The sequence below is a fragment of the Callospermophilus lateralis genome, chromosome 6, assembly GCF_048772815.1.
Source record: "Callospermophilus lateralis isolate mCalLat2 chromosome 6, mCalLat2.hap1, whole genome shotgun sequence".
In the NCBI taxonomy this organism is placed as follows: Eukaryota; Metazoa; Chordata; class Mammalia; order Rodentia; family Sciuridae; genus Callospermophilus; species Callospermophilus lateralis.
In genome coordinates this window covers 105,996,788-106,059,357 of record NC_135310.1, presented here as the reverse complement: position 1 = coordinate 106,059,357, position 62,570 = coordinate 105,996,788, and the positions used below count along the sequence as shown (strand labels likewise).

Sequence of the window (62,570 nt, the reverse complement as noted above, 5' to 3'; positions counted from 1 at the left end):
AAACATAAAATTCATTTAGGTCTCATATGTTCCTTATGCACATAGGCTGAAGGTAATTGTGTTCAATATTTTTAATGCATCTGCATTTTGACTGTGACCCATCACATAAGATCCGGTGTGGAATTTTCCACTTGTGGTATCATGTCAGTGCTCAAAAAAATTCAGGTTCTAGGGCATTTTGGATTTTGGACTTTCAGGTTGGGGGAGCTCAACTGTACATGCATTTTTTTAAAAAATTCTAATTAGTTATACATGACAGAAGAATGTATTTCGCTTCATTGTACAAAAAGGAGCACAACTTTTTATTTCTCCGGTTGTACACAATGTAGAGTTGCACCATATGTATAGTCATACATTTACCTAGGGTAATGATGATCATCTTATTTCACAATCTTTCCTGCTCCCAACCCCCATCCTTTTCCCTCCTTCCCCTTTGCCCAATCAAAGTTCCTCCATTCTCCCTACACTGCCATCCCCCATCCTCCCTAGTTATGGATCAAAATCCACTTATAAGAGCGAACATTTGGCCTTTGATTTTTTGGGATTAGCTAACTTCACTTAGCATGATATTCTCCAACTCCACCCATTTACCTGTAAATGCCATAATTTTATTCTCTTTTAATGCTGAGTAATATTCTATTGTGTATATATACCACACTTTCCTTATCCATTCATCTGTTGAAGGGCACCTAGGTTGGTTCCACAGTTTAGTTATTGTGAACTGAGCTGCTATGAACATTGATGTAGCTGTGTCACTATAGTATGCTGATTTTAAGTCATTGGGTATAAACTGAGGAGTGGGATAACTGGGTCAAATGGTGGTTCCATTCCAAGTTTTTTAAGGAATCTCCATACTGCTCTCCATAGTGGTTGTACCAATTTACAGTGCCACCAGCAATGTATGAGTATACCTTTCTCTCCACATCCTCAGCAACACTTATTATTGCTTGTATTCTTGATAATTATCATTCTGACTGGAGTGAGATGAAATCTTAGAGTAGTTTTGATTTGAATTTCTCTAATTACTAGAGAGGTTGAGCATTTTTAAATGTATTTGTTGATCAATTGTCTATCTTCTTCTGAGAAGTGTCTGTTTGGTTCCTTGGCCCATTTATTAATTGGGTTTTTTATTTTTTTGGTGTTAAGTTTTTTTGAGTACTTTATATATCCTGGAGATTAGTGCTCTATTTGATGTGTGGATAGTAAAGATGTTCTCCCATTCTGTGGGCACTCTCTTTACATTATTGATTGTTTCCTTTGCTGAGAAGAAGCTTTTTAGTTTGAATGTATTTCATTTATTAATTCTTGATTTTATTTCTTGCACTTTAGGATCTGGTTAAAGAAGTTAGGACCTAATCTGACATGATAAAAATTTGGCCTGATTTTTCTTCTGTTAGGTATGGGGTCTCTGGTCTAATTCCTAAGTCCTTTATCCACTTTGGGTTGAGTTTTGTGCATGGTGAGAGAGAGTGGCTTAATTTCACTTTGCTACTCAAGTTCCTTATAATGGTCAGCCTCTTCCACCCTCTTAAAGGAGTGGAAGAGAACTGATTTTAAACATAGTGCTGTGCATAGATCCTGGCACAGTCTCACCAGATTACTTGACTTACTGAGTTTTAATTTCTTCAGTTCACAATGAGAAAAATGATAATGATACTGTAGACAAAGGTTGGACTGTGATGAATACAGAGTTAACATGTACATTGCCTCTAGTGTGTATTAAAAGCTCAGTGCCTGGCGTTCCTCATTTATCTTTGGTCCACTGACAAACTCTCATCTATTATATCTGAATTCTTTTCTGTAAAGGGAAGTTTTATTTTTTTTTTCATCAAATTTGCCACTTTTTTGTGTACTTTTAACCATGTGTCTGAAAGACAGTTGCTCATTCTTCTCGACTTTCTCAAGAAAGAAAGGCAGTCTTCCCTTTTTGTGTCAGAATGACTGACCAGGAACTAGGTCAACAGATTGGACCAACTGATATATTGCCTTTTTAATAGCATTTTTCCTCAATGTTTTTCTAGTCATCATCATGTTATATATTTAATGTTTAGTTTATCATCTGTTTTCTGAAAGAAGTCAGAAATTCTTGAAAGTGAGGACGACTTCTTTTTTTGCTTTACTGTGAAATTCCCAAAAACTTAGAACAGTGCCTGGCATTTAATAAATACTTATTCAATTAGTAGATAAATAAAAGAGTGAATGAATAACTGACATCTTTGAAACTTTATGTTTTCAGATAATCATTCCTGGTGACATAGGACTGGGAAGAACCAAGTGACTATAGATGTCAAATTCTGCCATTTTATGAGTAAGAAAATTGTAACTCAAAGAGGTCAGGGATTTGGTGAGGATCTGATAGCTCCATTTTTTTAAAGATGAATGCAATTTATTTTTTATTTATTTATTTTTATGTGGTGCTGAGAATTGAAACCAGTGCCTCACATGTGCAAGGCAAGCTCTGTACAGCTAAGCTGTAACCCCAGCCCCTCTGATAGCTACTTTTTAACAGAGGTGCAATTAAGTTCACTCTTCCTACAGTGCTCCTCAGACCACTTGTATTTACATAATACTAAAAGTTTTATAGTTTAAAGGCCCTGCTTGGGATGATCTTGGATTGGTTGAACATAATCTCAGATAAACTTCTCTAACAGACACTGATGATAATTTTCTTGAGCCAAGTCTTAAACATTTGAATAGTGTAAGAGAGGCAGCTACAGGGACAAAACAAAGGGTAGTGTTTCTTTGCATAGAAAATGACTGTTAGTCTCAAATCCATCTTCTCATTGACATTTACATTTAATAGTGTTGCAGGGCAATAGAGTCATTTTTCAAGACAAAGAGCAGAGGAAGAAGCAAAGAGTTCAATCAGACAAATGGGAACGTGACAGGAATTAAATTACTTGCAATCAATTCCTTCAAATTGTTATATAATAAGAGGTAATACTGTAATAACAGGTCCTAGTCATGCCATTATTATCCCAACACTACAAATGAGGAAGCTCAGGCTTTAAGAAGTTAAGTAATCTGGCCCAGATCACATAATTGTTAAGAACTCAAGTGTGCCTGACTCCAAAGCTTTTAGTCTGTCATGTGTTGCTAGTTCCAGATGTTGGTGATTCACACATCTGGCTTTCATTAACATAGCACCTAAAATTTGATTATAGCTAACAGCCCAAAATATAGTCATAAATGTTTCTTATTGATGTACTTCTGAATATTTAAGGATAACTGTTGATTATAGTCACGATTATTTTCTGACATATGAGTTAAGAAATTTAGGTCTTTTTATCTGCTATTAATTATTGAGAGAGGAATAATGAAATCTTTGGGTTCTCTATCTGTCTTTGCATTTCTATATATTTTTACTTCATGATTTTGAGGTTTTGACATTAGAAGAGTATCTATTATTCTGTCCTTCTGAATAATTAACCATTTTATTATTTTGAGATTACATTTAATATTTCTGTTTTTTTTTATTTTTAATCTAATTTGCCTCTATTAATATAGCTTTCCCAACTTTTTGTGACTAATATAAACAGGGCACATATTTTCCCTACTAATTTACTTTTAACCTATTTTTGTCTTTATATAAAATGCTTCTTTGAAGGCAGTACATAGTTTGGTTTTGCAATTTTTTTTAATCCCATCCAACAATCTCTGTCTTTTAATTCAAATGCTTAGGCCATTTATATTTAATGTGACATGGTTAAGTCATTTGTTTCTTATTTAGCTCATCTGTTCTTTCCTTTCTCTTTCTTTCTCATTTTTACCTTCTTGAGTATCTCTTTTTGACTTCTTAGTTATAACTGTTTTGTTATTTTAGCAGTGGCTTTGGAGGTTTAGCACACCATATTAACTTATCATCTATCTTTTAGTGACATTATATGGGTTTTATATAGCAGAAGAACTTTAAAATTGCCTCCCTTCCTGGTCTTATGTTACCATGAGTTGTTTATAAGTCCTTTTTAAAGAATCAAATTATACTGCTGATAATAGCAACATCTGCTAGGAAGGACAGGGCATCTGGGTGGTGATTAAGGAAAAGGAAACTATCATTTGTTATTTAGAAAAAAAATGAGTACACTTACTTTTTATTTTTTTGCCAAATACTTGTCATTTATGTGAGTTATTTTTATAATTTTAGAAAAAGTTAGAAACTTAAAAATCTTGTCATAGAGTTAAGAAAGCCAGAGAGAAAATTCATTAGTTTCCTCTGTAAATATCTGTAAATATATAAATATGTACCATTATTCATGGTAAGTTAGGACTTTCCTTATATATCTGAGTTGGTGGATTATGTTGCAGGTCAGAGATGAGGTATTAATTCTGGACAAGTAGTGTATATGCTACCATGCCTGAAAATTGATGGGTATAGGTGGTCATTGCTCAAGGCAGATGATTGGGGTAATATGTGATATTATTGCTTATGTTTATCATAATGATATTTACAGAGTTTACTATGTATTTACTGTATTATAACAATTGATGTGTATATACAGAATAAATAGAGTTAGTGTATGAGAACAGGTAATATTTTCACCATTCTTGGTAGAAAAACAAAAAATATATTACATAAGAACTGGGCGTGTGAGAATGTATGTCCAAATTCAGTCAGTCTGGCTCCAGAATTCACACTTTCTTATACTGAAGTACTATTGTCATAATCGTACCATAATCATACCATAATCAGACAACCTTACCAGCCTCCATTTCATCTTAGCTCTTACCAGCCTCCATTTCATCACTAGTCCTAGGTGCAGAGTTAGTTATATATTATGAGCAAAAGCTGTCATTTGACCAGGAGCTTTAGTGGCCTAGGATCCAACCCAAGTAGCTGATTCTGCAAGACAAAATGAGTTCCCAGCCTATTCAAGGTCCTTATAACCAAGACACTGTTACAGAAAGTTCTGAGAGGGAAACATACAGTGAGAGACAACAGGATGAAAATACAGTAAACCTGGTAGCAGTAAGATGGAGAAAAGAAAGAGGAAGTGAGGAGAACCTGGAGCAATTCCCAAGTCAGAGAGGATGCATGTTAATTTTCTAGGGCTGCTGTAAAAAAGTATAACAAAATGAGGAAACTAAACAACAGACATTTATTTTCTCACAATACTGCAGGCAAGAAGGTTAAGATCAAGGTGTCCACAAGGTGGTTTCTCTCCTTGACTTATAGATGGCTCTTTTTTCTATGTCTCCACACAGGGTTTTCTTTGTATGTGTCCATGTCCTAATCTCTTCTTATAAGAACACTAGTCCTATTGTAATGGGGCCTATCCCAAGATTTCATTTAATTTTAATTACCTGTTTAAAGTCTTATCTCTGAATATAAACATCATCACACCCTGAGATAGTGGAAGTTAAGACTTCAGCTTATGAAATTTGGAAGACACAATTCAGACTATAACAGATGGTTATAGAAAATTTAGGCACAAACAAGTAGAAAGTAATGGGTGGGGGGAGGGGAGTCATAGACCAGCCTGGAAACAAATCACCAAGCTAAAAATTTTAGGGCAAAGTTGATGAATTAGGGCTGGGGATGTGGCTCAAGTGGTAGCGCGCTCGCCTGGCATGCGTGTGGCCTGGGTTTGATCCTCAGCACCACATACAAATAAACATGTTGTGTCCGCAGAAAACTAAAAAAAAAATAAAATAAAATAAAAAAAAAACAAAGATGTTGAATTATATTGTAAGGGTAAAATTTTTAAGCTGACTCTAAGCTGCAGAGCCTGAGTTAAAGTGTAAAAGACCGGACATTGTGAAGTTTCTAACTGCAAGGCTTGGGTTAAAATGTAAAAGACCAAGTATTGTTAAATTCCTCTGCTACCCTCCGGAACCTGTAATCTCTGTAGCTGTTAGGACAATACCCGCGAACTGCCCAGTAAATATGCTCACTGACTCCTCTGGTTGTCTAATAACCTGGGGTTCTGTGAAGCTGGCACGTAGGCATCGCAGGACCTAAAACCAATCAGTTTTAATGTGCACCCCACTTAGAAGTGACCAATCACCCCTGTCCAATCTGTTCCCGCCAATGAATGTACTAATCAGGTCTCAGAGTTGTTGTTCAATTTTCCCACGCCTCATGATGATTTGTTCTGATGTATGCAAAGCCCCCCACCCTCTCCAAAAAGTGTACTTAAGCTCTGCCTGACCTCTGCTCTGGGCTCTGGGCTGCTCTATCTTCCTGAGTGAGCCTGGAGCCTCAGCATGCTGAATCAATAAAACCCCTTCTGCCAATTGCATGGAGCTGGTCTCTTGTGGTTTCTCCCTCCGACGCTTTGCCAGACCCTTACAATATGAAATGGCTCTAATTAGCTCTTTTCCTTTTCTTCACATTTAGGTATGTGAAAATGATCTCAAAGTTCTGTTTGAATTTCCTTATTTTCAAACAATGCAAAAACACTAATTATGCCATTCTGATTGTATAATATATATATAAAGTTCATATATCAGCTATATCTCAAGCACTAATACTTTTTAAAATTTAAATTATGTTAGTATAATAATTAAATATTTGTAAAATTTAAATAGTACCTATTTTCTTCTTACATATTTTATATAGCTATGAAGTCAAAACAAATTTAAAAACTAGATTAAACAAAAAATCAGAAATATAAACTGCTTGCCTTAATATAACTTAATGAAAGTTAGACTTTTGCTGAAAAATACAACTCCCTTTTGCAAACTTAAATTCTTGAATATCACCAAAAATTCTTCTCCCTCAATCTTCACATATGATACTGTAGTAATTAATTTCTGGACTTAAGGAGGGTCTGATATAGCACAATGATTAAAAGAGTTTGACCTTTGGCACCAAACAGATCTGAGTTTAAATTTAAGTTCTGCCTTTTATTAGTTTGCTTGTGGAAAGCTACTTAGATTCTCTGTGTCTCAGTATATAGTATTATTCATCTAACATATTTATTAAGGTTGAAATAAATATATGGAAATAATAAGATTCATTGATCAGTTGTCTCTTTGTTAATGGTGGAGGGTGTTTTCTACCATTATAGAGAATCAGATTACCAAACTTCTAATTTTACAAAAGGACAATTTGACTCCCCAAATTTGATCTACTTTGGTGGGTTGTGGTAGAATTTATTATATAAATAGTTAAATTTTTAATAAAATGTGCTATTATTATTAATCTGTGTGTCTCCCTCCCAAGATTGTTCCTCAAAACTAAAATATAATTAGAATTTGGATTATCCATTAATCTGTAAATAGAGAAATATGTACTATTATTCACAAAGAAGGCAACTTGGTCAATAAATTGGAATTCCAATTATATTTATTGAGTCTTAGAAATATAGAGAAAAGTAAACAGATTAGAAAGAGTTGGGTCTGTAGGATGAAAGATTGGCATAATTGGATAATAAATCAGGGAATATTTTAGCCAGACCGGTCTATTGTCTGGAGAGGTTTCATGCTGGCTTGGGCTGAGGGTGGGCCAAAGTTCAGCAGCCTAGGGCAAGGAGAGAACATTAACTAATTTGGTTAAGATTAACCAGTGGGGATAAGTAGCTCAGCTAATCATTTATGAAAGAATTTGAAACACCTGTGGTTGGCCTTGTCATAGGTAAGCCGGTGGCATCTGTGAATACAATTTAGGTCATGTAGGAAGGGTATATTTTGCTGAAAGCCATTTTCTGGAACACAGCAGGGTTGGGTGGATTCTTTTCACCCCTCACTATTTTCACAAGGGGTCAGGTAAAATTCAACATTGTTAAATCTCTGCCATCTAAAGTCTGGCATTTTAATTGAAAAAGTTACTTAAAATCAAAGAATAGGAGTTAGGGAATAAAGGTACACATGTATGCATTTATTTACCAACCTCGTGTTATAAAAACAAAGTGTGTTCCTTTGAGTCTACTGATTAAAATTTACTATCTTTCTTCTGGTGATACCGCTGTTGACCGGTGACGAGTCCTTGCTTCCCCGATGTTGAAGAATAACACCAAAGAAGCACGCCGAGGCAAGGTCAGAGTAGAAATTAGAAGTTTATTAAAGAACAGCAGAAAAGACTTCTCCCGGAGGAAGAAGGGGACCCAAGAGGTGGAATCCGTGGAAGGGCTGTTGTCTCCCCTTTTTATAGTTTTGGTGATGGAATGTAGGTTGGAGGCCCGAGGGATGGGACACAGGTGGGCTTAATTATCACCCTTTGGGATGGGATTATCACTTCTCTGGGATGGGCTATCTTCAAATCTGTTGGGGCTGTTTCCTGGGCTCCATTAACATTTCTTTGGGATGGACTTTGGCCTAGGGCCTTTTCAGGACTTCATTGACATTTCATGAGTTGTTCTGCGTTTCCTGGAATTCATTCAACATGGCCTCCATTTTAGATTTCACTCGGTATTAGACCCGATTTATCTAACTATACTGACTACCTAACTTTAAATCTGGCTTCACTGGCATGAACTACATAAAATTGGCATTGGCTATAAGGTCCCATTCCAAGTTCTTAAAAGAAGATAAAGCAACTTGATAGTATGAGTGAAGATTCTTTCTGGAGTTGTGTGTTTACTTTCTAAACATAGCACTTTACCTTGAAAAGGACCTGAAGTTTGCTTGTGGAAGTGGACTTCAGAAAGTTTGCAACTTGTGAGTTATTGTGAAGTGGTAGAAGGAGGGTTACTTGTAATCAGAAAGTTGTGACCCAGATGAAATGGATGTGGTTCTTAATACAAGAGATAAACTGATGGAGCTGGTTAGAGGTTTGTGTGCATATACATGCATAGGCACATTTGTGGACTGTCTTGTTCAGCAAGGTGCAGTTTTCTGTGTTCACTTTGTGTTTCTTGCAAATGAAATCATGCATATATAATCATGAAATTTATGCCATGATTAATATGTTCCTTAAGATATCAATTGTACTGGAACAAATTCACATTTTCAAAACAAGTGTTATAACAACCTTCATTATATATAGAAATATTTATGTCAATGAAGAAATTATAATAGATGTAAATCTATCTATTCAAACACACATTTGTATTCCCTATCTCTGACAACAACAGAGAGGGCCACGAAGAGGCAATGAGCACATCTACCTTGTAGAAAGAAAGCAGGACTCAAGGAAATGGCGATGCCAGAGCTGGAGCAGGCAAAGCACAAGATGAAGTACATGTCAAAAAGACATAGAAACCAGCTGGAATAGACTTGCATGGGCCAAGTCTGGGGCAACTTTCTCATCACAACAATCTTGTATTGTATTTTATATAATTTACTAAAATAAAAATCATGAGACTATAGTGATATAAATTAGTAAATGAATACATTTCAAGATTGAGGAGGAATAAGACATTGATATAGAACACTTCACATTGCTTCTCACAAAATAATATTAATTACAAAGGTAGAAAGAAGACTTTTTAAAGAGAAGAAACATGTTACCTTAATCAGTGAGCTAAGTGAGCAATCATCAATAACACAACAAGTTCAAAAACTGCTCCAACTGATAGGATATGGTCCAGCAATTACATTTCTTTTTGCAACACGGCTGGTAAATTCATATAAACTGAATCTAATGAGGAAACATCAGACAAATCCAGACTGGAGACATTTTGCAAAATAAAAATAACTGGCCTATAGTCTTCAAAAGGGTCAATGTTATGAAAAGTTAGAGAACCTAGAGAAAGGTTGAGAACTTGATCATTTTTGTATTTGCAGAATCTGGAACAGAGAAGAACAAAAATTTAAAATATATCCCTTTGCTTCTTTTTTATTTGATTATTTATTCACTCACCTACTAAACAAGCATCTAATTTATGTGCTTTATTCCAAATGTTAAGGTTATGGAAAAAAAATGAGTGTGTCAGTTCTTAAGAAATTTATTTTTTCACCCTTAAATGCCATAAGAAACATTTTTAAATTGTAAAATACATGAAATCTTTATATTTTATTTAAGTGGGGGAGATGGGAGCTTGTATGTGTCTCTTTTGATCTCATTCCACAATTCTAATTGAACTATAGGATCTCTCCTGGGATAAGCAGCAACCATGCCTGGAAGATGTAAAAGTTTGGATTCTGTTGGCCATTTGTATGGATTCTGGGGAAACAAAAAACTATGTTGATAGAGAACTTTTCTCCTTTGTGTGGAGGAGAGTTTGGAGGCTGGAAGCTGTTGAAGGAGACCCATGAGGTAAAGATCTGGGTATTATTAGTTCTCAGAGATTTGTGAATGCCAATGGGTTGTTGATTTATCTTCTCAATTGATGTTTCTGGGTTGGTAGTAAGTATTCCTGGTCCCCCAGGAGCTGCAGAAAGTCTTAAAAGAGACATTAAGTCACTTTCAGCCACAATTCTAGGAGATTGCTAAGCTTTGCTTGTTGAAAAGACTATAAAACAGAGAGATTTTCTTGAGGTGTCAATCCAGAGGAAGTGAATTATGACTCCCAGGAAATCTCTCAGCATTCATTCAGAAATTGCTGTGCCTCTCTATTTTTTTTTTTTCTTGTTGCTGGTGATTGAACCTAGGAGCAAATGGAATGTGACTTACCACTGAGCTAAGTCACCAACCTTTGAGCTGGGATCTCACTAAATTGGTTAGGCCTTGCTAAGTTACTGAGGCTAGCCTCAAACTTGCTATCTTCCAGCTTCAGCCTCCTGAGCCACTGAGATTAAAGGTGTGGGCCACTATACCTGGTTTACATTTTCAAGACTTTTGCCTCCCTCCGGCATGGCACCCATACTTCACTGCAGGAACTTAACTTCTAGTGAATAGACAGAAGAAATGGACAATCTACATAGTAGGGTTCCAGCACTCAGAGTGAAAAGAATCAAGAGACCAGTTAGAGTTTGTTTTAAACGATAATGATTTCTAACAAAGTAGAGCTTGTGGAGACTCCCTTTGACCCCATCAACAGAGCTTTCTTATCTAGTCCAATAAACAGCTTAAAGACTATGAAAACAAGGGCTGGAATAAGCCGGAAGCTATCTCAGCTTTCACAAAACTTTCTGAAATTGCAGTTAATAATTATGGGCCAATCTTTCAGATTTAGACAAAGGAGCAAAGAATAACAAAAGCTTCCTGAAACCAATCATCTAGGTAGAACTTGAGATTTTAAATCAAAGGAAACAGCTAACAAACTGGTATTACTTGACATCTTAATATTTGCAGGGAATAGATAAAAAATAAATAAATTTAAGAGCAGGATTAGACTTTAAAAGTGAACAAAAATAAACCTCTCCCAATAAACAAAATTATTAAAGAAATTAAGGAAATTTAAGAACAGCACATACATACCTGTGCACATACACACAAAACTTTGTTGGATCTGTAAAAATGGACAACAATTTTCAAACATGCAAACAAGCAAAAATGAATTAAAGCAGTAAATGAAGTGAACTAATGAAATAAAGTGAGAAAGATTTGGATAACAAATCCAACAGACTTTCTATGAGATTGATACAGTGCTAGTAGAACAAAAATGAATAGAGGAGAGGAATTTTATTAAGTAGTAAGATAATTTATCTAAGCAAAAGATTCAGCTCTTCAGATTAAAGTGATTCAGTAAATCCCAGGCAAGATAGAAAGAAAGAGGCGATATACTACTGTGAAAAAAGAATGTTAACTCCAAATTTAAAAAATAAGGCTTTGTTGTTGGTAAAAACTGCATTGCAGGGAGGCAGATCTGAGTGTTCACAACGCAGAACGTGATGGCCTTCATGACTTAGTTCTTGAGCAAATAAAAATAATAGTTTTTTTTTTTTTTTTTTTTTCCTAGACCCGAGGATAGCCAAGACCCTCTGAAATTTGCCTTGTGATCAGCAGGGACTCAGGCGGTTTCAAAAGCCTTAGGCAGTCTCAAAAGCCTTGCAATTATTAGCAAGGGAGGGAATAGTGGACTTATTGTAAGCACACTTAGAAGAGTTGTTTGAAGGAGGTCCTGGGTGAAAGAAGTCACCTGAATAGCCAGTGCAATATAAGTAAATGATAATATATTTTCCCTGAAATAAAATATTAAGCAATCTACTCCTAGCTGTAATTTTAAAATCCTAGCAGTCAGAAACTAAAGTTCTGTTAATTATGGTGGCGCCCAATTCCTCATTGATACACATTCTGGCAAAATTTCAGGACTTCAGGGATACAAGATAAATCTTAAAACTTTCCAGACAGGAAAAAAAAAAAAAGTTATGTGATTTTCCTGAAAGTTTTCTTTCTTTATTCCTTCTTTTCTTTTTTGTTTTAGATTGCTGGGAATCAAACCCCTGCCTCACATACACTGGGCATGTGCTGTATCACTGAGCCATATCCCAAGCCCCAAAACTGATTTTTTAAAAACTTATCCTATAAGACAATTACTTGGTTTTAAAATACATTAGCAATACATTTAATTAAGTATGGATGAAATATGAGGGTGTGAGTGTGTTCGTGCATGTTACTAAAATGAATTTGTAACCAACAAGAAAAGGAGATTTAAAGACTAATGCTTTATTTTATAATTTTTAATTCTTTGAAATTTTATACAAAATGGATAGTGATAATATAGCATTTGAACTCTTTCTGAAAATACTAAATTTGCTAAAGGAATTAAAAATATTCAAAATATAATATTTCTAATGTGATCTATTAAAATAACAAACACTACCCCAAACAATAATATCACTGCATATTTACAAGCACTTCTTTCATTTTTCTAATGTAGATTCCTTGTACTTATTGTTGTTTCATTGGCTTCCCTTTTATAATCATAAGGACTGAAGAAATTATATCAATTGTATTTACATTAAAAGTCTGACATGACTAAGCAGTGTTGATTTCTATGTGACCTACTTCTTTGGGAAAAATTCAAGAACATACTTCAATTGTCATTCTGAACCTACTTACTGGCAAAAGCATACTAAGTTCTGGATAGAAAGCATTGACCATCTGTTTTATGAGCCATATCCCTTCAATTAAGCAATCATTCTAATATCAAGAGACAGCATCAGATATACAGACATTTTTACAAAGGCTATTTGGGGATTAGCATGGGCCCACTCTGGTCCATATTCTCTTCACATGCTGCCTTTTTCTTTATTTAACCTTGACTGTATGTGATAGAAAAGAAAGCTGGAGCGCAGCAATGGTATTAGGCTTCAGGTTCCAGCAGGTTGTGGAGTTGGAAGTGTCTGTCATATTCTTTCTCTGGAGGGACCTTTAAAGAAAACAAGATTCTTTCACTGGGTCTGACAGACGTTGAGTATTGAAACAATGGTATTTTCTTAATTATTATCTGAAGTTAGAAAGATCTGGGAATAAGTTGGAGTTGAGGAAAACATTAAAGAACAAAACTATTTATCTCATCCACTTTGATTACACTTCCTCCTTTCCCAAGCCTCTTCTCCCTGGAAGTCCTGCTGAAAAACGCAAACATCTATCTCACTTGAGTTTTACAAAAAATAGTAGAACAAGATGTCAATGGAGTAAATAGGCAGAAAGTGGAGAATAGGAAGAAGCTGATTTTGTTATTATAGGGCCTGTTGATGTGTACTCACTAAAGGTCTTCAACTTTACACATTCCATTTGCTTTTGCCTACTTTTACCTTTGGAATAATGTCTCACACTCTTGCCCAGGACTTATTTCTTTTTTTTAATAAGTAGCTCTTTTTAATTGTTATCAGAGGAGTGACAAGACACTTGTCAACTAAATTTTGTCTTTTCTTCATAAGTTTCTGCTTTGGAAAAACCTCATAAATTCTGATTTTAACTGGCTGGATGTACAGTCTCTATTTTTGTCTAAACCGGGATATCATCCATTTTCATCTTATGGATGCCACACAGGCCTGTATGCTTAAGATGAGCAAAACATTTTACTAGTGGAGCTATCATTTACATTCTTTTTCTTTTAATTTTTATTTTTTGATACTGGGGATTGAACCCAGGGGCACTAACCACTGAGTTATATCCCCAGTCCTTTATATTTTATTTTATTTTATTTTTTTAATTTTGAGACATGGTTTCACTAAGTTGCTGATGGTCTTGCTAAATTGCTGAGGCTGGTCTTGAATTTGCAATGCTCCTGCCTCAGTCTCTTGAGTTGCTGGAATTAAAGGTGTGTACCACAATTCCCAACTACATTGTTTAGGATTCTGTACAGTACCTCCCAATAAACAGAATCATCATAGCAATTCTCGTCAGATGGCTGTTCCCAGAAAGGTATCTTTAGAATTAAACCTGTGAAGGTAAAGGGAAAATAAATCATATTGTGAGGCTGAAGAGAAAATAGTAATTAAAACACTGTTTCAAAATCACCTCCTTAAACTGACATAATTATTTTACAGCCAGAAGCTTAGAATACTCTGAATTTACCATTTGACTTGCTTATTAACCAGCTATTATCCAGAGACCATAGGGTACAGGGAAGTACTGACTTTTTTACTCACCTGTAAGAATACCTCCAACAATTGCTGTTCCAACGGAAGAACCCAAGGCAGCTGCTTGCATGGCTATGGTAGACCTAAGAAGACAAACAAAAGAATTTTGTTTTTCCTGGATACCAGTCAAGGAATCTCACCTGCTGATAGTGGGGGATCCTGCCATCTTCAGGACAGAGTCCAGAATTACACACTAGTAAACAGACCAATATTTTTCTTTTGTACTTTTGATTTCTTTGAGACTTTTGAGTAGTGGTAGAAAATTCTTAAATAAACTTAAGAATCATCTTTTGATGCATCTTCAGAAATGATAAGGTCTTCCCTAGAAAGAGTTTAGCACTCTCAAAAATTGATCCCTGATTTAATTTATTCAATAAATATTTTTTAAGTACTAGCTCTGTGTCAGCTTCTCTTCTAGACAGCGATTAACATATAAAAAAAGCAACTATTTCTTCATCACAAAGAAACTTATAACAAAATTAGAAAATCTATTAAAAGGCTAAAGAATGCTAATTTTAGCACATGTGAGAGAACTCATTGAAGATACTTAAGTAAATATTTGTGATCTTATAAGTAGTTACCTCAAAATAAAATTAGTGAAAAAAATACCTTATAATTTTGGGAACAGAGAATGTGATAAAAGGTGACTGAAATGCTTCAGGCTGTTATATGAGTGACAAAGGAATTAGGAATGTGGGCATCTCCTGGGCCTCTCTCATAGAAGGCAATTAATAGAGTTGTTGAAAGATGATATGAGTAATTGCAGGAAAACAAACAACTGGAAAATCAGAGTTTATTGGTGTTTCAGCTTCATGATCCAAGGGAAAGAATACACTAAACTCATTTTTTTTCCTCTTTATTTGAAAGTTTAAAAAATTTTCTTCTACATAAAAAATTGTACAAGTAACAATATATCAATCTAAATATTAGAAACCACAAATGAATAAAAAGGAAAAGAAGACATTTAATATTCCTCAAACCCTATCAGAATAAAAATATAACAAATTAAAAAAAATATATCAGTCCTGGTGCAGCGGCACAGGCCTGTATTTTCAATGGCTTGGGAAGCTGAGGCAGGAGGATCACAAGTTCAAAGCCAGCCTCAGGAACTTAGCAAGGCCCTAAACAACTTAGTGAGATCCTGCCTAAAAATAAAATAATTGGGTATGGGGCTCAGTGGTTAAGTGCCTCTGGCTTCAATCTTCAGTGCCCAAAACAAATAAATAAAATAATAAAATAAAAATGTATATAGCACTTATTTTCCCATTAAATGTCTGAAATATCCTTTCATGTTATCAAATGTAGAGCTGAATCATAATTTGAATTGTTACAGCATATAACTGCATAAAGGCCTATAATTATAGTCCCATAGGTTGATATTTAGTTTCCTCCCAGTGTTTCATATTTTCAAAATGTTGTAAGAACATATCCTCCTCTGAATATTCTGAATATGATCTCAAACTTGTCCAAATATTTTCCTAAAATAAAATCCATTTTAAAAATGCTATATCAAATATATATAATGTATTTTTCCAAACAGATAAGTGTATAGTTTATATCTCCATTTCTCTTCTTTGACCACCTTTCAATATTATTATTCATTTATTCTTTATCAACTTGATTTGTGAAAAAACTGGTAACTTGTTTTAATTTGCATTTCTCTGATCACTAGTGAGGTTGAATATTTAATACATATTATTTATTTGATTTCCTTCTTTCTAATTTATGTGCTAATTTTACAGGAATTTGCTAAGATCATTTACAGAGCTAAAAGGTATTTTTGATGAAAATTATTCTTTTATCAAATAGGTATGGAAAACAATGAATTAAACAAAATTAATAACATCATTGGATTTAGGCTGCCATCATCCGCAAAAATGTCTCTTAAGAATATTAACTTTCCTTTGTTCTTCACACACCAAAACCTGATTTGAATTTTAATATTCCAAATGGACACTTGTGATTGTCTTGTCTCTCAGGAAAGTTTTTATTTTAAATGTGAATTTTAGCCAGGTACATGAGCCTTCAAGCCTTGCTCCTTTCAGTTCCTTTGCCATTGTCCCCCCTCCTCCATAAATAAATGAAGAAGATATTACTAAACCTGTATATGCAAAGTCTAAACCCTTAACCACGAGACTAACCCAATGTTTGGCCACCCAGTGAGGCCCAGCTCTCAAGAGCCGGATAGACTTGTTTTATTACATCTATGTTACAGGTCTGGGCATGATGATCAAGCATTCCCAATCAGGAGGCAGCTCCTAATGTTTTCACAACGTGTGTACACATTATAACACTTAGGAGTTGAGCTCATTGGCACATGCTTTTATCATGCTTGATTTGCAATAAAATATTTTCATGTTCATTCTCAATAGCTTGTTAGGTCTTGGAGAGAAATGAAAATGAGAAATGAAGAGTGAATATTTTGGGGGTTGTCTTTCAAATTTCAGAAGGGATTAAAAAATAACATGTAGATGAAAAGGGTCAACTATATGTGTAAATTTGGAAGCACAGTTTCTACTCAGAAAAAAATATGATTAAATTTTAAAAAACTTATTGCTCATCTCAATAGGGTTAAATTTTAATTTGCTAAAATTGAAGAGATTTTTTTTTTCTTTTCCAATTATGCAACTCTAGTCAGTAGTTATCCTGAGACATTTCTAGATATATGTTCACTTTTTCTTCATGCTTCAACTGGCTTTTATATTTTTATTTTATTTTATTTATTTTTTGGTACTGGGGATTGAACCTAGGGGTGCTTAACCACTGAGCCACATCCCCTGCCCTTTTTTATATTTTATATAGAGACAAAGTCTCACTAAGTTGCTGAGACTGGACTTGAATTTGACTCTCCTGCCTCAGCTTTCTGAGCCACTGGGATTACAGGCATGGGCTACTGTACCTGGCAAAACTGGCTTTTAAAACTGAGAATTCTGCTTTTTACTTACTTTCTGAGTGATCATATCAAATTATTCCAGTCTTGTTGCCTAAAAGTGGCAATGATAGCCTTTAGTATCACTTCCATTCTGGGCTTGACTGCTATTTTCCCTCTGGCCATTTAAATAAATATTTATGCCCCCTTTGGGGTGAATCTAAGTCTGTTAGAGCTAGAAGAGATTTTAGAGATGAAATAGTCCCGTCTTCTTATTTTATAGAGGAGGAAATGGGGAACCAGAGAGGTTGAGCAACATGTTAAAAGTCACATAACTTGTTGGTAGCAGTGTTGGGGCCACACATTGCCTTCCAGATTTGCTAGATCCAACATGAGGCTAACTCATCCTTGGTTGTGTAAATTTCCTGGAAGTGACTGTTTCAATTCACCACATGTGCCTCTCCTCCATTTTGGTGGGACCCCCCCAAAAAGAGTAAGCCTACTGCGATCCAGTTGTGCTTATCATATTGCCTAATCTGTCTGGTGACAGTTGTCTATGGTAGAGAAATTTAAATGAACATCATTAATTTTTTAAAAAGGGCATTAATAATTTGTTAAGTTGCATCTTTCAATACAATTCTGTTCTCTCATTTGTGTCTCTTTGAACGAGGTAGAAACAATACAGATTTGGGCCTGAAATGCTAGAAAAACAAAAACCAACCAACCAACCAACCAAACCCAACCCAAACAAAATCCCCAAACCACCTTATTCTCCCATTAAAGGATATCTCAAAGAAGGAGAGAAAACAAGATAGTACCAGGAAGAGAACAAGCTATTCTTTGACTCACTTTTTAGATTTTCCCATGACTATGGCCACAATGCTTGCGAGGCCTCCTATCACGCCAGGTAAGCCATGCAGGTTGTGCACGCCGCAGGTATCATGGATCCTCAATTTAGCAGCAAAACAAGGCTATGATTATAAAAGGAGAAAGGCTTATTATTTTGCTAGATATGTTACATATGAAATAACCATGCAGAATAAAGATTTTATAAATTAATTTTTATTGTGTATCTTTAAAATACACGGCATAATGTTATGGAATACATATGAACAGTAAAAAAGTTACTATTGTGAAGTGAATTAACATTTCCATAGTTATCCCCCTTTTTTTTTTGTGGCATGAGAACTAAAAACCACTCATTTACCACGAATTTTGCATACAGTATATTTTAAATTCTGTATCACTCATGCTGTACATTAGATTTCTAAAGTTCTTTTTCATACATATCTGCTACTTTGTATTCTCTGATCTATATCTTTCCCATTTCCTCCCCTGCCTCAGAAAAAGAAATCTTCTCTATAATTTGGTTCTCTATCCATATCTGAAATCCACCAATGTCAAATAATTTGAGGATATTGGTGGCAAAACCACCATTTTCATCTTTAGTGGATGGGTTGGAATGGGAGTGATTTTAGATCCTACTCCTTCTCACTTTCTGATGATACCCTAAAGGAGTCTAGAATCTTTAGTTATACAAAATCAACAACAACAACAACAACAACACAGTGGAAATTCTGTGGAGGAAAGTCACACATAAGCACCTGACATTAAATTCATATTATAAGTAACTGATGTCAGACTTTCTCCAGCTTCCACAGAGAGGTCAGGAAAGAGTAGAACCACTGGACACCTGAAATGTGGGTGGTATTTCTGAAAGGATGGCAAACATCCTCCAGGCAAGGAAAGGTACTTATGAAAGGAAACTTTGTGCCTTTTCTCTGCTGATGGGATAAGAGAGGATAACAACACAGATTCCAGATTTGGCTTAGAATATCTGCCATACTTACAGTCAGGAACCTGTATCCAAGCACGGAGACAACTCCTGCAATGCTTCCAATGATCATAGCCACATATGGGCTAATATCCATGTCTGCACAAGTGCCCACAGCAACTCCTCCTGCAAGGGTAGCATTCTGAATGTGCACCTGTGTGGAGAATCGTGGGTGAGTGAGTGGAATGAGGGAGGGTTCAGAAGGACTACAGAAATGTGGAGTTCAGTGCTCACAGACACAGTCTTCAGCTGCAAGGGATACTGATACATACATACATATATATGCGTGTGTATGTGTGTGTGTATATATATACATATATATATTAATATTAATTGAGAGAATCATATGTGTAAAAGATTAAAACAGAAACCACAAAAATAACATGATTCATGTTAAAATTAAAAGAGGTAACTACAGACTTTTTCTCAAGTCTTCTACATTTGATCTTTCCAGGGTCCTTTGGTAGCAGAGGGGACCAGAGATGGGAGGGATGTGAGAAAACCAAAATAATTTGTAGAGGGAGACAGGGTACATAGAGTTTAAAGCAAATATTCTAGCAGTGTTTTGCCTATTTATGCAGATTTTGGAAAACATCTGTGTTTATCTCAATCCAAAAGAGTATTATGGCTGCAATGTGCCAATATTCAAACATTCAATATTCATTGTAGAAACATGGAAATGTACACATTACATTGGAAAGACAACAGCATTTGCAAGTAACACTGTACTGAGAACATTTGGGGATGCAGAGAGGGGAATCAGTTTGTCCTTATTAGGATTCCTCCTAAACCACAATCTAGTCGTTTGCTTGAGGAAAAGAGATTATCCGCACATTTATTTATCTATTTATTTGGTATTGGGAATTGATTTAGGAATGCCTAACCACAGAACCACATCCCCAGGCATTTTTATTTATTTATTTTACAATTTTGAGACAGGGCTCACTAAGTTGCTTAGGATTTCTCTTAGCTGCTGAGGATGTCCTCGAACTTGTGATACTCCTGCCTCAGCCTCTCAAGTTAGGGGTATTTTTTGTTTGTTTGTTTTGGTGGTACTGGGGATTGAATGCTAGGATTTGTGCACATGAGGGTGCTCTGTTACTGATCTATGTCCCCAGGATTATCTGTATGTTTTACAGTGAGCTGTAAATGTGTGATGTTTTTTCTTATGGTTTCTAATTGCTTAGGGTTTGTAAAGAATTGAACTACATGACTTAATTCATGCTTTAAGAAATAAATTCTAATACCCTTTTCCTCCCCAGGCTAATGAGGAAGGAAGGTAGACCACCCATAGGCAGATAGGATAAGGGCCTTGGAGAAGGGAAAGAGGGATTGAGACCTTGACATCCCGAAAGAGACATTGGGTCTGGGGAACAATCTGTCACTGCTGCTGACAACTTCAATTGCAACAGCTCTTCCTTAGTTACACCTACTCCCAACCCTAGCAATGGCCAGCTACAAAATCTCTAAAGCACTACCTCTTTTGCCAACGAAACCTCACCCCCATCCTTATGTTAATAAAGGCTTGAAAAACTACACTCCTCAGATTTGTTGAGGAAGACAAAATAGAGAGAGTTGATCCTTTCTGAGTCCTCTATCCCACCAACCATAGGGACAGATGAAGCCCACAAAAACTCCTAGACAGTGGATGCCCATTATCATCTCTCTCGGGATTCCTCCTGTTTTGAAGGAGCTCTGCTTTCTATTACTCTAATAAATCCTATTACTTTGCTTTAATCCTTGTGTCTGTGGATTTTATTCTTCAAATGCATAACACAAAGAACCCACCTGTCATCATGTTCCATGTTACGCTACTTTTTCTTTAGCTTCACTAGCAAGAAGCTCAAAATACCAGATAGGGTGCATTTTAAACAGTATTTTTTTTTAAGAGGGAGAGAGAAGAGAGAGAGAGGGAGAGAGAGAGAATTTTTTAAAAAATGTTTGTTTTTCAGTTTTCAGCTGACACAACATCTTTATTTTTTGTGGTGCTGAGGATCGAACCCAGCGCCCCAAGCATGCCAGGCGAGCGCGCTACCACTTGAGCCACATCCCCAGCCCAACAGTATATTCTTTTTAACTAGTTTTAGACACATTAAAGTTGCAAAAATACTGTAGGCATTTTCCTTACATACCTCACTCATCTTCCCTTGTGTTAACATCTTACATAACTATAGAAAAATAAAATTAGCACTGAGTTAATAATTAAAGATCCTATTTGATTTTCACTATTATTCTGACTAAGGTCCTTTTTCTTTTTCAGAATCCTATTCAGGATCCCGCAATGCATTTAGTAGTTATTTCTTTGAGAGGAATATTTACAGTCAGGAAAATCAAATTAACATATGCCATCTTATTCTTTTTTCCTATTCTTTGACAGGACTTGTATTTAAAGAAGTTTTTTTTTTTTTTTTTTTTAAGAACTTGGGAACAGTTAGGTCTATTATGAAAGAAGTATACCTTAAAGCTTTCATTTTTACACAAGTACCTTTCCTATAGACTGCACATCTCTTGAGAATACTTAATTTGTCAGAGTACACATTTGATGAGTGAATGAATAAATGTTATTACTTTTCTTCAAAACATTCTCCAAGGTCTGTGGTTTTGTGGTTTGTCCTGGTAGCTCAGCAGTAAGGCAGGAATGACTGACTTATTGGAGCAACTGCGAGCTTCACTGAGTGAAATTTGCACTGGGGTTGACAGGGCACTCACCATATTGAGCTTGCCTCCATGTGTGACAAGGCTGGAGAAGGCAAAGGCTGTGAGCACACAGGCAGCAAGAGAGAAGTAAGTGTTGACGATGGCCCTATTCTGTTCGTCTCCAGGTTCTGCAATGGCTGAATTAAAGCTGGGCCAAAATATCCATAGAAAAATAGTCCCTGCAAATCATACGAAGGACTATTAGTTCTGAATGGGGATGACCAGGCAAAGGAGGCAGTTTGCTGAGGTCACTGACATTGTTTCTAATTTTAGGCTTAGTTATCTAGATTTAAGAGAAAGGAGGAGCATTGAGGCAGCATAAACAGAATGGTCTTCAAAGGAGGTTCCTTTTTAAGCATCTTCGCAACCATATTGAAGTAACTTTCCTGCATGCCTGACCAAAGAGACAAAAAATCAGCCAAGTCCATCCCCACTCACCAATCATTGCAAACAAGTCCGAGTAGTATGTAGACTCTTCATTCCTATGCCCCTTTCTCAGGCCAGATCGATATAAGATGCCTGCTACAGCCAAGCCAAAGTAGGCCCCAAAGGCGTGGATGGTCATTGATGCCCCAATATCAGTGGCCTAAGGGGGAAAAATGGCATGCACATAAAGAGAGGTGAAACCAAACTCACTACAGGAGGAATGTCAATGAAAGGACTGTTACACTAGTTATATAATAAAAATAGTGGGGCCGAGAGAAAGACTGACTTGAAAGAACATGTTTTAGTTTCCTCTTGAGACGTGACATCAGTGTAACCCAGTTTTCTGCATTTCCTGCCTCTAGAGCAAAGCAGAGTGCCACGCCGACTTGGTTGCTCCAGCATTTATTCAGTCAGGAGAAAAATACAAATTAAAGATTTTCAAATTGGATTGAGGGGAAGTAAAAAGATTATCCTGGATGTGTCCATCTTTGACTGGACATGGATGGATCTCGTTCCCCTGAAGAGCCATACGTGGCTGGGATGATTCCAAGTGTCCTCATAGCACCTCTGACCTTTCTGTCAACCTCCAGCCTCCGGACAACACTGGGTCCCCTCCCAGTTGGGAAACCTTGCTAAGCTTCACCTGGTGGTTTCAGGAGAGTAGGAGACGGCAATTAATCCTGCTTGGACTCCACAAATATCACATGAGTCTGTGTCTCTCTTTAAAAGCCCACATTACTTTTGGCAAAAGAAACTGTTCTGTTTCTCCTGCTGGAGCCACCAAATGTCTGTAGGGTCTTTGATTAATCTGATTTTCTTAACTTGGTGGCTTCATTTTTACCAGCCAAACCTATCCCCTTGCTTTATTTTTTAGGGTACCGGGGATTGAACTCAGGGGCACTCAACCACTGAGTCACAACCCCAGCCCTATTTTGTATTTTATTTAGAGACAGGATCTCACTAAGTTGCTTAGTGCTTCACCATTGCTGAGGCTGCCTTTGAAATTGAGATCCTTCTGTCTCAGCCTCCTGAGCCACTTGGATAACAGGTGTGCGCCACTGAGCCCTTTGCTTTAACTAGAGGTTTCCCTTTGGTTCCTCAATACCAGTTTGAGGCTCTGTACTTACTGTTACCTTGGCTTATAGTACATTTCTCCCTACTAGTTACTTGAGAAACTCTCACCTCCCCGTCAGGTCCAGCTTAACTGTCACTTCCTCAGAGAAGCCCCTCCTTGACTCTGTAATCTAAATTAAGTACTTTTTTATGTCCCCTCACCCTACTCCTTATTTCTTGTGCCTGTGGCAGGTGGGATGGATGTGTAATTATTTGTTTGATTTTTGTCTCCTTCACTAGATTTTAAGTTCTTTTAAGACAGGAACCTCAACTATTTTGTTTCTCAGTGAATTATCAATACCTGGGAAATTCAGATATTTATTTTATTTTTATTTTAATTTTTTTTAATATTTATTTTTTAGTTCTCGGTGGACACAACCTCTTTGTTTGTATGTGGTGCTGAGGATCGAACCCGGGCCGCACGCATGCCAGGTGAGTGCGCTACCGCTTGAGCCACATCCCCAGCCCCAAATATTTAAAGTTGCATGAAATGTTCAATAGATATACAAACAAAATAAGAAAATAATCTGTTTCTAAACCTTGGGGAAATCAATGAAATTTTCATGGAGAGAAAGAAATTTGATCAAGACCCTAACAATAGCTTGTATAAGGCTTTTTATAGGCTATTCTCTTATGTTTGAAATATGAATAGGAATTAATCATTTGATAAGCAACAAAGTGTAATAAAAAGAGTCATGGAGTTAGAAAACAGTGAGTTTCAATCCCAGAAAGGTGAGTTTCAATCATTTAGCATCTGTGGTCATTATTTTATTTTATTTTTGGGTGCTAGAGATTGAACTCAGGAGCACTTGGCCACAGAGCCTATTTTGTATTTTATTTAGACAGGGTCTCACTAAGTGAGTTTAGTGCCTTGCTTTTGCAGAGGCTTTGAACTTGTGATCCTCCTTCCTCAGCCTCCTGAGCTCCTGGGATTACAGGCGTGTGCCACTGCACCTGGCTTGGTCATCAGTTTTATTGTGTAAATGGTCACAACAGCTATATTGCCTTACGCTGTTGTGAGGATGGGGTGAGATGGTGTATAGAAACCCTCGTTTACAACATCACTCAGTAAGCCATGGCTATTGTCACTGCTGTGCTATCACCTGTCATTGAGGTTTGCCCCAGCAATAGAGAGGCTACCCAATACTTGCAGAGGTCAGAGCTCTTGGCTAGAGCTAGCCAAGTATAAACACTTTAATCCTTACCTGAAATATCTCACCAACCAGATATTCATTGCCAGCAAAGGCAGCAATTTCTAAAATTGTCATGATGAGCATTTGGATGGGACTTGTTTTTCCTAGGACAGCTCCAAAAGAAATCAGAACAGTGGCTGTACTGAAGTCTGCATTTATTATGCTGAGGGAAAGAAAGAATCAATTGAAAAGTAGTCCATTCAAAATGTATGTGAGTCCTAAGGTGGAGCTACAGCACCACCCTTGCTGGGCACAAGCCCCTCTCCATTCATCCTGCATTCCTCCCAGGACCACTCTTACTGCCACTTCCTCCCCCACCTCCTTTCGCTCATGTGCTCTTCAGTTGCCCTCACTTTTCTTTGTTTTAACTCACTTTTTCCTTTATCTCATTTAGAGTACTTTAGTTTTGTTGGTCTGAAAACAGAATTATTTCCTAGAGCAATTATTGATAGTCTCACAACAAGAATACATAATTCCATCTAAAAAATCTTCAAAAAAAATCTAATGACAGATTTTTGTTACTCATAGCTGAGATGAAAGGAACAATTATTTTATGAATGGGGATTTCTCATTTTAAACCAGAGATGTTATAGACATGAATGGATGACTCAGCTCAGTAGAGCAAGACACTGATTTGGACGCTCAGATTTCAATACTCTTCTGTTGCCTAAAGAGACAATTTGCCAGATAATTTAGAGCCAGAGTGACAATGAACCAAACAGAGAAACAACTGATCTGAAAACACAGTGGTTGAAAAATAAAGGATTGTCTTACTATTCTTTGGTTAGAATGAAATACCATAAATTGGGTAACTTATAAGCAACAGAAATTTATTTCTCATAATTCTGGAGGCTTAGAAGAACAAGATCAAGATGCTGACAAATTCAGTGTCTGGTGAGGGCTTGCATTCTGGTTCATAGATGTTACTTCCAGCTGTGTCCTCACATTATGGAAAGGGAGAAGATTTTCTCTTGGGCTTCTTTTTTTTAAAAAAAATATATTTATTATACTTTTAGGTGTAGATGGACACAACACAATGCCCTTATTTTTATGTGGTGCTGAGGATCAAACCCGGGTCCTGCCTGTGCTAGACGAGCGCTCTACCACTGAGCCACAATCCCAGCCCCTGGGCTTCTTTTTTAAAGGGATCTACCTTTATGGAAATTCTACCCTCCTGAACCAATCACCTCCCACAGAGCCCACCTCCTACTATCACTTTAGGGGTTAAGATTTCATCAGATGAATTTGGTGGGGAGGAGGCAAAAACATTCAGACCATAGCCAAGATACTCACTTTTTGATTCCAATCTGAATTTTCTCTCCATGGCTGTGCAGGATCCCTTGTATAATAATGCCCCATTGGAGGCCCAGAGCAGCGACAAATAGGTTGATACCCACACCGCTGAAGCCATATTTTTTCAGAAAGGTCATGAGGAAGCCAAACCCAACAAATATCATTATATGCACATCTTGGAATACTGAAAAAGAACAGAGGACAGTCTTCATGAGGGGAGTACAAAGAACATGTTGTATCGTAGTACATAGCACTTATTAAATCAACCTTTATATAAAACCTTACAAGAGGAGAACATCAACTGGGATGCAAAAGGCTGGTTCCAAAGCCAACTTGGCTACTTACCAGCCACAAGACTTTGACAAGTTATGCACAATTTGAATTTTTTCTTAGAAAACTACAAACTATAATACCAATGTGATTTTCATTCTCTCCCTAAAGATTTTCCAAGATTTTTTTTTGCGTGTGTGACTTTGTACCCAAGAAAAGCTTTCCAAAGCACACTATAAATATTACACCCTCTAGAAAGACTTTCCCAATATTCCAGAAAAAATTAATATTTCTTCTTGTTATTTACACAGTTTCTTTCTACACCTCAGTTTTATTGTTTGCCAAGTTGCATTAGCATTTATCTTGCATACATTATACTGTAAAGATTAACTAGTCCATGAGGTATTTATCTCCTACACTGGATTATAATCTTATATAAAAATATTTTAATGGATATATTATAATTATATATAATACCACCATTGAGTACAATTATAGTGCAACACTAAAAAATATGAAAAAATAAAAGTGGGATTTATTATACATTATTTTTATGTTCACATAATAATAATTTGATCAATCTCATTTCCCAATACCTTCCCTTTCCCTCCCTTTCTCCCTCTTTTTTCGTGATCCACTTGCTATACTGATCTTCCTTCTATTATAATTATTTTATTACTCCAATTAGTGCATTATAGTTATGTATGTAAATGAGATTCATTGTGGTATATTCATACACAGATATCATTCCCCAGCATTTACCTATGTCCTTTCTTTCCTCTTCCCTCTTTCAATTCCCTTCCTCTACTGATCTCTTGTGTATTTTTGTGAGATTCCTTTATGTTTTCTTTCTCTCTCTAGCTTCTGCATATGAGAGAAAACAGTCAATGCTTGACTTTCTGAGGTTCACTTATTTTACTTAGTATGATGTTCTTCAAAATTTTTTTTTGGAGTACTAAAGTTTGAACACAGGAGCATTCTCTGCCACTAAACCAGAGCCCCAGCCCTTTTTAATTTTTATTATGAGACAGCGTCTTGGTAAGTCTTCCAGGCTGACCTTGAACCTGTGTTCCTCCTGCATTACCCTCCTGAGTAGCTGGGATTACAGACGTGGGATTACATATGTGACTTAAACTGTGAGTTTCTTGGTTGAAGGGATTAGGACATATTTATCTTTTTCTCCTTGAATTTGGGAAGATACCTTGCATATAGCAGAAGCAGCAATAAATGTCTGATGGATGAACGAATAAATAAGGAGTATCCATTTACCAAATGGGTATAATAGTACCAGCCCTGGAAGTGTTACCGGATCATTATTTGAGTCTATTTGGAAAATGTTGTTATAGACATTTACAAACCACTTCACAAAACCATGAGGCTGTAAACAAACATAAAAGCTATGCCCTGTTGAAGAAAGAGCACTTGACTTAGTATCTGGAAACATGGTCTTAGGCTCCCCTATTCTATCTCAGGATTATGTGACCTTGAGTAGTCACCTATTGTCTATGAGTTTCAGTGTTTCATCTACAAACCTTATAACACAGGCTACTCTAAGTGGTATAACCTATGTAGAAGTATTTGCGTACAGTAAATATTATGCAAATGAAACACATGGTCAAATGTGGTATAGTGAAACATAGGCTGTTCCCTCAAGGAAACTAGAGTTTAGTTGACTGAAACATGTGTTTGGATAGGCAAAATTGATATATTTTTTTTGCCAGGCGCATAGCACATGTCTGTAATCCCAGCAGCCGTGGAGGATAAGGCAGGAGGATTGTGAATTCAATCAGTGAGATTGTGAAAGCAATTTGGTGAGATCCTGTCTCTAAGTAAAATACAAAATAGGGCTGGGGGAGTGGCTCAGTGTTCAAATGCCCCTGAGTTTAATTCCTGTTACCCTCCCCTCTGACGGAAATTGATATTTTTGTACTAAACTTGCCACTGAAAATTGTTGACTATTGGCAATTCCTTTAGTTCAGTATAGTATGTGCACAAAAAATAATTACATTGGAAGCAAATGTGAAACCAGAGGGAGAAAATTTCAGGTGTTGAATTAGTGTAATTATTGTACATGGAGTTGTAAGTGGAAGTGATAGCAGGAAAGACATGTATAGAAAATATGTCCCAGAGGAAGCTGAGATAAGAGGTCGATCAGTTTCATAAAAAGGTGGTGTCAGGATTGGAATTCGGGTCTAATTCCATGCATTTTTCCATTAATCAAGCATGGTGGGAGTATTAAGATGACCAAGGTCTGCTTGGTCTCTCAAGGCATGTAGGGGTGTCCAGTTGGCTCCTCTTCTGCTCCATCACAGGCTCAGGAAGCAGTGTTTCTGAGGGTGGGAGACCAGGGTACCCGCCTCAGGCTAGCCTTCTGTATTAGATAGACAATGAGATGTCCTCTCAGAATCAAAGTTCTTATACCTCCAATTTGCATCAGCTATTCAGAGTGCTGCCAGATGACAGCACAAAACTCAGAATTCTTTCTGGAAAATGCTCTTGTTTTGCTCATGGTCACAGTTCTTCCCCAGGATGGTCTGTACCCCATGACAGATTCACACAAGCATTCCCCTGTCTCAGGAGAAGACCACCCGAAGATAGACAATCCCAGCCTCAGAGTCTCTCTCCTGCCTAAACCTTTCTCCCACAGGGCTGATCATTATGGCATTCACCCTCATCCCAGACTTACCCAGGGAACCCCAGAGCTGGGATTGCACCTGAGCCACTGACGGTCACCTGTCAACTAAAACCAACCTGTGAAATATAGTTGACCATATATATATTCATTTCTCTTTATAAATAGCCGCCATGTAACTTTTACATGTAAATATGTGCTTTATATAATAGACTAAGTTGGAGGGCAATTTAGAGAATAAGCATGACTCTTATTAACCATGATTTTACTAAACCTTTCTGGGACTACATTTCTCCTTTTCTAAGGAAGATTTGGATTAGATGATGTCTAAAGTGTCATCTAATATTCATTTAATTTGATTTTCATGTTAGGAACCTAAGGCCCAGAGAAGTTAGGTGAGTTTCTTGTAAAAGACTGGAATAAAAATAAGGATCCTATAAAAATAAAGATTTAGTTTTGTGCTTCAAGGTTCTGCTACTATCCACTTACTTCGCTGTTACTATCATTACACAAAGTTACTTTCCTAAACATTCTTTTCTTATTTCTTAGAGTATTCTTGTTCTCTCTATAATCTACTGATTTTAAAGTTTGCAGTAATCAGCTAATTTTAAAAATTGTTTTTATCTAATTTTGTACTGTGTTACACAGGGAGAAGTTACTCTTCAGGTTTGTTCCCTTCTCCCTGTGATGGAAAACTCAACATTTTCCATAGGGAGAGGGAGTTTTCTGTATTAACTGTGCAAATGTTTTGTTTTTGTCCACCGGCTCCCATCTAATGCTTGTTACTGATTTACACCACAAGAGGGCACACAAACCTCATCTATTATTTGTATTATCATTTACCCCTGTTTTAAGAATTTGTGAGCCAACAAGGAAGAGGCCACAAATTTAGTTTCGTGCTAGTTTCTGCTGCTAAAAGAATGAACTATGCATTGGTAAGATTTTCCAAAAAGTTTTAGGATTTTCAAGACTTTCCTAAATTATTTATTCTTAACAAAAGACACTTTTAGCACCTAGCATACACTTGGCAGAATCTGGAGATGTCTGTGGTTCTCACAATGTGAGAGGGTGGGTGGGATTGGGGCAGCTGAAGTCCTGAGGCTGGAGACTAGGGATGCTGCTACGTAGCCTACAATGCCCAGCTCAGTCCCTCACAACAAGGAGCTATTAGGTTCAAAATGCTAGTAGTGTTGCTGTTGAGAAACTTTCATCTAAGTCATATCATGCTTTTATAAGGATTCAGAATGGTTTACAACTTTGTTTTTCTTTAAACATTTTAGACTGAAGGAGAAAAGTCTGCCTCGATGTACTTGAGACTCTCTGCCTGGTACATAGCAAGTTTCACAGTTTTGAATGAGGATAACGGGGGTATGGAACCAGGGGTCTAGTTTTCTCTTGCTCCCTTTTCCCATTGCTTACTGCTTCCTGAGTCCACACCCCGCAGTGTTTTTATTCTAAACATTTTCCTGAAAATTGTAAATAGAAAATGGAGATACTGCAACATATAAAAGTGGAAAAATCTTAGTGGAGAATCCTACATTGTCCTTAGACTTCTCATGTCCCTGGCTGATATAAGATTGTGTCCTTCACATTTTAAGGAAGTGTCACACTCCTTAACTAAGTGCAACCCATGTTAGTGCTACAAAAAATAATAATTCAATACTCTACTTGAATTTTCAATGCTATATGTGACCTTAGATAATCAATGGATCTCCCTGAATCTTGGTTTCCTCATTTGTAAAATTAATCTTGCTTTATATGTCTCCAAGAGGGCCTGGATTTTTTTTTTCTCTTTGAGTCTGCAGCACTGGGGACAGAGTACATTCTAAATACAGATAAGCATGTAAAACTCAGGTGCATACAGAATACTTGGTAAGGTTTTATGTTTAGTATTGTTATGTATTAAGTAGACTATCACAATCAGGATCAGTCTTAAGGAAGGCCACAATAATTTAGCCATTTTTAAATAGCCAACCTTTTTTTTTGGCCTGTGTAGAAAATTCACACACACACACACACACACACACACACACATACACACGCGTGTGCGATACTTTAAGCTCACAGTGGTTTATTATGGGTATCCTCAGTAATTGCTTAGAACAGTACAATTTGTTCAAAATAAGGAAAATAAAATCATTCATCTTGTATTGAGTAAATTCATTATCCCACAAAGAATATCTTCTTGTTCTTTGAAAGTCGATGGATGTTTGTGAAGTTCAGAAAATACTTTAAAAATCTATCTGGGACAATACATCTATAGACAGATGTTGCCTAAATTCCAATTTGGTAAACAACACTGCCCATATAATGTAGTGACGTGGTTAAAACACAAAGTTTAGAGGTAAACAACCAGGGTTGGAATTTAACTAGACACTTTCTTTTACTAACCATCTGACCTTGGGCAAATTGCTTAATCTCAAACTTTAAACTTAAACCCAAACTTTATCATAGGTGTTTCTTTTTAACATGTATACTAGTGGTTCTTTTGAGGACTAGAAAAAATGCAATTAAGCTTCATTATAATTAAGCTTCATTTTAATTATTGGTTTTATCATAAATTAAAATATATGATCCTTTGCTATTACAAAGGATTTGGATTTAAGGTTGGACACCAAACTAGCCAGGACCCGACTATTATCATCATCACCACCACAACCACTCTCACCAGCTCTACCCGTTTCATTCTATTAGTAAAGTTTAATTCACTTTGCTAATTTTCCTATTTTACGTCCACATATACCTTGCACTAGGATGTATGGCAAGCCCCAATAACTCCACATGTTTTACACACAATATTGTTCTAATCCTCTACCACCTGAAACAAACACAATGAAACGAAGCTCTCTTTTCCTTCTGCTTCAAATACATGCCAGCTGCACAAATTGTCTCCTCCACCCACACCTGGAAGACTTCTAGGCACATTTCTGCATATCCCTCTTCTTACATTTAATTTGTTTATATATCTGTTTTGTTTCTCTTTGTTCTCATTTATCATTTATTCAAACAGACCACAGAAGGATCATATCCAGTGAGACATTTTCGGGGAAAGTGAATGGAAGTCTGCAGGTAGGAATCATCAGATAGCTTGTGCAAAAATCCCTGCACTTGCAGCTTTTCAGGAAATGCCTCAGCTATCCCTGAATAAAGGGGTCACAGGTGAGGACCACTGGAAATTTCTCTAATTGAGACCATAAGGCTTTTATTCAGAAAATGTGTTTGTAGGTCTACTGGTGAAAATTGCAAAGCTTCTTTTCAATTAGAGATTCATAGACTGTCCTCTTTCTTTTTTTAATGGCTCAGGGCTGGCAAGGTAAGTTTGCTGTACATATAGTATTTTGGCCTTGTGAATCTCAGTCTTTTGAATCAGTAGAGTTGTGTTCTGAGGTCATCTTTTCCTTTTTTAAAAGATGTCTCTATTGGTATATTATAATTGTACACAATAGTGGGCTTCATTGTGACATATGCATGCACATTATTTGATTAATTTCATTCCTCAGACTTTATTTTTTCTCTTCTCTCTTTCCTCCCCATCTCCTTCCTTTATTCTGCCTTCTACTGTTCTCCTACACACACACACACACACACACACATACACACACGTGTGTATGTGTGTGTGTGTATTAGTTCTAGGTAGACACAATGTCTTTATTTTACTTAATGTGGTGCTGAGGATCAAACCCAGTGCCTCACACATGCTAGGTGAGTGCTCTACCTCTGAGCCATAACCCCAGTCCTTCTATATATTTTTAATTGGTGTGCTATAATTATGCATAGCAGTGGGATTCATTGTGATATATTTGCACATAACACAACTTGATTGATTTCACTTCCCAGCACTTCCCCTTTCCCTTTCCTCTCTTCTTTTTGATCCCCTTCCTCTAGTCTGCTGTTTTATTTTCTAATTTTATGAGATCCTCTCTTCTCATTTCCTAACTTCCACACTTGAGAGAAAACAGGACCCTTGATTTTCTCGAGTCTGGCTTATTTCATATAATATATCATATATTCTTTACCCATTCATCTTTTGATGGACACCTAGGCTTGTCCTATAATTTGGCTATTGCTGTAAACATGGGTATGTATGTATTGTATACTATGCTGAGATTAATTCTTTGGAAAAATACCAAGGAGTGGTGTAACAGGGTCATGTGGTACCATTCCTACATACTCTTTTGAGAAACCTTCATACTAATTTCTGTAATGGTTGTACTAATTTGCAGTTCTGCAAATAATGTACAAGTTGAACTCTTTATTTATTGAGAGAGTAGTGTCTTTAGGATAATATCTTCCCTTCCCCCTCATATTTCAAATATTTAGAAAAAGACAGTATAATGCACACTGAAACATACTATTTACCTACACTTTTTCAGTTATCAGTATTTCCTATATTTGCTTTCTCTCTCTGTTCTGTACACACACACAAACACACACACACACACACACGCACACACACACACATTCTTCTAAACCATTTAAAAGTAAGGTGATATTTTGTCCCAAACTACTTAACCACAAATCTCCTAAGTGAAAGTATATCATTCCAAAAAAACCACAATATCTTCACAACATCCAAAGAAATGCAAGGGTGATTGATACAATATTATACCAATATATACAACATTCTTATAAATAATCATTTTGAATTAATTACTGCCCCTATAACAAAATTGCCCTTTTACTGAATATTTTGACTTGTTATCCATTTAAATAAACTCTGTGTGTTGTGTCTGTGTGTCATGTATCTTTCGACTCCCATGTTCATGATAGTTCTGAGATGTTGTTTGCCTTATTCACTGTGTTGATATTTCCACATAGTGAAAAACAATGGTGTGTAAAACTGCTTTGGCTTTGGCAGATATGAAAAAAGCAGCACCAAACTGAAATAGCAGTCATGCTAGTCTCCACCACACACTTACAGGGAAAATAAAAGCAAGTTTTACTTAAGAATTTTCTTGATGAAGAAGTAAAAAAAAAATCACCAATTGTATTCATTCTAATCCTCCCTCAAATGTCTTCTTACTGTTTTGTGTGAATCAGCATAGTGAAATGAAAATGCACAGACAGCCCTTCTGAAATGCAATGGTATCACAGGAAAAAAAGGTCCTTTTATGCTTATTTGAGTTGTTCACCGAATGAGCATTTTTTTATTGGTTGTTTTTAGTTATACATAACATTAGGATTCGTTTTGACATAAGTGTAAAAGCATGAAATATAATTTGCTCTAATTCAGTCCCTGATTCTTCCCCTTTCCCTCCTTTCTTCTCTCCCCTCCCCCATTACCTTCCTTTTTATTCTATGGATCTTTCAGGTTTTTATTTTTATTAGTTTTTTTTAAGTTAGTGTCTTTAGTGCCTTGTGGATATATATTCCATGACTGTGCAATTTACTGTGACATATTCATATATGTACATAGGAACATTAAAAGTAGAAAAAGGAAAAAGGAAACTCAGGTCAGATTCTTTTCACTGTTCTTTCCTTATTTTGTCCCTCTTCCCTCCCCTCAACCCTCAATCCCCTTCTTCTACTCCACTGATCTTGCTTCTATTTTGATGGAATCCCCCTTCCCCTTTTTCCCTTTCTCTCTTGCTCTTTTCATTCTCATTTTGGACTAATTTTCCCATATCAGGGAATACATTTGACCTTTGACATTCTGAGTCTGACTCAGGATGATAGTCTCCAGTTCCATCCATTTACTGGCAAATGCCATAATGTGATTCTTTTTTTATGACTCAGTAATACTCCACTGTGTATATATATACACCATATTTTCTTTATCCATTCTTTTGTTGAAGGGCACCTAGGTTGGTTCCATAGCTTGACTATTGTGCTTCTGATTGAGAATCTTTTCTAAGGAATTCCATTGTTACTTGAAAGAAAGACTGACATATAAATTAAATAAGCCAAACTCAGAAAGACAAGAGTTGTCGGAAGCCATTCTCACACGTGACTGGGTGACTCCCGGTTAGGGTCTGAGGCGCTCTGGCTGTGTCGGAGCTTTCCCGGCCCTCTCCTGATGAGAGAACCTGTCCGTGTGGGGGTGTAACTGACCACTGACCCCGGAGGCCCAATCACTGACCCTGACCTTGGAGTGCGGCTCCCCCTTCAACCTTCATTGGATGGAATTATCCCCTGAATTTCTTGCTCCCCAATAAAAGGCTACTCCCTGGCGTGCTCTCTCTCTCTCTCTCCTGCTAGCCCTGAGTAATCCTTGCTGCCCTGCTGGGCGGTTAGAGGAGGGAACCAGAGAGGGGAGCCGTCTCGGACCTGGTCATAGAAAAAGGTAACTGAGTCTGTGTGTTTATTTCGATCTCGCTAGCTAACTTTTATGCCAAGAACCTCATTAATGAAACCATTGCGCTGGCCGCGTGGTAGAATTGGCGCCCACGAGGGGGGCATTCTAGATTAGCTAGATTGAGTGGGAGCGCGCTATAAAGATAAAGAAAAAAGTAAAGATAAAGGAAGTGGTGACAATTTGGGTCACAAAAGGAAGTGGTGACAATTTGGGTCACAAAAGTACCTTAAGATATTGAAGGAAAGAGACGTTAAATTAATTAAAATAAAAAATTCAACTTCTACCTATAAGGAAGTGTAACTATTTTAGACAGTATAATTAATCAGAAAGGAAACGTAATATAGAAACACCAGTCGAAATGTTTTTAGGGACAGGTGAATTTGCTGATTTAGAAAGGCAGTTAAATTATGACTTTGTAATATACAATCAAATAACTGATTGTGCAAAGCGTGCCTGGAGACAAATAGTCTCTAAGGACCAATCCAATTTAGTTCTTACCAAAATCAGGCAAGGTGCCAGTGAACATTATTCAGATTTTGTAGCCCGATTGTACCAGGCTGCAAACAGGTCGATCGGAGATCCAGGAGCCAGTGAATTCATAGTCAGACAACTAGCATTTGAAAACGCAAATAAGTACTGTCAAGATATTCTCCGGCCGCACCGTAAGAAAGGCACAGTTTCTGAGTTCATTCGCTTGTGTTCTGATGTGGACTCTACACATTTACAGACTGTAGCTTTAGCCGCAGCCCTAAAAGAAACCTTAAAGCCACAGGATTTAGGGCGAAAACCCCGCGGAAAATGTTACGTTTGTGGGAAAAGCAATCATTTTGCGCGGGAGTGTCGCATGCGCAAGTTCAGGACTCCATCTACTGGCGATAATAGATATTGCAGGACTCGATCCCACATGGCAGATCCAGATGGCGCGGATCAGCCCGCCTTCTCGCCATCATTTCCTCCTAGCGGGAGGACAAAAAACTTCCGGTCGGCCCCTCCCCGGGCCGAGCAACAATACGGGGAAATCGAGGAGAGGTCGCACAGTGTGACGTCACTGGCGCCGACCAGGACAGCCCGCGATTTTTTCCGGAGGGATTTTTACCAGAACGTAGATCGCAGACAGTTTTCTTAGGGCCTTCAAGGACAATTGAATTGAGTCCTAAATCAGGACCAGAACAAATCCCTACTGGGATTTTCGGGCCGCTTCCTGATAATACTATAGGTTTAATTTTGGGACGTAATAATTTAAAGGGAGCCATTGAGGTAGTACCTGGTGTGATAGATTCAGATTTTAAAGGACAATTAAAGGTTACTGTAAGATCCAATTATGCCCTAAGGCTCACTCCAAGAGATACATTTGCCCAATTAATTTTATTGCCCTGTGATGCAGGGAGACACCTGCCGGTAGGTTCAGCTTCTAAGCCGCCGGACAGAGTATACTGGTCACAGTTAGTACGACAAGAGCGTCCTTTATTAGAACTTAAAATTAATAATAAAAAATTCCTCGGAATAATTGACACAGGGGCTGATATCTCTATTCTTTCCAGTAGATTTTGGCCAAGAAACTGGCCTTTACACGTAGCGCCAGCTAACCTAGAGGGCATAGGGCAGATTTCACAGCCCACTCAAAGTGCCAACTATCTCCATTGGAAAGATTCCGATGGGAACAGTGGAGTATTCAAGCCTTATGTGTTAGAGACTTTACCAGCTAATCTATGGGGAAGAGATATTTTAACCAAAATGGGATTATTATTAGTTACTCCTAACTCTATGAGATCAGTTGAGGAAGTTAGTCAGAGATATTTTCCTGGAGATGATAGGGAGACCCATCAGGAAGAGTATCTGTTTACAAACCAGTCTCCACGACAAAGATTAGTAAATGCTCCAAGCCAAAATTTTTATTAGGGGCCCTGAGTACTTCCCCGATCCCTAAGACAGCTGAAAAAATCACTTGGCTCACAGAGGAGCCTATATGGATTTCTCAGTGGCCCATCTCAGGGGAAAAGCTTAAAATAATTCATAGGTTAGTAGAGGAACAACTTCAGGCTGGTCATATAGAACCAACGCTTAGTCCTTGGAACACACCTATTTTTGTTATTAAGAAAAAGTCAGGAAATTGGAGATTGCTGCAGGATTTAAGGGCAATAAATCATGCAATTCAGCCTATGGGATCCTTACAGCCAGGACTTCCCTCTCCCACAGCCATTCCTTTAGATTATAGCTTGATGGTAATAGATTTAAAAGACTGTTTTTTCTCTATAAGGTTACATCCTGGAGATTGTGAGAGATTTGCTTTCACTGTCCCAACAATTAATTTTAAGGAACCTGTTAAAAGATATTGCTGGAAAGTACTCCCACAGGGAATGCGTAATAGTCCTACTCTGTGCCAAAAATACGTAGACCAGGCGATAGATCCCATAAGAAGTAGCTTTCCTGATGCATATATTATTCATTTTATGGATGATATATTATTGGCTCATGCTAATTCAGAGGTACTTTCAGAAATTTTTACTCAGTTAGAGACTTCGCTTACAGCAATGGGTTTATGCATAGCTCCTCAAAAAATTCAAAAAGTGTCACCTTTTCAATATCTAGGTCAGATAATTCAAGGACGTACAATCCGTCCTCAAAATCTTCAGATAAGAATTAAGGAGTTACATACCCTTAATGATTTTCAAAAGCTATTAGGAGATATTAATTGGCTGAGGCCATCCTTAAAACTAACTACTTCTGAGTTAAGTCCTTTATTTCAGATATTACAAGGAAATCCTTCTCCAACCTCTCCACGTCAGCTAACTTTAGAGGCTAAAACAGCTTTAAGGAAAGTTGAAAATGCAATTAAAAATGCACAGCTTACTAGAGTTGATCCTAAGGAAATGGTGTATTTATTAATATTTCCAACTGAACATACACCAACAGGAGCCATATGGCAAAAATTAGGAGTTATTGAGTGGATTTATTTATCCCACTCCCCTCAAAAAACATTAATTCCTTTTCATGATTCTATAGCTCAGTTAGTAATTAAAGGTAGAACTAGGATTTTACAATTAATTGGATCTGAACCTGATATCATAATTATTCCATTTTCTGTTCAACAGATTAATTGGCTTTTTCAAACTTCTAGCCCATGGCAAATAGCTTTTGCTGATTTTCCTGGCCAGATAGATAGTCACTATCCTCGTGATAAGATTATACAATTTGCATCATTAACGTCACTTATTTTTCCAAAGATTGTACGTGCCCATCCTATAGATGAAGCCTTATCAGTGTTCACTGATGGATCAAGTTCAGGTAAAGCAGGATTTTATAGTCGTGTTCACACAGAGGTAATACAAACTTCTTATACTTCTGCCCAAAGAGCAGAGCTTCAAGCTCTGATTTGTGCCTTAACTTACTTTGCAAATGAACCTATTAATATTTATTCTGACAGCTTATATGCAGTCGGAGTTACTAAAAATATTGAAACTTCAGTTATTGGGTATACTTCATCACAAGAGTTATTTAAATTATTTCATAATTTACAAAAGGCAGTGCTAATGCGGAAATATCCATGTTTCGTAGGACATATACGAGCTCATACTAATCTTCCAGGACCTTTAGCTTCAGGTAATAACAAAATTGACAAACTCGTAGCTTTTTGTCAACAGATGTCTTCATATGACTGTGCACTAGCTTCCCATTCGTTACATCATCAAAATGCTTTTAGCTTACGTAAAAAATTTAATATTACTAGAGAACAAGCTCGTCAGATTGTAAGCCAATGCCCTAAGTGTGTTATTCACACTCCATCTCTGCCATCAGGGGTAAATCCCCGTGGATTAAAACCAAATCAAATCTGGCAAATGGATGTAACTCATATTCCTCAATTTGGTAAGCAGTGTTATGTGCATGTCATAGTGGACACTTATTCTAGATTTATTTTTGCCACAGCACGTACTAAGGAAAATTCTCAAAATGTAATTTCTCATTGCCTAGCAGCTTTTTCTGTTTTAGGATGCCCTATACAGATTAAAACAGATAATGCTCCAGTTTATGTAAGCTCTTCTTTTCAACAATTTTGTCTAGAGTTTAAAATTAATCATAAAACAGAAATTCCTTATAACCCCCAAGGTCAAGCCATTGTAGAACGAGCTCATTTATCTATTAAACTTCAATTACAAAAATTAAAAAGGGGGGATAGGCTTATGACTCCCCAAAATAGCCTTAATCATGCCTTGTTTGTTTTAAATTTTTTAAACTGTGACGCAGAAGGTCACACTGCTGCTGAGAGACAAATGTCTCCCTCAGTAACAGGCCCTTTAGGCAGAGTTTTGTGGAAAGATTTACAGACCGGTCAGTGGAAGGGCCCAGACCCGGTGATTATATGGGGCAGAGGGCATGCTTGTATTTTCCCAGAAAATTCTTCTCGTCCTATTTGGGTGCCTGAACGTGCTATCAGACATGGAAGAGATAGAACCCAGATTCAAGCAACTGAAGATCAACCCAGAGGAGCCCCCATCCAGAAGGAGGAGATATCGAAAAAGGATGAAGAAAGACCAGATTGACCCAGCCAAAAAGCTGATTTCATGGAAAGACGTGAAGAAGCTAACAACCCAGGCTTCCCGAATACTTCGAGACCTAGGAGAAAACAGGACCCCAATGATGATGGTAGCAACAGTAATTGCCCTACTGGGCTGTCAGGTAAAGGGGGATCAAGTAGACACTTACTGGACATATTTCCCAGATCCACCCCTGGTACACCCAGCTGTGTGGACTGGAGAATCTATTCCAGTATTTACTAATGACTCATTCATGATGGGAGGATTTACAGATACTCATATTACTCCCAATCATGTGACTAGATTTAATTATTCTGGCTATAGTGCCCAATTACCCTTGTGTTGGTCCCACGATAAACATGCTGGCTGTCTGAAAGTATCATTCGAAGAAAAGACAGCGATTGGTAGACCTAGACTGACAAATAATTCTATTTATGGAGATTTAAAACCTAATACTAGATCAGTAATTAAGATGGGACTTTCCCATAATAAGCCAGTCATTTCTGCAAAACCTCCACAGATACACCACTGTCCAAATAGTTCTACAATTGAGATTGGCACCTTTCCTAAATGGATGGATTGTATAAATCCCTTTCCTGTACAACATAAGGTGTCTAAAGATAGTGGGTATATTTTAGACTGGTCTCCAAAAATTGATAAGAGACAATTACAAAAAAATTCTGCTATGACACCTGCAGGATTTGTTAGTAATATTTTGACTTATAGTAAAGGTGGTGTTCAAAAAGATATTTGGCGTTTAATTGCTGCCTCAGAATTCTTACATTTTACAGACAAACCCTTACCAAGATTTATTGGCAAGAACTGTAAAGAGGGATCTTGCTATGGCTTACGAGCTTGTGTCCAATCTCCTTATGTTTTAATTATTGGAAATGTAAAAGTTAAATGGATAGATGACAGATATATTGTTACTTGTAAAAAATGTAACCTAACCAATTGTATTACTAGGTATAATGGAGGAAAAGGAGTGCTGATACTTCATCAGCCCGCTTTCGTTTTATTACCTGCTAATATTTCAGAGCCATGGTATGCTGATGCTGGTTTACAAGTCTTACAGCAAATTCATGCCCAGCTGGCAAGACCTAAACGTGCTATTGGAGTTATAATTGTTGGTGTTTTGGCGCTAGTCTCTTTTATTGCATCAACTGTCTCTGCGTCTCTGACATTGTCTCAGAATATTCAGCATGCAAAATTTCTTAATAATTTAGCTCAAAATACTTCCAAGGCTCTGCGTAATCAAGTAAATATTGATGAAAAGATTGAAACTAAATTAAACGCCTTAGAGGCAACTGTTATTGACATAGGTAATGAACTTTCAGCCTTAAAATTTAAAGAAAGGCTTAAATGCCATGCTAATTATAAGTATGTGTGTGTTACAGCTGCCAAGTACAATGCTTCTCTCTGGGATTGGGAGAAGGTTAAAAACCATTTGTTAGGTATTTGGCAAAATAGTAATAATAGCTTGGATATTCTGGAACTTCATCACCATATCCAAGACATTCAAAATAATAGAGCTGATTTTTCAGATCCTTCTTCTTTGGCTAACCAAATATTGAAGGAGTTAAATGGATTCAACCCTGGAAATATTCTCAAACACTCGGCCTGGTACATTATTGGATTATTCTCTTTGCTGCTAATTCTTTATTGCGTTGTAATTGTAGGATGGCGAGTCTTCAGAACAAAAATGCAGAAACTCCAGAGAGTAAACCGCCGCCTCATTTTTGCGAAAAGAAAGGGGGAATATGTCGGAAGCCATTCTCACACGTGACTGGGTGACTCCCGGTTAGGGTCTGAGGCGCTCTGGCTGTGTCGGAGCTTTCCCGGCCCTCTCCTGATGAGAGAACCTGTCCGTGTGGGGGTGTAACTGACCACTGACCCCGGAGGCCCAATCACTGACCCTGACCTTGGAGTGCGGCTCCCCCTTCAACCTTCATTGGATGGAATTATCCCCTGAATTTCTTGCTCCCCAATAAAAGGCTACTCCCTGGCGTGCTCTCTCTCTCTCTCTCCTGCTAGCCCTGAGTAATCCTTGCTGCCCTGCTGGGCGGTTAGAGGAGGGAACCAGAGAGGGGAGCCGTCTCGGACCTGGTCATAGAAAAAGGTAACTGAGTCTGTGTGTTTATTTCGATCTCGCTAGCTAACTTTTATGCCAAGAACCTCATTAATGAAACCATTGCGCTGGCCGCGTGGTAGAAAGAGTTGTGTGTTTTTCTCATATGTGGAAGCTAGAGAGGAAAAAGGAAATAAAGATGGGGGATCTCATGAAAATTGAAGGGAGATCTGTAAAGTAGAGAAAAGGAAGGAGGAGAGGAGGAGAAGGAGAAATACTGGGGGCCAATACTGACCAAATTTCACTTTTATATTATCTGTATTTATGAATATGGAACAACAAGTTTCACTATTATTATTATAATATACCAATAAAAATGTGGAAAAATGATTTCAGATTTGGGTATTTGGCAGATACTTTTTACAAAATGGATAAAATGAAATTGCCAATCATTTAAAATAATTGACAGTATTTGTTGCCATGAAATCTTCTGAGTTTTTAAAAAATTCGAATTTCAAAAAAATTTGTCACTACAAGCTTATCAAGTTTCTGTTATTTACTTCTTAATACTTTTCTGGTGAGATTGTTGGTGGTATTAACAAATACTTTTTTTGACATTTTGTAATGCAATGTGTTAACACATGGAAGATCTGTATAACTCAGTGAGTCAATAGGTTTCAAATCAACAATGAACAATATTACAAAATTACACACAGGTACATGATCCACTGAAAGTGAATGAATATACCAAGGGATTTTAGTGTAACAAGAGTATGAATAGATCACTGACATGGTTTTAATGTCCCTTACATACTAATGACCCAACATTTGTGCAGTTTCTAATAGGATGTAAAGGATCCTCAAAGGGTCTTCTCTTTCAGCTCTAGTTTTCTCTGATTTGTTTATGTGTTAGTAAAGATTAACTCAGGCTTCAGTTCTTGTCAAATTCTTTGACTCAATAGAATGATCAACACTTTTGCAGGTACACAGAAGCCAAAGGACATAGCTAGCTTCTCAAGTGAGTATCTCAGAGGTCATTCATAATATGAAGCATGATATTCAGATTACATCACATTTCCACAGTTGTGCATAGGAATGTGTGCAAATCAAGGATCACATAACACTGTTTCTTTTCTTCTATTCAAAGAAGCATAGCAGAATATAAGTTGGCAGGGTTGGGGAGAACAAACTGGTATCCACTTTAAAGCAAGTAAAATATAAGTAATTATACCTATTTGCAAAAAACAAACAAACAAAAAAACCCCAAACTTTCACCAACCTGCAACTGAGAACTATTGTAATACATTGGATTTCTTAAGACATAAAAGGAGCTTTCTCACTATACTTGAATCTCTGCACTTGGAACACTTGCATGGCACTAGGTAGGCACCTGAAATGTTTGCTGATTTGACTTGAACATTTTTTTTCTAATAATGAATATTAACAATTTGTTCTCCAATGACTTATGCTGTTACATAATCTTTGTATAATTGTTTCAAATGTAGGAAAAATATATGTTGAACCACAATAATGTAGTTTCTCAGACTATTCTACAAGATATGTTAAACAAGAATAGCGTATGTAGCTGAGCAGAAATGTTAGAATGATCTAGGATTTTAGGTCTTGGGAGTCACTCTTACAGCGGAGAGTATTGTGTATAGATGAGAAAATGAGCAACATTTTGAATGGATGAAGGCTGCCTTGTGAAAATTTTACTTTGTGGCATCTTACTACCATCTAAATGTGTACATCTACATATTTAAATGTGCACGCAAATTCATTTTTTCTCATATGAGTATCATTCCAGATGCACAGGAGACAATTTAATTAATTGCACTCAAGAATATTAGGACTTAGATCTCTCATATTACCCTGGATGAGAAAGGTTGAAAAGATATCCTTGTCCTGTTGCATTAGTTTTCCTAATCCTGTTTCATTTATAGCCAAGGCATACACACTCACACACACACCCCTTTGCCCCACGGAAACTATACTTCACAACAGTATGGGTTTTGCCCATTTTGCCTGTTTTAGTCACTGCCTAGGACCTAAAGCCTTAGAAGTTCTTGACAAGAAGTAGGAACTTAATAACTATTTTCTTAACAAATTATAAAATGAAGGAATTTATATATTCCCTACAAGTAATAGAGTTGTGACTGTTAGAATATATGTGTAAAACAACTGTTTTAAGATATAATTGATATATAAACATTATTATAAACATTATATATATTTAAAGTGTACCTTGTACATTTTGATATGTATGTACATTGTGAAATGATCATCATAATAAAGCTAATCAACATGTCCATGACTTCTACGTAGTTATCACTGCAAGTATGTGTAAGTGTATATAGTCAGAAGATTACAGATTTATTCTCCTAGTAAATTATAAGCTTGCAATACAGTATCCATTATCATAAACACGCTGAACGGCAGATCTTGAGATCTTTAGTAACTTCCCTTTAATTTGGTAACGTTTTTTATCATTGGTCTTTTTAAAATTAATATATTACAGTGAAATGCATTACAATTCGTATTACATATATAGAGCACATTTTTTCATATCTCTGGTTGTATACAAAGTATATTCACACCAATTCGTGTCTTCATACATGTACTTTGGATAATAATGACAATCACATTCCACCATCATTTATAACCCCATACTGGCTCCCTTCCCCTCCCATCCCTCTGCACTATCTAGAGTTCATCTATTCCTCCCATGCTCCCTCTCCCTATCCCACTATGAATCAGCCTCCTTATATCAGAGAAAACATTTGGCATTTGGTTTTTTGGGATTGTCTAGCTTCACTTAGCATTATCTTTTATTTCAAATTCTGAATTAAAATGTTACTTAGGAGATTAGACTTGGGACTTAGAAAGTTTAGTTTGTGTGACAAAAATTATTAAGGTTTCAATATAATTTTATTTGAGTAACAATCTTAGATCATATTTTTGGCATTTTGCTTATTATATTTTATTTCATCTTTTTGCTATCTGTTCTAGCCAGTGAGGTTTTACAATTAATGTACTGTATTTCTTTTCTCTTTGAATAAATTTGCTAGAGCACATATTTGATACTTAATATATTTATTTAATGAATAAATGAATGAATAAATAAAATATACCTAAGCATACAGAGTTGAGCATGATTCTGATTTTTTTCTATTGCTCTTTAAACCTGAAAATTATAAAGTTTATTTAGTCAAGAGCCCTCTTAGTTATCTACACAGTGTAAGGGCAACTAGATTTAGAGTCTGAGTCTCTGACCTATGGTCCTAATATACTCTTAACTTTCAATTTTGTATTTTTTCTAAGTAACTCTAGGTCCTAATTTCTACATGGGACTCCCCATGTTATTAACTCCATCAGAAAACATATAAATGAAAACACAGGTATTGTTTTTAAACAGCTTAAACACACTATAAATTATAATAAGCTTTGCTACTAATTTAAATAATTAAAATTTAAATTACTTGAACCTTATTAAAAAAATAAACCATCTATGTAATAATGACTATCATCTCCCTTTCTGGTCAGCAAGCTAATGAGTATGCATGGCTCATAATAAGCACTGAGTGAAGAGTAGTTACCATTGTTAACTGTTTCATAGCCTGCCCTTCCATGCTTAAAACCCAGTTTCTCCTCAGTCACTATTACCAGAGAAGGATTCTGCTTTTATCATGTGTCAGGTGTTCACAATTTCCTTTTTATCTCAAAGGAACAAAATTCTTTTCTTTCAAATATTATAAAACCTTGTGTATCCCCTTCAACTGAATTTCAGAAATTTCCTCTTTCATCGTAAATACCCCTTCTCACACCTTAGGACTCTACCTGGGGCCCAGAATTCCTTTCCTATCACTCCATTTTGTTTCCATTCTCTCTCCTACAAAGTTACCTTCAACCTCTTTGTGGTCATGGTGAGGGGGTTTAATATTTTTATTATTTATGGAAAGAGTAGCTAATTCAAGGGACAAAGACAGTCTTCTGGCAGTGGTAAGCAACACAAAAAACTGATCAATTATTTTAATTTTCAGCTTCTTGTTCTGACATTGAATAGACACAGATTTTAACAAACATCGTAATCATGGAGAGAAGAAGATCAAGTGCCCCAGGAGAAAAGCACAATACTCTCAGCACTTGCAACTGTCCCATATTCTACAAGGAGCTCAAGAGCTTACAGTATTATAGTATTCAAAGATTTCCCATTCTGAGAACTCAAAGAACCCCAAAACAAATAATATGAAGTAAATTGCCTACTCACGAGGATATAACTGGAAGAATCTCTCCGATTTTGTTATCTGGGTGGTATTGGGTTGGTATATCATAGTATGACCCGTCTCATACTCTGCAAATAATCCAAATAAAACAATCATAGCCACCTCCAGGCCTAAGGCCATGAGAGGAAAACTGAACCTCATGTTTGTGGCAAGGGACAGAGACACACTGAGGCTTTCATAGACTGCAAGAGGTTGATAAGAACAGAGGGCTGAGCTCTGTGTGAAATTAGGCTGTATGTTCAAGGCACCCTGATGACATCACAAGAAAGAAAAAGGGCAATGCTGATTAAAATGCCCCCTGCATTAGAAAATTATGCTCTGTAATCTAATTATTATTTTGAATGTTGGTTTGAAGAACATACATTATAGATTGGAAGAAGTCAGGACTATTCTATGTTAATGTGGATTGGGACACATCAAAAGGTCTACTGTTATGTACTTATGTGAATATATTACCTTGAATTTCACCTTATGTATAGCTAAAAAGCACCACTTTAAAAAAAGTATAAATAAATAAAAGGTAGATTCAGTAAGTAAAGGAAGGTGAACAGGGGGAGGGAGTAAGAGAGGGGAAAAAGAACTAAAATGGAGCAAATTACATTTCATGCATGTTTACTCATGTCAAATTTAACTTGAATATTATGTATAACTATATGGCACTAATAAAAATGGTCTATTGCACAAGTGCCTAGAATTCTATTTAACCTAATGCAATAGAACTTTCCTAAGTGCTTATAACATCCCAGACACTACACACGGATGTATAAGAGACTCAAATTTAAGCAAAATATAGAACAGAACTATGAAGAGGAAATTTGAAATTAGGAAGGCAGAAATATAAGGAAATGGTGGTAGAAAGACAAATAGTAAAAGGTCTACTCTTATGTACATTTGTGAATAAATTACTGTGAATGGTGGTTATAAAAGTACTAGAGAACATAAATATAGCAGATGGTAATCTTACCTGTAACATACGTAATATAATAGTGGTTGTAAAAGTACTAGAGAGCATAAATTATTATAGAGACTAACAACTTTAATACACTTTGCTTTGGGCCAAGACTACTAACATGTGAGGTGATATTGATATGGAAAGTAAAAAAGCAATGAATCTTTGGTAGCAGGAACAGCACAGGTCTTCGAAGAACATGGCATGCTTGAGGAATATGGATGAGTTAAACAAAGCTGGAGCACAGGTGAGAAGTGGAGGAGTGAATCTAAAGCTGTACTCTCAGCTGGGCTCAATTGTTTAGGGTCTTATATTCAATTTGCAGGATGCCAGTTGTTGAATAGTATCTCACTGGCAATGGGGAATAGATAACACTGTAAAAAGCAGTTTTGTTTATTTAACACAATATTTTTTGACTTCTTACTCTGATTTACTCAAATGTATTTACAAATAAACAAATATATACACACTTACACGAATGCATTGGGATATACATTTTAGTCTTAAAAAAGGAGAGAAGGAATATGAGCAAGTACATAGTGGATCTATTATCCTGATGGTGTAAATAAGATAATAAGCAATTCAAAACTACTAAATGGATGGAGAGATTCCAGTCTCTAATCTGAAATTGCCCTCATAGCATAATACGCTGTGTTTGAGAACTTAGAGCTAGCAGTGAAATAAAATTCCTTTCACTAATGCCTATTTCCAAACGATTCTATACAAAATATGTAGAAGAGAGATACAAATGACCCGTAGGCTAGATACTACAACATAATAAATGTTTATTTAAAAAAAATAACAGCAAATGTGTGTTTTTTTTTTTTTTTTTTTTTTTTGTGTGTGTGTGTGTGTGCGTGTGTTTGTGTGTCTTTCTGGTACATTTTCCTACAATGGAACAGAAGATATTAGGATTAAATGATCCCTGAAATTTCATAAATGTACAATCTAAAGACTTGAAAAAAATGGCTGTTTCCATTGTTCTTTATAATAGGCACAGCACGGGTGGACTCAAAACCCTAACTCTGAAAACTTCCATGGACATTGATACTTGATTTCTTCTTTTGTAGTGGTCTAAAGAGCCTTCATGAGAACTCCAGCAAGTCATAGACTTTAAGTATTTATATTAATAAACTATACAAGTGTTTTTGAAAACCAAGTAAAAAATAATACAGAGCAAGAACATTCTAAACAAAATCAATGTGGCTCAAATAAATTGAAGTGGTAAAGTAACACAAGATCAATTACATCACAGTTTCTATGTGACACTTTCATCAGCTCAGTAATCACTCAGCACACGGAGGACAGAAGTTTCTATCTGGGTAGGTGATAGGGTTGTTGAGGGATTTGACTTCAGTCTGTTCATTTGGAGGAGATCAGGTTTGTTGCCTTTATTCTGAATGTAGACTTTCATATGCTTTATCATGTATTACCTGGAAAAGAGCTGTTTAATTTAGATCCTTGTGCATGATTTTCCCTCTAATTGAAACACTCTTTCCACAAGTTCTGTTCTCCTAACCCACACAATATCCCTTTGTATTAGTCAGCTTGCCATCACAATAATGAAATACCAGAGACAATTAACTTATAAGAAAGAAAGTTTATTTTGGTTCACAGTTTTAGAGGCTTTAGTCAAAGACTGAGCAGATCTACTGCGTTGGTCTCTAGTGGGTATGTGGATGGAAGTGGGGAGTGTATGGTGGAACAAACTGGTGGTCATTTTATGGAGAAGAAAAAAGGAGAAAAAACTACCATGCTGGACTGTTCAAAGGATTATTATAGTTAGCACATGTAAAGAGCTTGGTAAGTTTCAGGTGCCTGTGAATGTTAAAAATGCTATCAAATGCTTACTCGGAAGACTTATTAATGCCTAAGCTCACCAAGCTGAGGTATACTGATAAAATGTGGTAAGGAATGAGACCAAGTTCTAGAAAGGAAAAAAAAAAAAAAGTAAAGATCTGTTATGTTTTCCAGGAAGCCCTTCAGTTCCCACCTTATCTTTGAAAAGCAGCTTGCTCATGGCCACACCTAGTTTCGGTGACTTCTCTTTCATTTCAGCTGCATATTCCTAAGAGGCCAACTGCCTGGCAATTAATCTCTGGAAACCAGATGCAAATTTCTGCCGCTTGCCCTCCTCCAATGCCACCTTCTGCTTCTCTAGCTCCTCCTTCTTACCTCCTTCCACCTTGGCATTTAAAGACTGTGAGTTTGACTTTTGTCAATTGAATTGTTTTTTTTTTTTTTTTGGAAATCAGGAATTTAAAAAAATCATGGGGGAGTTATGCAAAATGATTCATTGACATCAGGTGACTTGGTGGGATATGTATCCTGACCTTTGGGTTTCTAATCTTTGATTTTGTGAGCTTCCTGGTTTCTTTCTCATTTTTTTTTGCTTTAGAGAGGATTTGGTTCCTGCAGATTGTCACTAAGGAACTTATTTTGGTGAGTCAGTGTGTTCTCTATATCCTCCTTTAACTCACTATTCACTGAAAATATTTATTGAGAACTTTCTGTGGACTAACAGAAAGAAGCAATATGTGATCTTACTGAACAAAATCAAGAGGTGCTCAGGAAAAACACCTTCATACAGGGAGACTGGGCTTGTGGGATCTGCCACTGAATTTATGGTGTTTATGAAAGTCAGAATCATGAGTCTGTTTTTAGAAATAACTAGGTGCAGTAAGAAATCAAATACGTGCTGGAAAGCTGGTGGGCAAGGCAAAACTTCTGCCAAAGGCTGTATTTCAGGAACCTGGCTAGCAAACACACCTGGCCAAGCAGTCTGCCAGCTTTAGTCTGACCTAATGGCAGCGCTGCCCTTCACTCTGATTGGGAAGTTTGGAGTTACAATCCACGTGATTGGCTAAGGTTTAGAATTAGGTCCTGCAAAAGGGAAGGGCTACAATTGGATCCAATTAAGGCTGAATACTATATTCTGAAAATGGACCACCAGACTTGGTATTTCTCACACTATTTATCTACAGACACATCTGTGAAAAAGAGTCACTTTAAACGAGAAATTAAGTGTCTATTTTTCCATGTTTTAAAAAAGATTTTTTGAATGCAGTAAGATTTTATTCTGGAACCACTGTACATGTAGGAAAAGCAAATCAGCAGGCATTCTCTAGTACGTAACAACTTGGCAGTCTCCACTTATGTTTGCATTTATATGGAGACTCTTCATCAAGTAGGCACTGGATTATTTTTATGGCCAGAGCTATTTTTTATTTACAGTAGTGTCTTCTTGACACAATGCCTCAACCTGAGATCTTTCCTCTCACAAATACATTTCCAACTACCAAAACCAAAAACAAATGAAAAACACCAAGAAAAACCTGAGGGTAAATCCGCTTACTTGACATTGTTTGTTCTTAGCTCCCAGCATTAAAGATTAGTTCACTTAGGACTTAACCTGCCATGGAATAATGGACACATTTATTAGTGTATTTTGTGGCCTTAAATTAACTGTTCAAGGCTTCTTGGTTTTTTGCCTGCACTTTATTTTGATTTTCTTTCACTTCAGAGAATCCATAAACTCTGCTCCTATGGAAACAACACCACTCTGTGACCAACACCTAAACAGTCCTACTACGGAGGGCATCTGCTACCACTTTCTAGATTTGGATCCTAAACTACCATCCTTCATGAATTACCTAGCTAGTTCAATAAAATGTCCTTTTAAGCAGTATTTCCTGATGCTGAATGTACATTATAAGCAGTATATAAAGGATATTGTGGCTTGTGATGTCCCCTTTAGGTAGTTTTATTGTTCATTTAGGGCTTCCTTGTATTTTTTATATAAACCAGATTTCATCCATATTTAAATTTTGAAAGAAAGCTAATATACTCAATTATTAACTCTGGTTCTCATAATCTCTAGGGCTGAATTCTGATCACAGGGTGAAAATTATATGAGTGATTAATTTGATTATCATTTCTGTGTGGTAGGATTATCAATACATGTAAATTTGACTCATATTTTTATGTAAATCTTTCAAATTTTATATGCATCATTTTTTTCAGTAAAAGAGATTTTAAATGTTTAAAAACATTGATGGGTTATACAGACCAATAGAAATATAAAGGCTTTTGTCAATTTTAGTTCAAAAGGACTTTTTATTTCTCACTGGTGGTAAAAACTAAAGGTCTCAGAATTTAAAAACTGAAGAAAATAAACAAACAGACAAAAAACAATAAATAAAGACATTGATGTTCATTTATAGTTCAGGGATACTCTAAACTTCTGAATAATTCCTTGGCTTGAAGTATACCTTTTTCATTGTCTCATTTCCAGTTCTGTAACACAGTGTACCAGTTATACATATAAGTAAACATATCAATCTATTCTTTAGTATTTAGTTTTGTAGGTACTTAAAATATTATATTTTGTGAACTAGGAGAAGACAAATTTTTTATGTTGATGAACACATGTATAATAGGCTTTTTTAGTTTCAATTTTCAATGTGATGGGTTTATCATTAATAAAAGATGAATAAGAGCATCTTAGAAAATATATTTATATTATCGTATTTACTATCATTATAAGGTCCCTGTTTAGCATCTGGATGGCCATCTTAAGTGACAGCTTCCATTTAAAGAAAAATCTCTCTTTCCTGCCCAAGGACATTTGTGAGAAAGGCTTACCACTCCCTCATACCAACCCCACCCTTAACCACCAGTATTAGGACCCACCTGGCTCTAATCCCTGAGCCTGCCCCATAAAAATCCCTAACCCCAAGCCTGTCTTCTCTCTCGGTCTATGGAGATATATGCCTTTATTTGTCAGCTCTGACAAATAAACTTTGGTGTGTATCTCTGCTTGGTCTCTGTCTTTCATTTCTCACTCTTTTCTCTGTATCTCGCTTTCCTTTTTTTCAGTCATCTACACAAATGCAATATTGGCAAAATGCAATGCTTTTTTGAGGGAAGGGAGTAAATTTGGAAAAGAAATAGAAAGGGTCATGTGAAAAGCAGAAATATTCCTGAACTATTTATATCAGGTATAAATCAAACATCACAGATTTGATAAATAAAGAAGAGACTGTTCTAGCTTGAGTATACCATAAATTAATATTTTAAAAGTCTGTTTGGTAGATCTGTAACTAGAAAGGATTATGCATGAGTTGATCCTTTCTCAATCAAGAAAGAGCTCTAGTTATCTTTAATTTAAACTGAGCCTAAATAACTAAATATATTTTTTCCTAAACAACAAACAAACAAAAAATTAACATTGTGAAGGCATTCATTTTTAAGTAAATGTCAGCTGTTATTTGGTATGATTAGTAATTTTTAATAGTTAGAGGCAAGTGGATACATAAATTCCTATCCTTAAGTCAAATGAAACTCAGACAAATCTGAGCAGTTAGCAATATACTTTTTACTTGCAATGTTTGCAAGGGAGTCTAGCCTTCAGAATGAGGCCCTGTAGACAAAGGATATGATATTATATAAGGGCAAAAAGCAAACAAAAAGTACCAAGTTAGCTGTTTGTTGATTATTCTTATTGGTAGAAAAACTACATAAAGTGACCAATGTTTATTTAAATTAAAAGAGGGGTGTGTGTTTGAAAAATTATTTTTGATAATTATTTCTAAAAGCCAATGAAATCAATAGAAAATCATAAAGGAGAAAATAAATTCAATTTTGTAGCCTATGCCTAATATTACTGATGTTAGATATTATATAAATTTTGGTTAACAACTTAAAGCATAACTTTCCCAAAAGATGCTTCCATTCCATTATAGTTGTCCCTGAAGATGCTTTCATTTCAGCATAATTGTAAATCTAAATCCTGGAATACAAGGAAAATTGTATTTTATAATTATACAAACCATTCTGACTAAAAAATGATTATTACTTTATACACAAATGCCAAGGACCAAATATATATTATTTCATTGTGTTTACACTATCATATATCCTTACAAGTGGTTTGCAATTCTTTGTCACTGCATTGATCTTGCAAAATATCATGGTTGTTGCTTTTATTGTGACAGCTCCACGGGTTAGCTGAAACAAAGCAGAATGAAAAGTTATTATTCATTAATAGCAGATAAATTGTCCTTGTTTCAGTAAGAGTTCAAGGAGAGGCAACAGGTTGAAAATTGATCTACAAGGCAGTTTAAACTGTATGTTTAACACACATATGGGTTACATAGGCTGGCATATCCACATAGATGAAATTAATGTCCACTCAGTCATTTGACATTCGAGCAACAAACAGTCAATAATATTTTAGGTTATTTTATTTTTTTTAATAAAAAGAGGCAAGTGATGTATGTTTAAATATGTTGCTATCACAACTAGTAATAAACATCTTTCAGAGCATGCCCTGAAGTGATTCTAAAAACATATCAAGCATCTACATTGTCTACACAATGTCTAAAATTGATGTTAACTGCAGAAATAATTAAAAATATTTACCATGCTTCTTTTGTATGATAAGAAGTATTCTAAGTGTCTACTGTGTATAAATTAACTAATCATATCAACATCCCTATGCTGAGTACCTGCGTACAGTTTACTATTATGATGTAACTGTGAACACTGCAGAAGGCAGTAAAATTATATGCCTAAGATGACATAGCTAGACAGATGAAGTCAGGGCTCAAAGTGGTTGGCTTATAACTGAAACTCTAAAGCTCCACTAATGCTGAGATATCATGGAATCTTTTAAATTCTTCATAAGATTGTTATGTATCATTTAGTTTCTGTTATGCATATTCAATTGAAAAGTTGAATTTTTTGGAAAAAAAATCAAATTCTTTGAAAAATAAAATTTTGTGTATGGCTCATGCTATATGGACTATTTGATTAATCAGAATACTCTTTAGTGATGCTGGAGCAGTCAAAGTCACCTCCCTCTATGATTTCTTCTATATTACTGTATGGTATTCACAGTTGGGCAGAGGATCATCTCCACTTCTGGGAAAACAAGACACCAGAGCTCCAGTGCTGTACCGACAAGCCATCAGGCACTGTGCTACACATTTCACCCTAATTTATCTGCAAGCCCTCACCTCTAAAGAGAGGAGACTGGTTTTGTTGATGTATTAGGTCCTTTTATGCACCAAGGTTTTTGATTAATATAGAATGAACTTCATTATATTGTATGGAATCCAATGTATAGGTCAGTTGCAAAAAACAGATTATAGTACAATTAAATTCTTAATGTAATTATAAGATGTTCAATATACATGCCACTTACACCATTTATGTACCATATAGTATACTTCAATTCATAATATTCTCACGTTCATTCAACTATACAAATTATTTTTTTTCTCTTTGCTAAGCTAGCATAATATATATGTTGCTATCTTTACTATTCCTATCCTAGTGACAGCTATAAAGCTTCAGTGGATTTTTTTTTACTGGAATATGCTTCTTTTTAAAATTAAAAAATTGAACTAATTTATACTTCTGATTGTTGTTAATACTTCTGGGCACAATTATTTGTATAAATTGAAAACTCATAGAAATAATAACACACAAGAATTTTTTTGTAGGCTTTCAAACATGCCATTACACAACTGGGGCAAGACTGGGGACTATGATGTATACTAAGTAAGTACTCACAGAATTAGAATTAGGAGTGGATTCAAGGGTTCAACATATGGAAGCAAAGTGAAAAAAAAAAAAAAAGAGTGTGGAGTGCATTTTCTCCCTAATCCTAGTTTTATGCTTTATAAAGTGAACATTAATAATAGTTATCTCATAATAGATTGAATGAATTTTAAAGATAATGCTGCTTGCTCATTAAAGGAATATACAAATATTCAGAATGAGATGATGTAACAAGCCAAGAGTGTAAGCATGGAGTCATCTTCACGTAAGTCCTTCTATATAACCAGCCTAACAGATGTCTTCTCATTCAGCAGACTCATAAGGGAGGTACCCCATTAAGACCTTCTGGAATTCTATATGCAAGTGAGAAGCTAGTCAGATGTGACCAAGTCTACTAAGAAATGCAGATTATGGTAAAATCAATGCCACTTCTTTTTGATCACATTATGAAATCTCTCTGGAATTAAGCTACGATTTACTGTATTTGGTTACATAATACTTACTGAAGATTTAACAACATATTTAGGAAGAAGTTAGCAAGGATTAGTTCACCTGATTTTCTTGTATTAAGAACGAGCATACAGCCCTGAGGGGAAGGAATACTGGACAAAAGGATGGTGAAGAAGTCAGGAGTGTGGAGAAATCACACAGATTGTCAGAGAAGATAACCATATAAAGATGAGAGCAGTCCTCTAGGCCTGTGATCTTGGCAAATAGGCACCAACAAATAGGAAAACATGACTAATATAGATATTAATAGTGGCTAATGGGAGGTAACAAAGGTGTGTGTGTGTGTGTGTGTGTGTGTGTGTGTGAGAGAGAGCACGCACGTGCTCGCACATTCTCCTGTGCTGGGGATTGGCCCAGGGCCTCAAGCATGCTAAATACGTGCTCTACCACTGAACTATGCCCCTTGCCCCAGCCATTCCTTTTGTTAAATGAAAATATTTTAACCTTAAAAAGTATACCAAGAGGCTGCTGCAGATGCTGGTGCCATGCCTGGAGGTCTCTTCTCTGGGAAAGACCTTGGGCCTTGGTTACCTTCTTCCTACCTCTGAGGTCACTGCCCCTGAACTGGAAGTCTCCTGTCAATCAACCACTACCTGCACTGCTACCACCATTACTGCTGCCTTTGATTCCGCTGCTGCCAGCCTGAGGTCATCTGGAGGCCTTTTTTTCTGGGTGCTGCTGCCACAGAAGAAACCGCTGCCCTAAATTCAACTGAAGCCGACACTGCTGCTGATCCTGGAGATTGCCTGGTGTCGCTGTCCCCACAGGTGCCGATGCAGCCGCTGCAACTGCTGACCTGCTGCCTGCTGCCAACAATCACCACCACTACTGCAGCTACCATGGCCTAGAGGACTGCTTTGGGAGAGATTCCAGGTTTGGTTGCTTGTGGCTGCACCCATTTTGGGACACCAGCCAGGGCCTGGGGTCTGGATGCCAGCAGGTTTACCATCACAGAAGCCTCTGACTGGGAACTCCAGTTGGGACCTGCGGTCCAATGTGGGGGTGCCTGTGGGATTGGAGGAGCCTGAGGTTTTCCAGCTGAGAGTGCTGATGGCCCTTGTCTTGCTGCTGTATCTCAGGGTTGCTCCTTTGCATGAGTGTATCCCTAGTGGTCTCTCTGCAAGTAGGAGCAGCATTGAGATCTTGGGTCTGCAACATTGTCAAGCCTGAGGTATCTGAAGCCCAGATTGGTGGGATAGAGACTGGGTTTGTGAGGGCTGATCTGGGTTTGGTGATCCTGAGTGACGTTAGAGACAGGGCTGCGAAACTGACAGAGACAGTTTGACTTTCCAGCAAGATTTATTTCATTTTATTATATTTTCTGCTTCACTAATCTCCCTACCATATTTGGAATATGATGTTTTTTATGCATCAGTGTGTGGAGGACAATGATATATGATGGTGTTTTGCATTTTTATTGTAGTATTCTTATGTGAAATATGAGAAAACAGTAGATGCCTTAGTGGGAGCTATCAGATTTAAGGGTATATATTGTGTACACTGGGTGCTGTTGTTATTGGTCTCACCAGTAGAGGAGAAGCACTAGAAACCTTCAGGGACACTATAGGTCTACAGGGTAGAATTTATCCTGCCTTAGATCCATACTTTCAGATGGAAAAACAATAACAACATGAAAAAACAAGGAAATAAGGTGTTCCAAACAAACCCAAATTCTTCAACAACAGAAGCTACTGATAACAGTAGTAGAAGAAATGTCCAAGAAGGAGGTCCGACTGTATATAGTTAAATTGATATGTGAAGGAAAGGATAGTCAGAGAAGTAAAATCAAAGAAAAATATAGGAAATGAAAAACCACTTCAATAAAGAGAGATCATGAAACAAACAAACAAACAATCAAACAAACAGGTAGAAATTCTCAAAATAAAGGAATCAGTAAAGCAAATTATAAATTCAATAGAAAGCATCACCAACAGACTAGACCACTTGGAAGACAGAACATCAGACAATGAAGACAGAATATATAGTCTTGAAAGTAGAATTGAACATGTGAAGAAGATGGTAAGAAACCATGAAAAGGACATCCAAGAATTATGGGATAACATAAAAAGACCAAATTTAAGAGTTATTGGAACAGATGAAGGAGCAGAAGTACAAACAAAAGGAATGTACAATATTTTCAATGATATAATAGCAGAAAATTTCCCAAATGTGAAGAATGGAATGGAATTTGAAATACAAGAGTCTTGCAGGATTCCAAATATACAAAATTATATAGAATACCCACACAAAGACACATTATAATGAGAATGAATAACACACAGAATAAAGATAAAATCTTAAAGGCTATGAGAGGAAAAAAAATCAAATTACTTATAGGGGGAAACCAATTCAATCTCAACTGATTTCTCAACCCAGACCCCCAAAGCTAGGAGGTCCAGGAATAATATACTTCAAGTTCTGAAAGCAAATGGATGCCAAACAAGACTCTTATATCCAGAAAAATTAAGTTTCAGATTTGAAGATGAAATTAAAACATTCCATTATAAGCAGAAATTAAAAGAATTCACAACTAGAAAATCTACACTACAGAGTGGGGGGAAAAAGTGAAAACCAGTAAAGGGAGGATCTGCGCTAAAGGGACATTCAACCAAATGAGAAACTAAGACAAATCAAAAACCAGAAATAAATCAAAATGACATCTCACCATGCACAAAAGTTAACTCAAAATGGATCAAGGACCTTGATATCAAATCAGAGACTCTGCGTCTGATAGAAGAAAAAGTTGGCTCCGATCTACATATTGTGGGGTCGGGCTCCAAATTCCTTAATAGGACACCCATAGCACAAGAGTTAATAACTAGAATCAACAAATGGGACTTACTCAAACTAAAAAGTTTTTTTCTCAGCAAAAGAAACAATAAGAGAGGTAAATAGGGAGCCTACGTCCTGGGAACAAATCTTTACTCCTCACACTTCAGACAGAGCCCTAATATCCAGAATATACAAAGAACTAAAAAAAAATTAGACAATGAGATAACAAATAACCCAATCAACAAATGGGCCAAGGACCTGAACAGAAACTTCTCAGAGGAGGACATACAATCAATCAACAAGTACATGAAAAAATGCTCACCATCTCTAGCAGTCAGAGAAATGCAAATCAAAACCACCCTAAGATACCATCTCACTCCAGTAAGATTGGCAGCCATTATGAAGTCAAACAACAACAAGTGCTGGCGAGGATGTGGGGAAAAGGGTACTCTTGTACATTGCTGGTGGGACTGCAAATTGGTTTGGCCAATTTGGAAAGCAGTATGGAGATTCCTGGGAAAGCTGGGAATGGAACCACCATTTGATCCAGCTATTACCCTTCTTGGACTATTCCCTGAAGACCTTAAAAGAGCGTACTACAGGGATACTGCCACATCGATGTTCATAGCAGCACAATTCACAATAGCTAGACTGTGGAACCAACCCAGATGCCCTTCAATGGATGAATGGATTAAAAAAATGTGGCATCTATACACCATGGAGTATTACGCAGCACTAAAAAATGACAAAATCATGGAATTTGCAGGGAAATGGATGGCACTAGAGCAGATTATGCTTAGTGAAGCTAGCCAATCCCTAAAAAACAAATACCAAATGTCTTCTTTGATATAATGAGAGCAACTAAGAATAGAGCAGGGAGGAAGAGCAGGAAGAAAAGATTAACATTAAACAGAGACATGAGGTGGGAGGGAAAGGGAGAGAAAAGGGGAATTGCATGGAAACCGAGGGAGACCCTCATTGTTATACTAAATTACATATAAGAGGTTGTGAGTGGAATGGGAAAATAAACAAGGTGAGAAATGAATTACAGTAGATGGGGTAGAGAGAGAAGATGGGAGGGGAGGGGAGGGGGGATAGTAGAGGATAGGAAAGGTAGCAGAATACAACAGGCACTAATATGGCATTATGTAAAAATGTGGATGTGTAACCTATGTGATTCTGCAATCTGTATCTGGAGTAAAAATGGGAGTTCATAAAAAAAATAAATAAATGTATTTTTGACTTAAAAAAAAACAAAAACAAAATGACAGGGAATACAAGTCATATCTCAATAATAACCTTGAATGTTATCAGCTTAAACTCATCAATCAAAAGACATAGACTGGCAGATTGGATTTAAAGCAAGATCCAATAATATGCTGTCTTCAATAATATGCTGTCTTCTATTTTTAGGTCACTCTGTTCTCTCCTATACAAATAGATGAATTTGGAACTCTAAATCCAACATGGTTTGTAGTAGCTCTTTAAAACTTGACAAAATAAAGTAGTTCTCAGTTTTGTCTCTATGGTTTGTTTCCTCTTCAAGTAGCCTTAGGCACAGACTGTGGAAAAGCACTTTCATTGAAAGGGGTTGCCAAGCTTCCAAGAAATTACGAGTTTCCGAAATACCAGCAAATATTTTTTCACCCAATCTTGATGATATATATGAATATTTCATCCATTGATGAGCAAGGATACTTTCTTCTCAGGAGCACATGGCTTGTTCTCTAAAGTAGACCATATCTTATGCCACAAAGCAACTCTTAGTAAATACCAAAAACAAACAAACAAACAAAACAAGACAAAACAAAACAAAAAAAACCCAGAGATAATACCCTGCATTCTATCAGACCACAATGGAATTAAATTAGAAATCAATGATAAAATAAAAAATAGAAGCTACTGTAACAAATGGAGATTAAATAATAAACAGTTGAATTATTAATGGATAGTAGAAAAAAATCAAGGATGAAATAAAAAAATTCTTAGAGATAAATGAGAACATTGATACAACATATCAAAATCTCTGGGATGTTATGAAGGCAGTACTAAGAGGAAAGTTTGTTTCATTGAGTGCATTAATTAAAAGAAAAAAATGTCAACAAATAAATGGCATAACATTACACCTCAAAGCTCTAGAAAAAAGAAGAAATAAACATCAAAGAAGTAGAAGACAAGAAATAATTAAAATCAGAGCTGAAATAAATGAAATTGAAACATACAAAAATAATTGAAAAAAAATTACAAAAAAGTTGGTTCTTTGAAAAAATAAATACAATAGATAAATCCCTGGTCATGCTAATGAAGAGAAAAAGAGAGAAAACACAAATTACTAAAATACAAGATGAAGAAGGAAATATCACAATAGACATGTCTGAAACACAGAAGATAATTAGAAGCTGTTTTGAAAATCTATACTCTAATAAAATAGAAAGTATCAAAGACATCAACAAATTTCTAGAGATATATGACCCACCCAAACTGAATGAGGAGGTCATGCATAATTTAAACAGATCAATTTCAAGTATTGAAATAGAAAATGCTATCAAAATTGTACCAACCAAGAAAATCCCAGGACCAGATGGATTCTCAGCTGAGTTCTATAAGACTTTCAAAGAAGAATTAACACCAATACTCCTCAAAGTATTCCATGAAATAGAATAGGAGGGAATCCTTCCAAATTCATTCTATGAGCCTAAAATCATTCTGATACCAAAACCAGACAAAGACACATCAAGGAAAGAAAACTTCAGACTAATATTCCTGATGAACATAGATGTAAAAATTCTCAATAAAATTCTGTCAAGTCACATGCATAAACATATTAAAAGATAGTACACTATGATCAAGTGGGATTCATCCCAGGGATGCAGGGTTGGTTCAACATATGGAAATCAATAAATGTAATTCATTATATTAATAGATTTAAAAACAAGAATCACATGATTATTTCAATAGGTGCAGAAAGAGCATTTGACAAAGTATAGCACACCTTCATGTTGAAAACACTAGAAAAACTAGGAATAGTAGGAACATACCTCAACATTGTAAAAGCTTTATATGTTAAAACCAAGGCCAGCATCATTCTAAATGAAGAAAAATTGAAAGAATTCCCACTAAAAACTTGAACAAGACAAGGATGTTCTCTTTCACCATCTCTATTCAACACCATCCTTGAAACTCTAGCCTGAGCAATTAGACAAAAAAAAAAAAGTTAAAGGGTAAAGATGAACTCAAATATTACTATAAAATGTACACCCATAAATCAAATGAATTCCTGTACATATGCAATGAATCCACTGAAAGAGAAATTAGGAAAACTACTCCATTTACAATAGCCTCAAACAAATAGACAAACAAAAACCAAACCAAACCAAAACAAAACAAAAAACCTGGGAATCAATCTAAAAAAAGAGGTGAGAGATCTCTACAATGAAAACTACAGAACACTAAAGAAAGAAATTGAGGAAAACCTCAGAAGATGGAAAGATCTCTAATGCTTCTAGATAGGAAGAATTAATATTGTCAAAATAGCCATACTTCCAAAAGTGTTATACATATTTAATGCAATTTCTATGAAAATCCCAATGACATTCTTCATAGAAATAGAAAAGGCAATCATGAAATTTATTTGGAAAAATGAGAGACACAGAATAGCTAAAGCAATCTTTAGCAAGAAAAGTAAAGCAGAGGCATCACAATACTACAGAGCGATAGTAACAAAACCAGTATGGTATTGGCACCAAAATAGTCTTGTAGACCATTGTTACAGAATAGAGGACACAGAGACAAACCCACATAAATATCTCATACTAGACAAGGGTGCCAAAATCATCCACTGGAGAAAAGATAGCCTATTCAACAAATAGTGCTGCTAAAACTGGAAATCCATATGTAGCAAAATGAATTTAAACCTCTACCAACCTGCACAAAAATCAACTCAAAGACTTAGGCACTAAAACAGAGACCCTCTGCCTAATAGGAGAAAAAATAGACCCAAATCTTCACCATGTTGATCTAGGACCTGACTTCCTTAAAATGACTCCTAAAGTGCAAGAAGTAAAGTCAAGAATCAATAATTGTGATGGATTCAAATTAAAAAGCTTCTTCTCAGCAAATGAAACAATTAATAACACAAGGAGAGAGCCTACAGATTGGGAGAAAATCTTTACCATGCGCACCTCTGATAAAGCATTAATCTCTAGGATATATAAAGAATCAAAAAACTTAATACCAAAAAACCAAATAACCCAATCAATATATCAGCTGAAGAACTGAACAGACTTCACAGAGAAGAAATACAATTGATCAACAAATATATAAAAATGTGTTCAACATCACTAGCAATTAGATAAATGCAAATTAAAACTACTCTAAGATTTCGTCTCACTCCTGTCAGAATGGCAATCATCAAGAATACAGGCAACAATAAATGTTGGCGAGAATGTGGTGATAAAGGGACACGCATACGTTGTTGGTGGGACTGCAAGTTGGTGCAACCACTATGGAAAGCAGTATGGAGGTTCCTCAGAAAACTGGGAGTGGAACCACCATTTGACCCAGCTATACCACTCTTTGGTTTATACCCAAAGGACCTAAAATCAGCATAGTATAGTGATACAACCACATTAATGTTTATAATAGCTCAATTCACAATAGGTAGACTATGGAACCAACTTAGGTGTCCCTCAATAGATTAATGAATAAAAGAAATATGGTATATATACTCAATGGAAAATTACTCAGCTTTAAAGAAGAATGAAATTTTGTCATTTGCCAGTAAATGGGTGGAGTTGGAGAATAACATGCTAAGCAAATTAAGCCAACCCTACAAAACCAAAGCCTGAATGTTTTCTCTAACATATGGATGCTAATTCACAATAAGGCAGGGGGCACTAGGGAAGAATAACATT

At 36.4% G+C, this 62,570-nt stretch overlaps 1 protein-coding gene across 1 annotated transcript; it reads right to left on the bottom strand.

The window, feature by feature from the left end:
* Positions 1-13,070: 13,070 nt before the first annotated feature.
* On the bottom strand, positions 13,071-46,001 carry Rhag (Rh associated glycoprotein). The gene is made up of 10 exons (XM_076859498.2): positions 45,845-46,001; positions 25,781-25,964; positions 24,500-24,650; positions 22,194-22,341; positions 21,768-21,934; positions 19,075-19,212; positions 18,074-18,195; positions 14,365-14,438; positions 14,082-14,155; positions 13,071-13,136 (listed from the first exon to the last, which is right to left on the bottom strand). Exons 1-10 carry the CDS (start codon positions 45,999-46,001, stop codon positions 13,071-13,073), a joined length of 1,281 nt encoding a protein of 426 aa, XP_076715613.1.
* Between the last annotated feature and the right edge of the window lie 16,569 nt (positions 46,002-62,570).

What these genes read in the sequence shown, in the direction of transcription:
- Rhag (XM_076859498.2), bottom strand. Translation starts at nt 46,001, where the DNA reads ATGAGGTTCAGTTTTCCTCTCATGGCCTTAGGCCTGGAGGTGGCTATG. An exon ending in ATTCAGATTGGAATCAAAAA is followed by an intron (nt 24,651 to 25,780) that starts GTGAGTATCTTG and finishes TCTTTCCCTCAG; the next exon opens with CATAATAAATGCAGACTTCA. An exon ending in GGACTTGTTTGCAATGATTG is followed by an intron (nt 21,935 to 22,193) that starts GTGAGTGGGGAT and finishes TATGATTTGCAG; the next exon opens with GGACTATTTTTCTATGGATA.